The 72,089-nt window shown below is 38.4% G+C and overlaps 2 protein-coding genes across 14 annotated transcripts; one reads left to right on the forward strand and one right to left on the reverse strand.

Annotated features, from left to right (window-relative positions):
* Positions 1-22,357: 22,357 nt before the first annotated feature.
* Positions 22,358-43,233, reverse strand: FAM198B (family with sequence similarity 198 member B). Of its 3 annotated transcripts, none has more exons than XM_017806021.1 (5): positions 43,137-43,233; positions 38,072-39,356; positions 30,934-31,148; positions 26,927-27,153; positions 22,358-26,635 (listed from the first exon to the last, which is right to left on the reverse strand). In XM_017806021.1, exons 2-5 carry the CDS (start codon positions 39,066-39,068, stop codon positions 26,428-26,430), a joined length of 1,647 nt encoding a protein of 548 aa, XP_017661510.1. In that variant the 5' UTR covers positions 39,069-39,356; positions 43,137-43,233; the 3' UTR covers positions 22,358-26,427. The 3 variants fall into 3 exon arrangements, with proteins under 3 accessions (XP_017661510.1, XP_017661507.1, XP_017661509.1); XM_017806018.1 differs by lacking the exon at positions 43,137-43,233 and adding an exon at positions 39,950-41,534; XM_017806020.1 differs by lacking the exon at positions 43,137-43,233 and having other exon boundaries at positions 38,072-39,652.
* Positions 43,234-44,108: 875 nt separating this feature from the next.
* On the forward strand, positions 44,109-59,683 carry TMEM144 (transmembrane protein 144). Of its 11 annotated transcripts, none has more exons than XM_017805995.1 (14): positions 44,109-44,208; positions 46,513-46,598; positions 47,557-47,617; positions 47,706-47,902; positions 49,057-49,179; positions 49,578-49,677; positions 50,450-50,530; positions 52,486-52,567; positions 53,280-53,353; positions 54,240-54,358; positions 55,665-55,784; positions 56,254-56,351; positions 58,259-58,312; positions 59,361-59,683. In XM_017805995.1, the coding sequence occupies exons 4-14, from the start codon at positions 47,764-47,766 to the stop codon at positions 59,442-59,444; spliced, it is 1,074 nt and encodes a 357-aa protein (XP_017661484.1). In that variant the 5' UTR covers positions 44,109-44,208; positions 46,513-46,598; positions 47,557-47,617; positions 47,706-47,763; the 3' UTR covers positions 59,445-59,683. The 11 variants fall into 11 exon arrangements, with proteins under 11 accessions (XP_017661484.1, XP_017661492.1, XP_017661493.1 ...); XM_017806004.1 differs by having other exon boundaries at positions 44,158-44,208; positions 46,499-46,598; positions 47,706-47,896; XM_017805999.1 differs by having other exon boundaries at positions 44,165-44,208; positions 46,499-46,598; positions 47,693-47,902.
* Positions 59,684-72,089: the final 12,406 nt, after the last annotated feature.

Here is a 72,089-nt window from a genome sequence, read left to right on the forward strand (position 1 = left end):
TTTTCTGTTCTTTTCTTGACTTGATCTATCTTTAATTATGGAAATGCGAGCAAAGTAGTTCTACCTTAGTATGTGCCCTGGTTGTCAGAGAAATCTAGATACTCCTTGTCTAGGTGGAAGTGATCTTCAAAAGTGTTATGGTAAATCAAGCAATGTAGCACATGTAGCAAATGAAATGTACAAACAGGGAAATAAAAACAACAAAAAAAGAAAGCTTCATTTAGCCAGTTCTCTGCAGCTGTGTACTGTACTTTGCAAGATGGAGAGAGAGAAGAATGAGAAGTGGTCAGTTCGTACTAACCTCCAGGCTCACTTGAACAGGTATAATTCTTAAACTAAATTTCAGTACTCTTACTGAACTCAGTAAGGATTTAACAAATACTAGGCAAATTCCTACCCCTGCCTTCATTTTCTGATTGGTAGAAGTGATACACCAAAATGTGTTTTGTGCACCAGTCATTCCTTTCACATGCTGCAACCAATGCAATGCTTATATAAATATGTGATTTTAGCCTTATAAAGGCTAATGAAGAGCAACAGCCAATCACCCTCTGAAAACCTTATATATTTTTATCTCATACACTGAATTCTCTGTTACTATTGAAATCTAAAAGATTTTTTTCAACTTGAAACTGGTACTCTGTAGTCATTTCTAAAAAATGGCATCATTTTGCCATTCTTCCTGCAGATTACCTGGGGGTTACATCAGGGCGATTTGATCACCATAACTGGTCTACTCTGGCCTCCAATCGGGAGGCCTGGAGACACACCATCTATAACGCTGCGGATGCTTTTGAGAAAGCACGCAGGATCACCCTTGAGGAGAAAAGACAACGTAGAAAGAACCGTGCCTTGCAGAATATACCACCTAAGGAGTCTTTCTGCTGTGCCTTTTGCAACCAGACATGCCTATCTCACATTGGCCTTTTTAGCCACCAACACGCTTGCACCAAACGTGGGTAGAGCCCTTCCCAAATCTTCGTTCGCGAAGCCTGGCCATGACATCAGGGCGATAACAGAATGTCTAGGTGGTTTTTATAATGCAAGTAAGAAAAATAGGAAGCATGATGCTCGAGTGGATCTAGATAAGGAACTACTAATAAATGCTTATAAAATCACTTAATTCTCACTTGACCTGCTCTGAAAATATTTCCACTTTTGTAAATGGACAACTCAGGGTAATAAAAATAACTTGCTATTCATAGGAGCAGAGCAGGGGAAGTAGCTACTTTGTTGAGCTATATGCAGAACTGAATGGGGGAGGAATACCTTTTCGTAATAAAGGCAAGGGGTACTAAATCCCCTAAGATTTTGGAGAACCCTGTTAGCTCCATTTTCCCCCATCTCTCCAGTCTTTCTTCACTGATAGTTGTAGACACAGGTAAAAAACAAGTGGTTCTTCTCACTTTCTCCTGGGACTTCTCTGCCTAGGGCTGTTCCCACTGTAGCCAGAGCTGTCTGACAGACAAAACCCCAGATCCAGCATCTACCATCCAATCCCACAGCAGATCTTTCAATTCATCTCACTTTATAACCTTTCTCAATCAAATGCAAGAAGATTTCATAGTTCAATATAGTTAAATTTCCAGAGGACTTTCCTAGAATATGATAACACTTGGTTAACTTGAAAAGACTACCTTTTGTCCAATGTTTACAGCAGTAAACTCAAAAATAAGTATTTAGAAAATGGAATTCTTATTTGCAGTTAGCTGATGAATTCAGCAAATACTAGCATTTTCCATGAAGGAATCAAGAGTTAAAAGGGAATTGGCATACTGACCTAATAGGGTCTCATTTCTGTGTGTGACAGAAGACTGCAGCAATCTTTTAGCTAATAGCTTTGAAAAAACACTGCTAAACACAAATGCTTCTATTGTAATGCTCTAGCTATTTTAATTACAGCAACTAACAAAGCTGTTGTGTTTACTATGCAACCACCCAGTTCATAGTTTGAGCAGAAGACATTTCAGTTCTGGAAAAGTTCACTTGATACCATGATTTTTGAAACTGTTCTGCAGTTATGAAGATTCCTTATTATTTTTGCATATTTCTAATATTTTTTAAGAAATTCTATGTCTTCATAGTTGCAAAGGGTTAACAGTATTTGACCTTGCTATCAAAAAATTATAAATCCCCCTCAATATATTTTCAAATGCTTCTCTGCCATAATTACTATATAATGTTTTCTTATGGATATGGATATGGATATGGATATGGATATGAAGTTGAGCCAGCTTTCCTCTTTTGTTAGTATTTAATATCCAGTTATGACTGAAATAATAACTCTACATTTAATATTCTAATTTAATGTCAGATTTTTGAAACATTGAAATATATAGAAACTTTTAAATTCAAGTGAACAAATGAAAGAAGGCTCAGTGGGAGCTGTAGAGTGCTTAGAGAAAAGGAGACAGAAGCCACGTAGCTAGGTGTTCAAAAAAAATTTAGGAGGTTAATTTAGACCCCTCTATTTTTGCAGTTTATTTTAGGTGCTTGTCATTTTTGCTTTAAATAACTTTTTGTGATACGCTTCCACCAGCCATCTCACTTCTAAGACTTTAAACTTCATAAAGAACCACTGCAGGATGTTATGCAACCTACCTAGTAAGAAGACTGCACTAGCCTGAGGTCTTGTGCATGTAGTAAAATAAATCATCAGCAAATATATTCCAGCTCTGCTTTATGTGGCAATGATTGGGAGTTATTTTACATATGTGGTATTCAGAACTTAGGGACTTATAAATCCAAGTATCTTAAAAACGGCAGTGATAGAAAAAGCATTGAGAGATCTTTTCTCTATAGAGAATAAAGAAAACCCACATTTCTAACTCTGCAGCTTCCCAATATTCCAAGGGACTTTTTCTTTATTAGCACTGACATTAATTTTCCAGTAGCTGTGGTAGGATAGGTAAAATGCACATTTGCCTTCAAAACTTCGTTGCTGCTGTTCTAGTGAAGCATTCTCTGATGGCCACTTGTTTGAACCTCTTGTAAATGATTGGTCATGATAAGAAGCTCTAAAATCAGAAGCAAATTACAACAATGACAACACTCAGCTCTTATGTGTCACTTCTGCCTCTTTCACCTCTTCCCCCAGCTACTAGTATTCCTGTAGTTTTCTTTGGCATACACAACAGGCCCTTCATTATTTTCTGTTCTTAGTTCCCAGCAGACTCTGGGAAAAGTTCTCATTTGCATTGCACGGGTACAAAACATTGTCAGCAGACAGGCAGGTATCACCAGGAACCACCTACATCTACAGGTTGAAAGCTATACTTTTATATGAATTGTACAAGGTCAAAAGAGTATTCTTATGGAAGTTCTTACCATGAAGAAAAGGTCTGTATTCCAGCTTCTCAGAGCACCTCACAGTGAATCCCCAAAAAAATTCTTCCACTAGATAAATTTGAAGTTGCTACAATGTTACATAGCACACTTGCTACAAACACCATTTATTCAATATAAATTCATATCAGAGAAAATAAAAAAATATCCATCAGCCATATACAACACATGCAAAATGAGAAACAGATTTCTGAGCTGATGGTATACAGAAATATGTTTGCCAAATTCAGCCCTGTAATGATAATCCCTTAAAAATTTCTTTACAAGATTGTTACATTTTTCCATCCATTATTCCAAGAAATTAAAGGGAGTTGCTACCATTTCAGAAGTTCTTTAAAATATATTCCCTTTAAAAACTGCCTTACTGCTCCATAAAATAGATCCACTTAATGCAATCCCATAAATTCACTTGCTTGTAGTTGATATTTAGGAGAAAAGATAGAAACCAGTTGTATCTAAAACAATCTTGGTATACCCTTCTGTTTTCCAAATGCCAGTGATTTACAGGCTTCCTGAGTGAGAGATATCATCCTGAACACAGTTTCCCAAAGAGCCCACCCCATGTAAGTGCTTCTAATCTTTTAGCTGCTTGTGTTGACTATCTGGGCACAGAAGAGGCAGAGGACACTGAAAGGGAAGGTGAGTGCAGTAAAGGAGTGCTTCACAGTAAGACAGAGCTGAAGCTGGCAGGAGCTGCTGGAGCAGGTCACTGATGTGAGAATTGGGAGCTACAGAAAGTCTCATTAGCCTTTAGTCCCTGCCAGTTTGACTTCACAGCTGGTGTATCTCCTGCACATGTGCAGTGTGTGGTAGCCAGAGGGGAGCTATCAAAGGCCACTGAATCAAGGGTTATACTGCTATAAACACAAAACCAGCAGGATTTAGGGCTCCCTGTTGAGGTGCACACAGGCCAGATGGAAGCATGCAGGAAGCAAAATCCTAAAGGAATAGGATGCTTGTGCTAGTTTATCACCAAATCCTCACATTACATTTTATCACTTGATTCTGATCCATTACTTATCATTTTGAGGGCTGTGGCTTCTTCTACAACAGTCTCATTTTCAGCCCCATAAACCTAAAAAAATTGAGACCTTTCCAGTGTCACAAGTAAGTCCAGTCAGTGAATAATAGCACTGTTGTATCTGAGTCAACTGATCTAATTATTTCTCATGGCTTAGAAGGGATTACAGACATTCACAGCTGCTTACACAAAGCATCACCTTTTAGAACGAGAAAACACACTGCTAAAATTTCACATGACTATTTCATCTCAGGTTGAAATGTTGCTGGTTTAAGACTGGTCACATAATTGCAATTTACTTAACTCTTGTGTGTTCCTGTCCTCCTCATCCTAATCCCTGCTTTTAAAATTTATGTTGTTGTTCTCCCTAAGGCTCAAATCATATCCAACTCTATGTTCAGTACATCCATCAGATGTCTCTAATTACAACCAGCTTTTCTTTTACTACTTGATGTAATCCTGAAACATTAAATAATAGCAAATATTGATGTGTAAAATCTTCTATGTTTATATTATACAATCATAACAGTTAGAGATTAAATATATACATAGTTCATCTGTTGTCTCTGTGACAGAATTAGATTTGTTTTATGAAAATTTAGGGTTTACTGTTTGCTCACACGATCTACAGCTGTTGCCAGAAATGGTGTCCACAGCTGCAGCAGCCTGTATAGCCCCTCCTGGCTCTGTGCCTGATCATGCCCTTGTGCAGGAAGAAAAAGAGTGTCTATTTTCCCCTCCTCTGCTGTACAATCTAGAGGTAAGATCCAATACTGCAATATGCAATAAGCATCCACTGATTAGGTTGCTGCTCCATGTCCTCCTCTAATGAAAGTTTTGCTCTAAACACAAGTTTCCTATCTGGGCATCCTGTGCTGGAAGAAGACAGGTGGATGGCATCGATCCTGTGTGCCACAGGGGTGCTGCCTGCCTGCACCTTGGGACCCAAGAGCCAGGTCTGATAGAGTCTGGAAATGTGAATTAGCTTCCAACCACAGGTTTGGCACTTGGGCAGAAACAAGTGCTGGCTAATGCCTCAGCTTGGGTTAGGCGGTGGCAGAAACTGGGATGTGGGACTAGTTTCTGTCACATACCAAGTTCATGTGGTAGGTGTGCCATGACGAGAAGCACTGACTTTCACTGTTAGGTATTTTTTTATTTGCTCCACAACCACCATTGGTGCCACCCTGTTCTTCCTAGTTACATTCTTACTACCATATAGGTTCACTGTCTCCCAGAGTTCACAAGCTGAGACCACTTATCTTGTTTTCATTATGGAATATTAAGGAATGCTGCTCTGGGCTTTTTTTTTTTTCTTTTTTCTTTCCCTTACTTCACACCCAAGCTCTCTGCTCATTTTGCTGCTTTTTTTCTGAAGCCTTTCAGCTTGTGCCTTCCCTATGATGAAGTACACCAAATTTAGTGTGATTCTTTAAATTTAGTGGAATTAGATCAACATGAAGAAACACAGCCCCCTATCTTGCTTTATCAGCTGGATTTCCGATATAAGCACCTCAGAAAATATTTGCAACTATATTTTGTAGCAGCTATAGTGTTCTGCAAATTCAGTTTGACTTTGGTGTTCTCCCTCAGATTTAGGCTTTTTCCATCAGTTCTCATTAATTTAATACTTTTCTTGCTATATATAGGGATAAAATCCTTACAAAACTCCCCTTTCCTCCAGAGATTTGACTTTTAAGATTGATAACTTTTAGAAATACATCAACCTAATTCTTTGCCACATAGTAACATTATTTTCTGTTGATGCTTGTTAGTTTTAGATTCTCTGTTCATTTTCCTTCTCTTCATTGCTGTTTTCATTGCTTCCAATAGTAATTTACATTTTAATTAATTAGTTTTATTTTATATCTTAATTTAGATTACCCATTAAAAATCCATTACATTTGAGAATTAATGTTAAATTAATAGACTGGAATAGAAACATCTGGGAAGAATATAAAGCATATATAAATTATGTCCTAATTTGCCTTACAGTTTTCAAAAGAGAAAAACTGCAGAGAAATTCTCAAAACAAGGACTTTTAAGAGCAGGATTACACTTCACTCTAAATGTATTATCTCTGAATTTGTTCTTGAGATATCTAGGATTTGTGAAAAAAATTTCAAAAGGTTAAACAATAGAATTATCACTTTTATTCTATACTCTAATAGTAACTGAGGAGCTGGTTTTTAGGATAGTAACAACACTTACTCTAAACCCATAGATGAAAAGGAAAGTGAATGTTCCAGATGAGCAGCTAGAATGAGAATGAGATTCAGAAAAAGAGACCTTTTTTAAATTTTGGAGAAGCACTGCTCCATGTAAGTACTGACAGTAGGAAATAAGAAGTTGAGTAGAATAATGGTGGAGATTCATATATATTTATTGTTTCCCTGACTCAATAGGATGTTGCAAGATGGGGAACTGATTCTGAGATATCCCACCAACTCAACCATTTGCACTACAAAAATTAATCTATGCTGAACTGAACATATTGTGAAAAACTGTAGGTCACTGAAGGCATTGATAAATGCTTACACATTTATTTTGATTAGAAAAAAACTAATAGGTTGCTTATCCCATCAGGATCTATAGAGGTGGAAAAGTTAAGAGAACATATTTGGTCCTGACTGTGTGGGAAAGTTTTTTCAGCATATAACTTTATGTCAAAAAATTAAGCCAGGAAAACTATGTGGCTTGTGGCTTTGACTGCTATATTTTGCTTTGGCTAACCCTATGTAATTTCAAGAGCAGTTTTAGTATGCACAGCTGTGCACCTTGGCTCCAGAGGTAATTATGCTAGTATAACTGACAAACTCTCTCTTGCAGGCAAAACCTTGGTTTTCCTAGGTTTGATGTGTGGGGAATAGCTATGCCTTCAGGAACATCCTGAAACAGTCACTCCAACAGATCTTGCCTAAACAGCACTTTAAACTATCTGCTGGGACACATTAAACTACCATTTGAATGATGCACTGTGATCATTTCAATCAAACCAACCTAAAGCAATTAAGTGAATGGCATTGATATGATGGTCTTCCAATTTTATATTTGTACCCTTCTTACCACACCGAAAGATTTGTGCCTGCTTGTATAAGCAAAGACAGAGAAAACACTTCTTTTCCATTTTCTCTGGCAAATAAATGCCTCTGTATACTCTTCCTATGCATTTGATATACATCCTTCAGCTTATCCACACTTTCCAATGTATTACACATATTTTACTACACCAGCCACTGCTCTACTGTTTTCAAAATTTCAGAAAAAGAAAACATTAATCATCAGTCTTAACTTTCCTGTATTTTTTTCTTCCTGTGAGCCAGTCATTACAGTATGTCTGATTATTAGGAACAAGGAATAAACATTTCCCCTCTGTGCAGAACAGGAAACAATGTTTGGAGAACAATCAAGTCTATTCTCATTGGAAAAAAAATGTAGCAACGGGGGAGAGGCTTGACCTTTTTCCAAACTAAAAAAAAAAAAAAAAAGAAAAAAAAGAAAAAAATCCGCTTTCATCTGAAGAAGAAGAAATTAGTCTATGTATTCACCCAGTCTGACCTCTTTTCTAAAGATGTATTTCATTGTAAAGTACACTTAAATATCAAGTATAACCATGGAAAGATACCAAAACACTAGGAGTTTTCAGTAAGTATTTTGCTTTTGTCTTGTGAAATTCTTGTTTATACCTGCCTGCCATTGTAAATTATGTTTTCAGTGTAACATGAAAAAAGGCACAAGATATGTAGAGGGGTCATTCCCCTACATGAAGCACACATGAACATGCACTGCCACCTGCTCGCAGCTGTGGTTTACGTGGGACACTCAGCCTGGGAAATAACATCAGCAACGGCGAAGCAACTGCTCTGACCACAGTCCAGCTGAGGTCTTGTAAACATCAACATATCTCTTGGAGTTGGACTTTTTCATTTTGTTCTGTACTTTTTCCAATATTTATTCAATATCGGGGTGGGGGGAAGAAGACGCAAATGTATACAGCAGCAGCAAGTGCAGTGGTACATGCATTAATTCCCTTTATCTGACAAAGCCACACCTCTACATAAGTCTCCTGCCACCTGTTTCATCCTATCACATTTTGTACTCCAGGTTTCTGTTGTATTGCACAGTTCTTCTCTTTGTGCTAATAACTACTTCTTCAGCGTGGGGCAGTATGTAATTTGTTGCCAGAGCACCTAAGGAGTCACAATATGGTTCCCAGTTTGGCCCAAAGGGAGGAAATAATAGATGCCAATTTTTAACTGATGAACAATACTTCCCTGTGTGTCAGCTCAGACATGTGGTTTGTGCATCTGGGAGCTAAACACAAGGTTTAAATGTTCCCACTCACACCCCACACAGCAGAAATTTGATGGAAATTTTTCTCCTCACTGTGCAGTATAACAGCTGCACTGACTGCCACAATTTGCTGTTAAAATCCCTGGGGCTGCACTCCCTCTCTGGCCCCACAGGTGCCATGAGAACACTGACATCTCAATACATTACATTTCAGCAGAATAGACAAATTTACCAGTCATATGCACCAAAGCTGTTGCCAAAGCTGACAGGTTTAGTATTAGTTTTGCCCTTTTGGATTGTATTTTCCAACTTGCTGACCAACAACAGAATCTCAGGGAAGGGAGACACTTTTTTTCCTCTTTCTAAAGCCTATTTCTATACCTTTTGGTTAGGCCGAAAGAAAAGTCTTGAAAACAATGAAACATATACATTCGTTGGGGCACAGAAAATGGGGAGCTAAAACAAGGAAACTAAAGTTTATTTGTCATATTTTTGAATTCATTATTTTTCCTCTGAACTCATGTTCACTGACAAAAACAAAGGCTTAGACACCTGAGTTACTGAAACTGCAAATGCTCCTTGCAGTCCCTCTGCACACTTAAAGCTGACAAATTTCTATCTCTGAGCTCTCAGCCTTTGCAGTGGCTTGACAAGAACAGCGTAGCTGCTGTGACTTTACCATGTCCAAACCCAAGACAATAAGAAAGGGCAGAAAGAAGATTAGGACTGCTCATTCTAAGGGGAGAAAGGCACGTTGCAAATGAAAATGCCTGTCAGGCACAAATTCCTACTTGGAGCTCACAGGAGACTAAGGAAACGTTCTTTAAAAGGCTGCACACTTAAAAATTTTCATGAACTGATCAGCTGTGAAACTCGCTGCCATTAGATGCTACAGAGCTTAAACCACATCAAGAAGATTCGTGCATATGAGCAAATTCAAACAACTGATATGCACAAGGACATGAAGATGCTGGGAGAATTTGATCTGGTGAGCAGGAAATGTATGAAGCAGGACTGGCAGTATATAAAGATTATGGGGGTTTTTCCCCCAGAAAATGCTCTATTGGTGCTTGTGAAAACAGCCTCCATCTGACATCAGGCTGAGAGTTTATTGATTAATATGTGTAGGATAACCTTTCTGGCAAATTTCTTTAAAATTACTTGTTGCACTGTTAATGCATTTTAGATTTTACTCCCTCTAGAACTAGACAGTCTGTTAAAGGCATTCAGCAAATATGTTTACTGAATTTCATGTTGTATTAAAATGCTATTATTCAAAGGAATGTTCTCAATGGTTCATTCAGCTCTGGTCAAGACACTGCCATAAGGGGTGTTATTCACTGAATTTGCAAATCCTCCTCCACATGCAGCAAAATACCAAGGCATCACAAGAACAAGTTAACTTTATAAATCGCAGTCACCTTTTCCCTTTGCTTCAAACAATGCTGCTATTTGCTTATTTGTAAAATTCCTCTTTGGATATAATGATCTTTAGTCCCAACATATCACTGTACTACCACAGAGATCCTAACTTTCACAGTTTGTTTGCAAAATTAAGCAATTAATCTTGCAAACTCAAAACATTTTTTTTTTTGTCTCAGGAATCTGGTGTCTGGGGGCTACTTTAAAATACATAAGGAACAAATCTGTCAGTAGTTGTCTCAACACTGAGTACAGAGAAAAGACTGATAACCATATCTTAGAGATTTAGCTGAACATTTATCATAAACTGTGGGTATATTCTAGCAAGTTATAGTTAGCATCCATTAATCACAAAAATGCATTAATTTATATTTTCACATTCCATCCAGGTTTTAATGCATATTATGGACTGGATTTCACATACTTTGTGAGCTTTTTATATTTTAACTCGTTTTTTAAACTGGCTTGAAATACCAAGCCAACAGTTTGTTTTGACCAGCTTGTACAATTAGAGTTAAAAAAAAACAAAACAGAAGTTGTCAGTTGTACGCTCCTTCATATCTTTTCAGTCATAGTAAAGAAATTACGCATTACCCAAAAAGTTAACTTCAATTTCCACTGGCAAAGGACAAACATTTCTGAATTAGCCTTACAGTAAAAAATCAGTCATTCTGTTACATCTTGTGAAGAATTACTCTCGGGTGTGCAACACCTTCCAAACAGAACACTGAATACACTAATCCCACCTTCTTTTTTACCACACTGGGCCTTGTTCTTTCTGTACCTCCTGCTAAGTGTCAAATATATTTTCCTTTTTGTACAGTCTACAACTTCCTCATGAGGGGAAGAAGTGGGGCAAGCACTGATCTCTCCTCTGTGGTGACCAGTGACAGCACCCAAGGGAATGGCCTGAAATTGTGTCAGGGGAGGTTTAGGTTGGATATTAGGAAAAGGTTCTTCATCTACAGGGCTGGACATTGGAATGGGCTCCCCAGGAAAGTGGTCACAGCACCAAGCCTGCCAGAGTTCAAGAAGTGTTTGGATGATACTCTCAGGCACATGGTGTGACTCTTGGGGATGGTCCTGTGCAGGCTTAAGAGTTGGACTCAATGATCCTTGTGGGTCCCTTCCAACTCAGCATATTCTGTGATTCGGTGATTCTGTGAACCTTGCAATCAGCAAGTACACTTCAGATACAAGGCATGACTCCAGTCTCAACATGAGAGCATGGACAAAACTCTTAGCTGTAGGTGGAAGAAAGAAGGCTGTATCCTGTAGAAACTATGCAGCAGAACTGTAAAGCTGAATTTGACAGCAAAGTTGCAAGTCCAAATGACAAGCTGGCTATTGATGTTGTCCACAGTGACAGGGGAGCTGTCTGTGAGGATCTGAGAAAAAAAAAGATTAAAATCTCCATTAAACTTTAGCAGCTGGCAAGAAACACACAAGATGATATCAGGCAGAGGCCAGTGAAAACAAACTGGAGGTTTGGTATTTCAAGCCAGTTTAAAAAAATATAGACAATGAGGAACTGTTTGAAACAATGGTGAACTTTCAAGTCCTTTTTATAGTTTGTCTTGATTTTTTCCCAAAAGAATACTATCTTGGTGTAAAAAATGGCATGAAAAAGAGAAAAATTCATACATTTTTGCATTTTCAAAGAACATAAAAGAATTCTGAATTCATATACATTTGGTGCAAACTGCCCTCCACTCCTCCTAAGTGATCCTTAGCAGCTGTTGATTTCACTATCATCTCCCAGCAAAAACTTACATATTTTCATTTTCTACCTTCCACCGGAGAAAATCTGACCTTGTCTGAGCTATACTGTATGTATGTTATAATGCTATATTGCATATATGCTGTGCCTGCCCTTGCACCTGCTTGTGACTATGTGGATTTTCCTGGTGGTCACGACACTGTTGGCTGAACGTGGTTTCACTGGACCAACTCTGTCTCTCCTGGCTAGGGATCGGGGGACAACACTTGTCCCTGGGGCCGCCTCCGCTGCCAGTTTGACTCCACTGCCAGGTGCCCCTGAGATAAATGGCTGAAGACAACCTCATCTTGCAGTGTTCCTCCTCCTTTCTCTTCCCACTCTTAGGGAAGTAATTCTTTCTCTGTGGCAGGTACTGGGAACTTGCCTTTCAACACGAGGCCTTCAGCTGAGTTGTGCTGAGATGCTCTTACTCTTGCTCTTATCTTTTCTGCTTCGTTCCGTTTTTGAACTAACTATATGACAAGTAGCTCAGCTTATAAACAATCCCATACATCATCCTCATTCTAAAAAAGACAATTGTTTCCCAGTTCCTGTGTGGCTGGATGGTTACACAAATACTGTGAACATCCTTCTGCATGAAGATTCTGGCTCTGGCATTGTTTGTCTCACAACTGAACACATCCTGCCCCATGATGTCTCCTTCAGTCACACTAAATTGTTCAGAGGACTCACAGAGTCTTGGATTCGGTGTCTCCTTCACTTCCCAGGAGAGCAAGAGGCTCAAGAGAAACTTTACTGATCACGTCTACCAAAGTGAGCAAAAGTTTTTAAGGAGAAGCTTTATAGTATTCATTCTCCAGTGGTGACTTGACTCGCCATGTTCCATTAAGACAGCTTTGTGTACTAAGCAAGCCTCAGAAATGGAAAATTATGTCTTACGGTAAATTAGACGCCATCCCCCAAAAAAACAAGATTAAATCCTATAGGATATATTCTGGCACATTTCCAAGCAGCTGGGCTCACACAAAGCAGCCTTTTTTTCTTTAATAGATTCTGGTGACATTTTGCTCCTCTTTATAAAAATTGCCTGTGTTATCTTGAAAATAGAAGCAATTGAGCTTTCCCTGACCTGATCTGGAGGAAACATAAAAAGCTCATTTATAGTTATGAAACCTCTTTAACTCAAAGTTCATCACAAAAACTTTGTAAAAAATTATTTGGGAAGGCAAAGAGCGCCTCAAAAATGCTGTTAAATTGCCGTCCATTTTGTGGCTGTCATCCATTCTGACTCCTGGGGAGTTCTCTAGAAGTTTTCTATGTGCAACCATTGCACAATAGTATCAAACCAGACACAGATTTCCTAATATACTCCAGTTTCATGTTGTAGAACTACTAAAACCAACTATTTGCATGGCTTTCAGGGATGCAACGTTAGGTTTCCAGCATCATCACACTGTTTTTGCAAATGTTAGAACACAAGTAAGGTGGTGCACTAAATGGAGATCCTCATCTGGCATGAAGCTTTTATTCTACACCAAGAATTATCTTTGAAACTCACCCTGTGTGGAGCAGTCAAAAGACATTTAAGGATTTATTTAATTTTCAATTAATGCTTTCATCCTGGTTTTCTTTCAGTGAGATTAGCTTTAAAATGTTTATAAAGCAAGCTTGTAAAGCTCAAACAGTGAGTTCTGAATGGCTGAATTATGGAAAAATAAACAAAACTATAATTCTAGTACTGTAACTGTCTAGCTGTCCTTTTGGGTTTTTCTTTTTCTATGGGGTCTTGTTGTTTGGAGTCCTTTTTTCGTTTTTTAAAGCCTTCAAAGTGTTCAAAGTATTGCTCTATTTTGGATCTTACCTCTTGCTTTTGAGCAGTTGAATTTGAAATATATTTATCAAACATCTGATTTTTTAAGGACTTTTTTATTCTCAAAATTACATGTATTTCAACACTCCACCAGCTCTCCCTTTATTTGTTGAAAGTGTGATCAAACCCAGATTAAGGAATTGAGAAGAAGCTAAGGAAACATTCAACTAGAATGTTGAAACACCCGCATATCTGATGTATGCCTCCCTTTATTGTCCTAGGCATCTTCATTTTTGAGCAATGCAATTTAAAGAAATGGTTATAGTTTTTAAGAAATTATTTTACACACTTGAAAAAAATAGGCAAGTTTTCAGATGCAGAATCCTAATCAATTGTATTTCAATGATATCCCTGTCTCAATTTTTAATGTAGTTATTATCATGGGTCAGTACATTAGGCAAGAGTCACCATTTTACCACATGAATCCAAATGCATATGCATATGAAGTGCAAGAGACCTGACAAGTTATAGCTGAACTGAACACCCTTTCCCAATCCTTTGAATTCTTCATGTTAACAAGTGTTTCCAAGATTTGAATAAAAAACATCTGAATGTATGTATTTTTAGAGTGCTCTGTTTTTTTTAGTCCATCATATTTCCCAAATGTTCTTTTATATGCAACTGAAATGTCTTGGATGCGTGAGAAATTTCATCCATTTGAAGTTCTGAACTATATCAAAGCACCAGGAAACAGGCCCATTTAAAAGGAGATAGATCTGTGTAACTGTAGATAAACTACCTGACAGACAAAATGCCTACAACTCTGATGGTAGGCCCTAACACCTATATTGCTAATTCCTGAAACACACTTTTGTCTGCTCTCAGAGCTACAAGAAAAAAATTATCACTACAAGAAAGCAGCTGCCTGCAGAGATACAGAAGAAACTCACAGAAAAGTAAGAGATGAAAGGGAAATATGTGTTAACAAGAGCCAGTGGAAGCACACAGGGCTTCATTAACAGCTTTCTGGTCCCTTGGGGGCTTTGCTTCACAAGCCAATATCCCCCGCCTGAAACAACCAGATGGAAAGTGTCACTCCTTCCAGAACTTGGCTCCCAATCAGAATGCCCTAATTAAAAAATAATGCTTTTTGCCAAAATTCAGTAACTGCTTCACATGCTTCAGAGAATTAATAAAAATATTTTCATATTTTTACAAGAAAATTAAAAGTCTAATTGGATTGCAGGTATTCACTTGGACATCCTCCAATGATAGTTTTAAAGCTGATTTGCAGCAGTATTGTCATGCATGGGGCTACTGTCATCACCCAATTGATTGGCTTTCAAAGCTGTTATCAGATCCTAAGTCAGCTGAAACTTATAGCGTTTTAGGAAATATTTTTCAATAATAACATCATTTTTGTGTGAAATTTTCTAATTAGAGTTTAAAAACACACATAGCCCTCACAAAGTGAGAACTGAGAGGGAAGTCAACTGTTTCAGTGTGCCATACTTTTATATCTAAGATGGTAAGTAATGAATGTCCATTTAAGAACTATTTGCATAATTTTGTAACTAATTAATTAATTTGACACGGCATCTAAGACGATGTCTTTCATGAAAGAGAAATCAAACAAACTATATGAATTAGCCCAGAAAAAGGTATTATGAGGAGGCAGCATCAGAATCAATGCACACTTCTGTACTTGGCTATGTTTTTTCCCTGTGGTGTCAGGCAGAAATTACTCCCATTTTGGTATTAAAAAAAGTTCTACTCTCAGGATTCATTGAGATGCTTGCACATACATTGTCAGCATAGATTTTTTAACAAGCAGGAAGATAGTTTTTCAGATGGCCACTCTGAAAAATGTTAAATGTTCGACGTTTTCCAACATCCCAGGATGTTGTAAGAAAACTCACCCACACAAAACTGAGCTTTCTTTGAGAAAACTGCATGGTTTCTAAATATGTTTCATCATTCATCTTTTACATTATTATATTTAGACTCAGTTTGCTGCTATATCTTAAACTTCTCTGGTTTTGATTTTGATTGTCTCCTTGGAGCAAACTGCTTAATGATCTTACTCTACTTTGGAAATCATAGATGTAACACACCATTCTGGGAAGCACAGAGTAGCCTGACTTTCAAGTGAACATGTATAATCATTATCAGAAGCCTGAGCCAATGATTACTATATTCCCTAGGACTGCTGCCATTAGGTCGTCAGGGAATGTTCTACCAGATTTTAAATGAGGAATGACCTCTAGATAAAATGGCCATATCCAAACAGTTTAGATATCCTGGTTTAGCTGGAAATGTATTTTGAGCTGAAATTATTTTAAGGGCTTGTGGGCTTTTTATGTAATTCTGCTATACTTGATCCATGTTACTTTCCACCTTGAAACTGCAGCATTATGCACAGTTTAGCAGCTTTTGAACTGATTATGAAAACTGAACAGGTAGAGAGCTTTCCTCAGACGAAAACTCATGGTATTACATATTTGTATTAATTCAAAGGTGAATGAATTGCCAGAAAGCACTAATGTCCTTCCTCATGAACCACATTTGCAATTTCTAATTTATCATATCCTTCTACAAAGCAGGCTGCCAAATTTGTTTAAAGGAAAAGCAACTCTGAACTGTATTTGCAAAATGTATAGAATGCTTGGATTCAGAGAGTAATAGAATGACTTGGGAAGGGACTTTAAAGGTCATGTAGTTCCAACCCTCCTGCTATAAGCAGGGACATCTTGCACTAGACCAAACTGATCAAAGCCCCATCCAGCCTAGCTTTGAATACTTCCAGGGATGGGGCATCCACAATTCCTCTGGACAACCCGGTCCAGTGTCTCACCACCCTCACAGTGAAGAATTTCTTCCTAATATCTAATTCAAAACTATTATCTTTCAAGTTAAAGCCCTTTCCCCTTGTTCTATCAATACATGCTTTTGTAAGAAATGTCTCACAGGTGAAAACTTCATGTGCAGATAAGAATGCAAGGTGTTAATTTGCATGTGCTCTTGCAAGACCCTTGTAAAGCATTCACAGGATGTCTCTGAGGGGTAGATTTTCTGTATGGAGTTAATGGAAAGATGTATCACACCATCTCCAATCTAGCTATTCACTGTTATCCACTGTGCTTCTGAGGAGTTAGCACTTATTTTAGCAAGTATAGAATATATTTTGGGATCATTAAACATGCTGAAGAGCCTTACACTGAAGTTACTGTAAGGAATTCTCTATTTAAAAAACCACCAGTATGAATGAGAATCAGAACCACATTAGGAACACATAAAGAACTAATGTGGATAATTCAAATTTTCCATTTTTGTGAAATCATGCTCAGGGGTGTATTTAAACATTGTTAATGTTTAGGGAGGAGCTGAGTAAACTGAGAGAGTACCTAGATACAACCTACCATTACCTAATCTTCCATTAGCTATCTTCTTTCCAAATTATATTATTAGCACCTTCTTTGCCTGTGATTCATGCTGTGAGAGACATACCACAAAACACAGCACTCTGACTGGGCAATCTCCTAATTTAGCCAGAAGTATACGGTGAAAGCTGGATGTCTACATGCAAACTGGAGGAAATCACCCATTTTCATAGGGAATTAACAGCTGCAAACTTGGCCAAAGTGGTCCTTTTCCAGGTCATCCTAATGGTTAGAGCCCACTTGGGAATTGAAAAGTACCTGGATTGAAACTCTCTGAAGTTAAATAGTATGCAAATGTAGGTAACCCACCTCTCTACTGGGGAAAGAACCATTACAGTTGTAAAGGAACCATTACAACAGTTTTCTGAAATGGAATTTCTGAATTTCTTTTGTGGAACCCATTCCAACTGGCTCTCAGCACATTCACGTCAGAGTAGATCTCTGACACACAGAGGAATCAAGCTCTGGTCTCTATTATGCTCACCAACCCTAGAAAAAAGACACACCACTTCCACTGGGCTTCAAGCACAACTCAATATGAAGACCAAAGGCTTAGGTCTACAGAAATGTCTGTAAAAAGGAAAAGGTTTTTTCCACTGAAAAATATGAAAGTTGCATAATGCATACTTCATTTCAGTCCAGAATGCTTGAACAGATCTTAGTGACATCTGTATGCCAAGCAAGAAATGGGAAACAATTGCAGAAGTTTCCCTGAAACTGGAGGTTCAGTTTTGAGCCTTAAAGAATGCAGCCTTTGCTTCCACTAACGCCAATGAGGACTTCATTATGGACTTGAAACATATGCAAGAGTGGGAAGAAATCTAGCAAAAGCTGACCATACACTGGGTTGCAACACAGTCCTATTGTGGTTCCAAGACGAGGTTGTAAGAGTGGCCTCCAGGGATGGAGACTGGAAGAGAGCAGATTGCAAACAGCTACGTGAGAAAATACAGCCTCCTTTTATCTGGATTTCGCAGTGAAAGTCATCCAAAGTGCAGGACTTTTCCAGGCTTTAGTCATCGATATAGTGATAGGGAGGGTGGCAATTTATAAAAAATTTTGGTCAAGGAAATTCTTTTCATTTTCTTTAATGTTCATCCACCCTTAAAAAGTAGAATAGCCATGATATTGAGCTCCACAAGTTGTTTTTGCAAAACTGAATGAATATCTGACCACATTCTCAGATCTACACTTCTGAAGTACACTTTTTTCTAATCATCTGTAGTCTTTCCTTACAAGACATATTTACATAGGTTTTGGCAGGACTTATCGCCCACCAAAGAGAAAAAATTACTTATTTTTCTTTGCTAATTATACTATTACCTATACTTAAAATCAGGGAAAGCAAATAGGCTGAAAATTTGACCCTAACTATATGTGGGAGGCGAGGTGCCAAGAAGTACTGAAACACATGTAAGTTCTGTTTTCTTAGCAGGAAAGACAGCAATTGTGAAAGCCTGAGGATACATACACTGGGTGGTAAAGCTAACAGCAGAAAATCAAAGAAATCTTAGCACTAAGGCAACAGTGTAACAAAAAATAGGAGTCAGCTCTTCATGGCCATGCAGATTATCACTCAGATAAGACTGTGATAAAGGGTAAGAATTCTTTCCCAGTATGGTGTTGACACTGCATAAGCTTTAATCTGTTGTTCTTTGGCTCTCGGATCTCTTGCTTCGCAACACAAACACTAACAAATTGACAAAAGCTGTGTTTGCACATTATAGCTACTTGCAAACTAGCATTTCAAGTTCAAGTTTGGACATACATGCACGCAAAGCAAAATGAAGTGGAAAGCTGTGATTTTAATGGGGATTTAATCTCTTTTGTTCTTTGACCTTTTGCGGCTCTCAGAATACATCAACGCTTCTGTCGCATGAGTTGCCTTATTGGCTTAGTTCATGCTGATACAGCCAAGCAAGCATTCAAGTGAGACTAGAAGTGCAGGGTTTGATGGTATATTGCACTTTCTAGCAGCAAGTACGACAGTACTATCAGCACTACCCAATGGGGTATAAATCCTGTAAATCAGCCCAGGCCTCAGCTGCAATCTTAAGCACAGTGACTCCTACAGCTGGACAGAAAGAGTCTCATACCTCAGTTAGAAAGTAACTTTAGAAGCAATGGCTCAGGCAGTGCACTGAGTCTGGGGGAAGTATCTTCCCTGACGAAGGTCAGAAAAAGGCAGAACAGCACCGAAACATAATACATATATGTATATGTATATAACATAATACAACTTTTCCAAGTCTTTTATTAAGATTATTAAGCAAACAGCATACTGCATTTTTAGTGTATGTAATAGGGTTTTTTATTTCCCCTTCCCTTTTGAGCTACAAAGCCTTCTCAACAGCAACCCTGTAGTAGAAGTCTCCTGGTTAAAAGTGCAGCAGGACCTGAATAACTACAAAAGGAATCCACACAAGAAAAGGAACCCACAGCAGGAGGAATGAGGACCACAGGAGTGATCAGTCAAGATGGAGCCAGCAGTAATTTGTGGATTACCTATGTGATAACAGATCTCATATTCTTTCACATCAAACTCTTAAAAAAATAAATTAAAAAGAGCCTACAACTAGGCTTATGAGATTTCTCATAACAGTCTATGTCTCACCTGTGCCCCCTTTTCAAAAATTCAGCTGGATATGCTCTAATAATGATACACATGAAATAAACTGGGAGATGCTTTCCAAGCATTTATCTATCCGAGTTGCAACTGCAATCCTGAATAGTAGCAGTGATATCTGCTATAACAGGAGTATTATATGGAAGAAAAATATCTGGTAAGAAAAAAAAAAAAAGATGTTACTTTTTTATTTGAAATCTGAGAAATTATTGGTATTGATGCTTCACATTGTAGGAGATCACCAAGAGAAAAACACACGGGTATTGATCGGCTCCATAAAAGACTTGAATCCTGTAGGGATCAGGCACAAAATAAAAACTGCAGAGGTAGGGTTCAGAGTTTTTCATTTAAGTGGTTCAGCCCCAGAGGGAGAAAAAATTAAACCTATTACATTGAAAGACTCAGCAAGATTTAGGAGTATACTGGGTATTGAAACTTACAGAACAGTCAGAAACCTTCATGGTATAGGCCATGATGCTGACCTATATGAGCTGTGATGGAAGAATTGTCCGTGTGGTCGTGAAAAGAAGTAGCAGAATGAGTGAATGGGAGTTTGGGGAAAGATGTGCTACAACCAGGTGGTCCTGAGCATAAGTCAGACAAAGAGCCTCAGATATTTTCTTCACATAATGAGGTTTTTTCAAGTTAGCTCTTGTCATATTTAACAGAATGATTCCTTTCATCTTCCTTCAGGATGATATTTTTATAAGGCAGGTCTAGCTTTTGTTTGGGTATCACCAGTTTACTGCAACTATGCCCCAGCTGTAGTTAGAGTATGCTTCAGTCACTTTTCACTTTTACTTTTTGATTGCATATTTCTATTTCAGGAGACCCGAGGCAGGAAAAAACCCCAGGTGACCATAAAAGACCACGTCTTAGGTATGTGATACATCCCCATATATCTGAAAATTAAGATGTTTGACCTGCAGTTGTTTCAGAATTCCCAGAGCATAGCAGCACACTGGACTACCAGCTTTTACCATCTGTCAGACATAATTCTCACACTTCATAAGGCTGGCTTTTACACAGTTAATAAATTCCATCCAAATCTCAAAGTGTTTCACATAGTCAGCTGAAGAATACCTCTGATAAGGCGTGCTTGTACAGCTTAGCAGACCTCTATGGAATGCCACACCAGTTTTTCCATTGAAGGAAACAGAGATAATGTTCTTGAACAGTGAATGCTGAAACCAAATGATTAAATAAGAAGTAAATGTACTGCAAAAGACTAAAAAGGAAATAACTGCTGAAACTGAACTAATTTTTAGAGAAAGCTACTTATTTCAGTCAAATAAGTAACAGCATTGGTATACCCAGATAAAAGAATGCATCACAGTGGGAAAAAAAGGTTTCTGCATTTTTTTGTGCATTTCATCTTTTCCAAAAGAACAAAATCCATGGAACTGCTTTTGGAAAACCACCACTGGGGCCACCCAGCCAAATAGTACTCTTGGACTGTGGCACTGTGAGGTGAGCACATGAGCTCGGGGCATTATCTGTGGCCCCTTTCCCCTATATTCCCCAGTATCCAGAATTGTTCTATTAGGAATGTTAGAGGATAAAAGCTTGCCTAATTATTACAAAGTCCATATATATAAACATGCTGTCCTTGACCTTGTCCCCTTTGAATGTCCTGACACACAGAAATACAGGTGGAACAAGCTGATAGTCCTCAAAGAAAACTTGTAGATCCTGCTTGGAGCCCACAGATATTGTTTAGAGCACTTACATTCCAGGTTCTATATCCATGCTATATTTCAGGCAACTCTCCTTATTTGTATGGTAGTCTCCTAAGATCTCCTTTTGACCTTAGGGTTCAGTTCTCCAATCTCTGAGAACATGGATTAACCTAACTGACTTAAATTGTTTTATCTGGAAATGGGATAATTCAGTGAAATTGAAATTAATTCACACAAATGTATCTGACAGAACTTAGCCAGAAGCACACAATAATGTGTAAAAACAAATAATATTTTTAATAAAACAAAGCAAATTACTTTGTGTGGGAAAGAGAATGTTTGAAAATGATTCAGCATCTTTGTGTTTCCCATTAGCCTCTCTTGGATCACGGCAAATAATGTAAACTTGAGAGGCCAAAAGTTCTTAGGCTTCTTTAACTCTGTGTAAGTCTCTATTCCACATGGAGTTCAGTATCTCTCTTCTATTCCTGTGTTTGCTCATGGTGTGTTAGAAAGTTTACGAGTCACCGACCAATACTTCTGTTCTGGCATCATAAATGGCCATGGCCTTTTCTGCTGAATGTTTATGTAAGTAGGTACTGTCAGAATGGCTAAAGAAGGTAGTAAATACCAGTGCTTCAGTAACCAGAAGCTTCACAGATACACTGCATCAGCTTAGTAAGAAAGAGTTGCAAGTCTCATGAGTAAACAGCTAGAAAATATTTCAACAGAAAGAGCCCTATGATCTGTTTTGGATTGTTTCTGTGAAGAAGCAGCTTCAAGGCCATAATTCTTTCTGAACAGTAACTAATGATCCACATATTACAATAATTATTGTGTTATGGTTTTGTTATTGCAACTTAGCTGAACTGAAAATCTGACGAAGTTATTCTTTTATTTTGTATATTCCTAGACACTATATGAAAATAGCAGTAGAGATTCAAATGATTCATTTCTTGTGAACACGCTTTTACCAGTATTAATTAAAGTATAAACAAATTGTCTTTTAAAATTCACAAATTCCAAAATAAAATGGAAATTCAATATCTAGTACAAAACTTTAAAAAACCTCTGAGTTGATATCACTCTGGCAGTTTAGCTCAGACACAAATATATTGCTGTTTTTCCCTACAAATGAAAACTTAAAAGATTTTATAAATGTGTTGGCAAGGGAAGAGTTAATACTTTGAGAACAAAAGTTTCATCTATAATAATATTTTGTTTAAACTTCAACTTGTGTATACTCGAAATTTGACTTGCACTCACAAATACAGTTCTACATGTAAACAGTAAATTACATAAACAGCTCATTCTTTATTAGCCAAATTGACCATTTTATAGGAACAAGCCTAAGTATATAAATATATACATGTATGTTTGTGTTTGCATACACACACATGCACATGTAAGTGTTCCCAGAATTGCTAGTGGAACCTTGTCCCTTAACGTATCCTAAATCTGTATTTGCTCATTTGAAACCATGGAATTTATCTTTTTTTATTATTATTATTTTAATATAGCATGTTATGGAATACACACACAAAAAAAGAAGGAAACTGCTCTCACAGTGCTCCACAGAAGTTTTCATGTCCTCAGCTTCTGAAACATTTAAGAGTATTAACTTGCTGGCAGGCTCCCAAGGAATTTTAAGGCATCTGTGCCTGTGCTACTTATTTTAAGCTCTGTCTCCCAATGTTATGAAATCAGCAGACTCTTTTGACTTTCTTAGTAATTCCATTTCATGTGGTTCTGGCTTTCAAGCAGATTCAAGAATGACATAATCGCCTTTTCCTGCCCACAGGTTTTGCACTGTTGCTGTTGGTTACACCCTTCCAAGTAATGTGCAACACCAACATTTGTGTGATCCCATATGCCCAGAAATGAAGACAGCCCAGCAAAGATGACTAAAGCACAGACTCTTGGCTTTCTGTTGATCACCACAGGCTGAGTAAGACTTCTTCGGGATTCGCCCTGTCAGTTAATATTATTTAGGCCACAGTGCAGTTCCTGTCAGTCCAACGTCACGCTGCTTTCAAAGGAAGTGAACCGATTTCCCAATAAACTTTCCCCCTGTTACTGGAGGGACAGCAGGTATGTTGAATGCAGTAGCAGAGAATGAACAAACTCAATAAAGTGCTTTTTTTGTATTTTTTACTGTAGCTTTTATGCAAATGCACTCAAAAAATACAGAATTCTTCATCATCAGAAAACAACCCCCTAGACCTTGGCTTGTATGTACTCACAAGCACTACTGCAATCATACTTTGCATTATTAACAATAATGGATTCAAATACCAAGTTCCGCAGCAACAGGATAAACATTATGGAGAAAAAGCACTTTCTGGAGTTTGTTATGAACATTAGAGAATTAGAAGAAATTTACAGTCCAATCCCACTGTCCAATTTCACAAAGCCTCTCCTGACTTACCTGAAGACTTATGAGAGTGTTTGCACACATAAGAAATATGGTATGTTAACACAGCAAAGCCTCCAGCTATGCATAGCGCAATAATAATGCACCACTGTAAGATGAGAGCAGCATGCAGAATGCCTTGTCCCAGACACAAATTCAGACTTTCAGAGAAAGAAGTATTTCTTTGCCCTTGGAAAGTCTCCAGAAGTTCTGCTTTTTACAGTTATGCTTTTCATGCTTGGTCAAATTTTCAAGTACTGCACAGCATCATGGCTGCTCAGACCTCTTAAACTCATGACAACTGAGAGGCAGTGGTCCAGATCAGCCTCAGGGCAATTTCTTACTAGTAGGCAATTACATTGCTGCTTTAAGAGCTGGCATTGAACTGCCAGGCAAATAAAAGAGCATGTGTCATGCTCAGGGAAACAGTAGTCCATATCCAGAAGAAATGGAGAAGAACGCATCGAGTTATGAACATAAAAATAAATGACCCAACCTGAAAAAGGTAAAAAAATCCTTATTTTCAGTTTCCTTTTTTTTCTTGGGAAATAACCCAATCCTGGGAAAAAAAAAAAAAACAACTGGGCAAAGTGAGGAAGTGACTTGGCATCCAGATGTGCAGTCTAAAAGATAGAAGACAGAGTTCCCATAGGACTTTTTTCATAATCAGGTACATGCATATCTCCACTTGGCCCTCTACTAAGTTTAGTGCAGCTGAGATTCATGCCTTTCTCTCACTCCCAGCAGTGTCTGATAATCCATTTGAACAGATATCTAGCAGGAAGAAAACTGTAAGATACGCTAGAAAATGAGACAAATTGATCATGATGGTCATCAAAGAGTGAAATTCACTGCAACAGGAATTCCACGTGAAATGGATCCTTAGGATTTCTTCTTTCTCTAGACTCTGTTCACAGTGCAAAACAAATTAACATTTTTGTTTCTGTGAAAAAAATTATCTGGCTGATAAGTTACAACATTTTTAAGAAAGGGGTAAGATGAAAATCCTATAAAATTCTACTTTGGTGCTATTAAAAAGTCCAAGGCACTCTAAAACATGTGCTTTCAAGGCAATAGTTAAGTTCTAGTAAGTTTTAACAGATTTATCTGTTCTTTGCCGACAAAATAAAATAAAATATTATTTAGCTGGCTAAGCCCTTAAAATTTTACTAAGTATTTTTAAGTTTGTCTATAATGAGATCTATTTCTCCTAGTAATGCAATTATTGTTAATAGGTTTTCCGATACTAAGGAAGAAAACTGGTTTTAGCTGGTTTTAGTGGAATTGTAGTTATTTAAAACATTAAATTCACCCATCCACACTAACAGTGATGAGACATTTTAGTTTCTCATTAATGACATTAAACAAGCACTTTCAACAATATTTTAAAATCTTATACACCATATATTTTTTTACTATACATAAAGACAAGAGTAGCTGCAAAAGTATCCAACTTCTACCATTATCTCATGGCAAATAGATGATAGATATTTCTCTAGAAAGATGATAAAAGTCTTTCTAAACAAACAGGTAGAATCAATTGATATTTTATTTCTGGAGGATAGAAATCTGAAGCGCTTATCCAACTTTCTCTAACAGCCTTACCTTTGGGAACATTTAGGGCAAGTCACTCCATAGTGGTCAATTTTAATGGAAAACCAGAGCCTGAACTGCTGGCCAGAGCTGAGCACACAGAATAAACATTTCCCGGGTGCTGGGTTGAACAACACTCATGTTGTTAGTAGGTCTGCTTTTTAATAATTCTCAAAAAATATTGTCAAGAATTTTGCAAAACCAAAACATGTAGCATCAGCATATTCACAAAAAGCTAAAGCCACTTTTAAAAATAGTGGTAGCAAAGGACAATTCTGTGAGAAATACCCAGTTAATCAATAGACAGAAAATATCAGATTATCCACCTACACATCAGAACAACTTGCATTGAAAATAGTACATTGTAATGAGTGACTCATGATGAATTGTACTCCATACCGGACAGGTATTTGTCAAAATAATTATTATTGTTAAAGTCGTGTTCTCTTTTCTCTGTTTTTAAAATTCTTTCATGTCCAGTGCAAGCACTCCTGTCTTTAAAAGAGCTGAATTTAGTTCTCAGATTTCAAAAGATCAAAATAAAATAAAACAAGCCTTTGAAATGTTGGGATTTTAGTATTCCTAATAAAATGACAAATTCCTGTATATATGTTTCAGGAAGTAGACGCGATGATGGTTGTCATCAATGTGTTAAGCTTATATATCTCTGGTCCTATTTAAACTTGTGAGAAAAACTTATACTGACTTGAATGGGGGAAGTAAGAGTAATCCAGACTAATGTACTGAAAATCCTGTTACTAATTTTCAAATAGTTTAACAGAAGGAGTGTTCATGGTACCTATATATTACTGCATATTATTTATTGCACCATTTGGTTATTTTTCATGCCACTGATGACATAGAGTAGACTTCACTCTGTTGAGCTGAAGCTGACATTCAAGTATTGCTTTTAAACCATGTAAGATTTCTTATTTAAAAATAACCTTGAAAGTTTGGGGGGAAAAATTAAATAATTCTATGAATTAAATCAATTTTACTGTCAATTTTTGCCCCATACAAAATTTTTTAAAGACTGTCTCTCAGATGGAAACAAGACTGTTTCATTCATTCATTCATGGGCAATACTTTGGCTCCATGTGCATTTATATAAGTAAGAAGAATTTTGGACCTCCTTTCTATTACATCAATAAGCTTTTCAATTCCTTTTCTGCCTCCTTGGCTCTCCCAGTATATTTTGTCAAGGAACAAAGACTGGAGCAACTTCTCACGTAAACGCTGGCTCCTCAGCACTGAAACTGCAGATTCAGGGAATCTGGAAAAGAACAAAGAAATTCATCAGCTTTGCCATTACTCTGAATTGCAATATTTATGTTGTGCTTTAGCAATCAATTCTATGATTGTACCCTGCGACTCAGCAAATATTCTATGCATGCTTAACCATATGCATGTTAACTGTATCTTTTACAGCAGTGGGATTACTCATTTTAGGCACATCCCGTCAATGTCTTGAACAATGATATCTATTCCAGTAACTTAGGAGTCTCATACTCAAACTGGGAAGAAATTATCAATCTTTATACAAAATTATTAACTTAAAACTTACTCGTTGATTCCTTGTAGTATTTTGAAGTCAAGATTGTCCTCATTTCTGTCAAAGAAACCCTTATTGTCTACAAAGGCCAAGTGCCTTTGGTCATGCCTTCTCTGAACTATGTGTGTCAGGTCAACAGCATCCTGATCATTACATTTCAGCTTCAGTCCTTGCTGCATGCAGGAATCCTCCTTGAGAGGTTTGAATCCACAGCAGTTTCTGTCTAGTCGATTATAGATCTAAAACAAAGTACAGCAGAGTGCCAAGTGAAAACAATACCAAAGTACTTGGGGCAAAGTGCCACTGTAAGGCATCACTCACTAACAGAGTTGACAGGAAAGCAAGCCCAGGACAAGTATAATTAAACTCAGCAGTGAAATGGTATTGAAGACCTGGTCCCCATACTTCATGTACTGCTAGAAGCAATGTCTCAGACTGTGTATTTTATCCATTTTATAGCCATGATTTGTTATGTCAGTAGAAATTCTTTGAAAATAACGGAACAATACCACTGTGTAACTGAAATAACAGGATGGTGAATACAATTCTTTTTTTTTTTCAGAAGGCTGTAGGGTTTTTTTTACATTTTCTCTGTTGGAGAACAATAGAAATGGCACAGTCTGACACACACAGAGGATCTTCATTTTGTGGAATCTCTCAGACTAACGGTACATAAAATAACTGAAAAGACTAGTAAGGGGCACAACAAACCATCTAAAGCCATAAAATGCAAGAATAGTGAACTTATAATCATAGAGCAGCCTCCCTGAGTTGCACTGTAGAATAAACTTTAATGACATGATGGTCTAGGTTATTTTTTCCCATGCAAACCCTCGATTATTCATCACACAGCTCTTAGCTGGAAGGAATACACACATCTGGTCTAACTTTAGTGGTGTAAATGTTAAGCATCTCTTTTGACTTAGTCATTTCTTTTCCCTTTCATAAACAATGAAGGGAATGAGGCACATCCAGAGCAATGGATGCCATTTTTGGATAATCATCTAATACAGGAAGGATAAATCACTCCTTGAAAGTGCTTCTACCCCTGTTTACTAGATGAGAATAAATACTCAACATTGCCAGGGCCCTGAGTGCACAAATCAACCTGAATTGCCCTGAGAAGTCTCATCTGGGACTTCCACATACCTCACCTCTGTTTCTGGGCACAGGAACCCCCTTTAAACTCAGGCCTGACACCTCAGCCCTCTTCTGACCCTTTGAAGGGAGGGGTGGTTATCTGCTGCTTGTCCTGCTACCTGATGTTTCTGGGTTGCTGCTTGGGGTTCATGCTTGTTGGTCTTCGAATTGCCTTGCAGCCTTGTCTGTGCCTGATGCTCACTGGACTATAAATCAGACGCATGGTTTTCACTATCCATCCTGCTGGGCTGCCTCTCCTGCTGCTGGCCCTGCCTGTCCTACCTGCCCTAGAGCTGCCCTTGGCTCCAGCTCATCTTCCCAGAGAGCAGAGTTGTCCTTGCTAACAGGTAATTAGAGACTAGAAGTCTGGTGTGGAGCATCTAAGGCTGAATGAATAGATTATCAAAGGTAAAGCAATTTTCTGTCCTTCCTTCTTGTTTACTGCTAAGTCTTTACACTGCTCTAAACATAAAAGCATTAATGTTCACATAAGCCTTCCAAAATTACAACTTTATTTTTGTGACATCCCAGTGAAATGGACTGTTAGGACTTTTCACCTGATGTAGAACTAGGTTGCATGTTGAAATGAAAAGGCCTCCTATTTCATCAAATGAAAGTCTGAGAATTTGTTTGGGTTTAATTTTGGTTGGTTGGTTTTTTTATATGTAGTTCTATTGCTAGCAGTATTGCTGAAAGTGTTCGTTTTCAAATGTGAAAATCCTGAGGAAGAGATTTCTCTGCCTCTTTCTCCTTTCATGAGCAGCATTCAGCATCTGCAGGTGGTAGAGTCTCTCTGGCTTCCACTGTTTAGGTCATGGGATCTCTTATTCAACTCATCCAAAGGTAAAAAAGTGAAGCAGAGTTGTCTAGACAGACTCCTTTGATATATAGACCTAATTCATCTGCACCACACTTCACTATGTGCATTAAATAGACAAGGAGATCATGTTTTACAGACAGCCTTTTCATAATATCTTCCCTCATTTCAGTGCCATTATGATGGGACACTCTGGAATTGATGCTGCAACCTTAATAGTTTAGCATGTTTTTTGTTATACATTTATGTACATGAGAGGTCCAAACCCCCAAAATTAAAGAAGCAACTTTACATTTATGTCCTTATTTTGCTTCAGTTCTTCCAGAAGGCAAGAAATTTTTCACCCTGCTCCTATGTTTTATAGCATTTGAAACCAGAGATTAGGAACACCTATTATAGGAACCAAACCCATTCTTCTGAGGGAAGTATGTTTAACAGAAAATACTTTTCACCATTATTCTCTATTTCTGAATGACTCATGAAGCACAGATTTATTTTTTTTTTAATGCAGAACCCCTCCTTAGCTTTTTTTTTTTTTAGAGTCTTCTTCTACTGATGAAAAATTTTAAAGTTAAGTATGAGAGCACCCAGATAAAATTTTGTTTTTAATAACCATAAGGCTCACTTTCACTCACTATCTGGCATGCATGTTCTTGTCTGGTAGGGAACCAGAGGCATAAATCACTCTGATACCAGCTACTAGTACAACAGTAATTTGTTTCTTGTCATGTAAAGTTCAATTCTTTTGTATCTTATTTTAAGATCCAGCTCCTTCTGGATAATAGGAGCTCTACTATGGATATCACAAACTTTTCTTAGAAGACTCTAAAATTAGAAATCAACACAGAACTCATAAGAATTTTTAAACTGTTAAATGAGAATATAATGGCATGAAAACATTAACTCTGACACAATCTGTACTATTCCTATAGGACCCTTACTGTTTAGCAACAGACTAATCCACGTATGACTTTATACCCATTTCTAAGCATTACTTGCTCATACTGGGACTAAAGATGGAGTTATTAGACAAGCGGTAATCTATTTTTGGAGAATAATTGAATTCTCTGTTTAACGTAACAAATATGCAAAAATATAACTAAAAAAATTGGAGACATGAGTTCATTCTCTAACAGGACTAAGAAGAACAGGGATAGGCTATGCATAAGACAAGTCATGATTTTTAAATTTCAAGAAATTTCACCCTCTTAAAAACTAAATTATGTGAAAAACCAAACACAGTGCTTAAAATTAGCGCTTGATGCAGTTTTAAACACACCAGTAAGTGCTGCAGGAGGCTCAGTCACCTGTACTTATCTGGCAGGTAAGGACAACTTAAAGCAGTGCCATATCTCAGGAAGCCATAAAATCATCTTCCAGATATGAGATTCAGTTCAGGACTTGTTAATTCAGGTACTGTATTAATATTCTACTACATAACTGCTGTAAGTGTAGCCACACACTATACCACTGGGCAGTGCCCTCGTTTGGTGTTAATTGGAGAGCTAATGCTCATGCGAAATACTTAATCAAGGAGCAGCAGCTATATCATTCATCAGTTGCTGCTCTACTCCTTCCTGGCTAAGTCACTGGCTACACTTTTTAAAAAAAGGAAAACTAGCAACTACAGCTATCTTGATCCAGATTGCAGCTCACCAAAACCACTTCAGTTACCTCTGGGGGCTGGGGAGGTGCAAGAAGGACCACACAGTAAACAGAGATTTACATTTGTGAACACAGTCAAGATCTTTTTCTTTTGGAGAAAAAAGGAGTGAAGGAGAAACAGTATGCCTGTCTCAAGGTGAAATAAAGCAAGTCAAAAGCCTTTGCTTCCTCTTTAAAAGGAAATTAGTCAGTTATGTTCCTGATCTCTTTCCCTGATTACAAACTGCATTTTGGATATTTTAATCATAAGAAAGAACCAGAAATAAATTCAAACTATGCAGATAAATCTCTTTCCCATTAAAAAAAAATGAAATAGACTAAAATTACGTTTTCTAAGAGTCCTGTGTTTGCTCACATGATTTTTGAAGCAGATAGTTGTGCTCAGTAAGCGATTTACCTGCAGAAGAAAATCGAAAAGTGCCATCTTGGACCACTCATGATGGTGGATTTCAGTACAGCCCCACTCAGCTTTGGGAACTTTACCATTCTGCCAGCACTTCTGCTTCAACAGCTGCTGATATTGTCCCCATGTTAACCTCACTGAAGAATGGGTACTATTATCTGTTGGACTCAGTGAGGAATCCCAGAGAATAACAGGACAGGCTTGACCACCTGAAAAAAGAAAAAAAACATCATGAGTATAGTGCAATACTGTCAGTCTTATTTGACTTTTCTTTAGACATTTTACAGATCTGGCAGGAAAAACAGCCAGGGGCTAATAACTTGACATCCTTTGGTCAACGTGGTCTTATTCTACATCCAACACCAGCCACCATAGGAACAAAAGCATAGGCATAAATGCCTTCAGTGGACAGAAGGCTTTTCCTGTTTGAAGCAAGAGATTAATGTACAAAATCGTATACTAAACTAAACTATTACGAAGTTTCTAGGTAAATTAAGAGCCTACACTCTGAATCACAATGTAATTTCCCTCTGATTCCAGTGAACTGATTTTCGAGAGCTGAAAACATGTCAAAGGGGTTTCTTTCTGCATAATGGATATAGAAACACTGCAAATTCTATACTCAAAGTGGGTTTATTTTATTATCTTTAGTATTTTAGACCTTAAGTATTTATGTTTAGCAAGAATAAACACCTTGACAAGTTTGGGGTTTTTACCTAGAGATGAGATCTGTTTTGTATAGCAGATATTTTGGCCAAATTCTTTAGTTCCTCTGTGTAAAGAATATTCTGCTCTTCCCTGAAACAGAGAAAAGGGACTTCTCTTTGGTGAATTCAGGTGTTCAGAATTCTCAGTGAGAAGAAATCTCATCAAAGAATTTACAATGAGCTTTCTCAGTATAAGAACTGGCAAATATATTTCATGAAATGTCAAGTAACAAATGTATCTATCTTCTTGGGAAAGTGGAACTCTCCTTTTATGGTTGATGCAATGCTACTGCTGCCTTAAACTGTCAAGGACCCATGACTGACTGTGGCTTGTACACACATTAAAACAAAGAAATTCTTTACATTTTTGGGTGTGTAGACAAAAGACCAAAATATGTCTTGGTACAGAGAGGAAGAACCATTTATCTGCAAAGCTGCTGTTTACTAAATAACAAGTGTTCGAACACATATAAAGCTTTAAAAATTATTCATATTCATCTTGAAGGTCAACGAACTTAAAGTCTACACTATTGCACAATTTACTGCATAGTTAAAGGCAGCCTAAACTGTCTCTTTGTCTTCCACATGCCCATGGAGACAGAGACAGATGTGAAAAAAAGCTTTCAGAAACTCACATGGAGGCAAAAGGTCCAAGGCACCTTCTCTAGAAGCAAACCAGACAGAGAATAGCATAGGGAAATCAGGTATCAATGCCAACAGCAAGGTAAAAGCTGCTGATGTGAATGTTCCACTTGTAAGCAGCCAGGACTGTGAAAAACTATCTCCATACAGCTGAATCAAAAAGCAACTTGTTCAAAGGATGCTGACTGGTCTAAAACAACAAGTGAGAAACTATCTTTGCCCATACCTAGCACTGAAACATATGTAAAGTTCCATTTGTATTCACCAAAAAAGCAAGAGAGGCCCTGCATGCAATCAAGCCTGAGAGAAAAACTAATTCCTTTCCAAAAGCAAAATGTACTTGATCTTCTCTTGGCCGTGGCTTGCACATACAAGGTAGTCTTTCACCAAGCCAAGACAAGCCAACCTAAACCAACATGCAGCTTCTGCACCTCTTTAACTTCCTTCCCAGTTGTCCAATGCTTTCTTAGAACACAGAGCGTGTTCTTCTATTAAGAACATCAATCTCTCTTTCATTATCAGTATTACCTTTATCAGCAGCATGCTCCATACTCTTTCCTCCATTGAAAAAAGTGCTGAGCACTCCTGAAAACCAGGCTTCTCCTCTACTGAGGTTCCTGAATAAGTATTTAGGTAACTAATTTGGGAAATCTTACCCATTTCTCCATCTCTCTTGCTCTGGCTCCATCACCTACATTGAAGATGACTTTAGCCAAGTTAGGTCAACTATTGGCTAGGTTTCTTTTCCCAGACAGTTGGAGAAAGTCTATATAAGCATTGGAAATTGTCACAAAAAAAGCATTGCTTTCTTCAGGACCAAGCTTGATCTATTATTTTTATATCTCCAGTAACAGCTTATGTAACTATTCATGAATTTTTCCACAAACCAAATACATAAACAGTCTTCTAACAAAACAAACATCTCCTGTCTACCCAAAAAGGACATGATAAACAATAGTAATATAAATACTTGAAAATATTAATAATATCTTGCCAGTTTCCACTAAGATACAAAAACATTTTTAAAAGACTAAGGTTAAATGCAGGAAATGTTTGCATTTCAGAGGAAATGGGGGCAGAAAAGATGAGCCAAAATAAAATCCTTCAACTCTGTAATATAAATTGAATTACAGGAATATGAAACAGCAGCTTCAATAAAGAGCTGTGATTCAGATTTTTGACACGTGCGGGAAAAACATGAAGATTCCGAATTAAAGCAGATAAGGGGTCTGATTCACAGCTGGATGAATTGGCATGACCATAATGAAATAAGTGGAGCTCTTCTGATTCAAACCTTGTGAGGATGGGGCTAAAGTCACCTGAATAGTGAAGAGACCTACAGCGAAAACTGAGAAGGTTGAGTACACTTCAGAATAAGTCCAGTGTATTCTGTATGTCCTTCTTTCCTAGTCAGCTTTATATATTAACACCAAGGGCTGCTGCTTTTCTTTTGCTGCAGCTGCATTGCACTGAATCTCCCCCAAAGCTCAATGGCTTCATTTAACTTTCATCTGCCACTTTAGATCTGTATATCTACCTAACCATCCAAAGGCAATTTGCAAAATTCTATAGGAAAGATTTTTCAGAACTCATGTTGAAACCAGCTTCCTAGTAAATCGTACACATCTTTGAATATCAAAATATTTCTAAAATATCTTTGCTAAGTTGAATAAGCTAACACAGATGAAACCTCAGGCTGCTGAGACTAGACTACCTCAAGGTACTCAAACTGCTTCACGTGCAGCTAAGTAATGTATCACTGCATGCCGCCTTCAACACAGGCATCATCTTAGATATCCACACTCCATATCACTTCAAAAATAGTCTGCATTCTTCTTCATCACATTTTGCACTTGCAAATATCACTCTCATCTTGTGCTCTAACTTGCAGCTACAGCATTTTTTCTAACTTTCTTAAAAGAAAATAATTTCAAACATGCCCCATAACAGCAACACTAAAACCAGAAAACCATTCATGAGGTAGCTAAAGCCCTTTCTCAAACTCATCATTGTTTGGCAGTACAGCTTACCACTGCCACATTTGCAAGGAGTGGTTTAGCTGCTCACATATTTGAAGGAGAGGGCAATTTAGTGCAGAAAATGAGAGGGACTGACATACAGATCATTACTTGATTTTGAGAGTTTAAATTCTGAGGGAAAATATAAGGGACAGAAACAGAAAGCAGAGAGAATTGAGGCCATTTATTTTTCTTTCTTCCCTGTGCAACTCATTGCAATGTTTTTGTCCTGTGCTCATATAGATGTCAGTATTAAGGAATGCATGAAATGTGCATTAGTTGCTCTCTAGACTATGGACTGCATTGTTGCTTATTCACAAACTTCTCTACCCAACAGAATATTGGAAATATTCTCTTACCCCTCTGAGTGGTACAGCACTATAGGGAAGTATTTTAGAGTACCCTGCATGCATAAAGTGGTCTTGGGTTGGGGTTTTACTCTTTGCCCTGACATAAGTGATTCATAATATGTTATGCTTTTGCATAACTTTTGATGAGATGGCAAGGACAGTCTGATAACACAGGGTACAACAGGGAAAAGCTTATGGCTCCATTTATCATCATGTAGAGGCCAGTAAAGCAAAATGACAAGTGCAACCAGTGGAGCTATCTATCACATCATTCAGCCATTTGCACTAAATCATGCAAACATGAAAGGTGTTATTCAAAGGAAGAGTTTCTTGCATGTTTGGGGGTGACAAAAAGAAAGAGGTTCTGGACAAATAGTGGATTCGATCTTTAGCTAAAAAAAAAATTAAGCTGAATTGAGTACACCTGTTTCTGTTCTTTTCAGCACAGTATAAAACATATTTAACCAAACTTAGGTTATCAGAAAATCAGAGAGGAATAGAGGTAGTCGACAGCATGCAGTAGTTCAGTCCCTCAGCAAGTGGTGCAACAAAATTGCATAGCAATAATTATATATAGTACCAAAAGCTGAATAAAGAGCTCAGCCTTGTTGCTATGATCCAAGGAACCAGAGTGCTATCCTTACAGCTGTCAGCTGCAACAGAGAAGCAACCCTGCTCCAGCTCACGTTAGTCCTGTTGTAGCTGAAGCCCTAACAAACATTGCCATCGTCTTACCCTGAAAATTCGATTGCTGAGCTAGAGGCAACACGTGCAGTCATTTTACTTAGCTTCTGTGCAAAGGTAATTAACATAGGGCTGCAACATCAAGCAAGATCCCTTATGTCTCCTCTGTTCCTCAGGTTAGGGTTATGAAATAATGAAGATTTTCATTACTGTGGTATTAATGTGACCATCTCAAAACTCAGACACATAAGATTCAGCCTCCATTGTCTCCAATAGACACAATTTTATGATTATTTCTTGTTGTTTTACAGGCTTGTCCTTCTTTGTTTATAGATGTTTTGGAGCTCTCGACATTTTTCACAACTTGTAGGTAGCAATGGGAGGAAAGAATGACTGCTTGCGCATGCCCAAAATCATGCTCTTTTAGACTGTTACACTAAACTCAAAGAGGCTTTTCCTACCTGTACTTCCCAGGTATTTATGTTCAGAAAATGCATCGCAAAAATATGAGACAGTTATCATACCTGATTTTTCCATCCATGATAGAAAAATTAGACAAACGATAAAAACATTCAGTTAACACTTAAAAGCTCTGACAATTAAGTACGGTAGGTGAGGGTAGCAGACAGGGGACTTGAGTACAGTGTTTTGATAGACTTTAGACAAAAAATCAGAGGCAGATTTATGAGAATGAGGGAGATAGAACCTGTAGAGGGATTCACTAAGCAGTTCTTTGAAACTGCTTTTGACAAAATGAATGACAGTTTTGAAAAGCCCATTTTTTAAGATTTTAATGCTACATCAAACATGTCTTGTTAGATCACATCACAACTGGGGCAAGCAAAAGGGATGTGTCAGGGAGAGAGATGTGTCAGCCCAGAAATAGTGTACATTCATACACACATGCACAGTCTTTAATCCTGCATTGCTTGCTTTCCCATGTGAATAACTATTTTACAAAAGCCACCCTGTAAAAAACTTTACAATGCCCACCTAATCTTAACTGAAATGCATATGGGTCATAGAAATGAGCTAATTGTTCATATTATTTTTAAGAATATATTTTTGCTCATTTGCTCAACACAGATGTTCTCAGATTATGCCCAACACAAGCACATCAATAGTAAAGAGCTCAAGTAGTTATTAGGCATCTGAGCTCCAGCATATTTCCAGGCTAAAGAAATGGTGAGAGACAAGGTACAATCACTGTTCCAAATGCTCTGTTCAGCTTTTAGCTGGAAAAAATGAAGTGAGACCAAAATAATGTTATTTCTCTTCTCATCACCTAGCAACCCTCCTCTTGCAATAGGAACACAGCCAGTTATGAGGAAGAGAAAATTAAAGAGGGCAGAACAACATACTCTGTCACAGACAGTCTAAAACATACTGTAAGGCGACAGACAATGAGCAACACAATGCACAATTAGCCTAACAGCAGTTTTCCAAGCTTTGCAGTCTGTCATCTCCACAGCCACACTATGCAGAGTTCCTCCAACCAAGCTACCTTAATGCCTTAGGACAGCTCTATAACAATAGATGTTGTTCCTAAAAATAAAATAGGCATAATGTATCTTCCATGCTCTGCAACTACGAATAATATTCAGAAGCCTCTTAACTGTTGTTCCTAGAGATTCATTCACATTGTTGTACAGGCTGCCAAAGGGAAGGTTTACAAAGCAGGAAGAAACTGGACATCACTGGATTGTCTTCCTGCTGACAGACTTCACAAAGTCATTCTTGCATTACTTTTCTTTTTAAGAAATGCAGACTGATATAAAAGTATTTGGTATAAGCTAATTTCAGCAGCAAGAAATGAACAGCAAAAACATAGCTAGCTACTTTTGCAGTGATTCATTAAAATGCAACATAGTCCTTCTGGATTGTGATTTGTGACTGTACAAAAATAGCAGTTATGCTGAAGACATATTTAAGAAGGTAGCAATGTTAAAACTCACATTACATGTCTGAAACTTACCTTTAATTTCACTTGAAAACTCTATGCCAATCATGTAACAGCCATATTGAGATATTTACTGTGTACGTTTCTTTGGATAATATATAGATGTGTGTAGTTAACCTCAAAATGTACAGCGAGATCCACTGACATGTAGTTTATTTGGTTTTTAAGTACCAGAGGAGAGGGAAGCACTTTTTAAAAAATTTTCAGTTCCCAAGGGGATTAGTACCACAGAAGTAGATTAAAGCTTCTGCAGGAAAGTTCTCTACCTCTCTGAGTAGATTATCTGCCTAAATACAACCCCCCTTTCCTACCACCTAAGAGATGAATTTTTTGTGCCCAGTTTCAACAGTATTTGATTGAAATCAATTCTAAAAGATGAGAAAACTTCTTTTAAAAAACATCAGAAATACCCACTGAATCATGGAGTATTCCAGAACCTCTTTCACCACTTTCATTTCAGGCAGTTTCTACAATTTCACGCAGCCTACAGATTACACTCTCTTTTTTCTCATTCCAGATTCTCATGTAAGAGAAACTGTTACTGCCCTCAACAACTCAATGGTATTTGACCTAAACTTTGGGGTACTGCATCCTTTGGACAGGATAACTGCACTGCAGAAGTTATACCAGCTTTATTTCCCTCTACCAATAGGGTTAGCTCTTGGGCTCTCGGGAGTTAAAGGTGGTGGCTGCTGCCCCATGGCTAACGTGGGAGGGGAAAGGAAACATCTGCACCCCACCTGCAAGCTGAAAACCATAGGAATGTGTTACCTTGGAAGAACTCTGATCTCCTGCTTACAGAAGGTAAGCTCCTGTTTAGGCCCAAGATCCTATCCAAATGAAAGGCAAACACTTCGCTCATGTCGAGGGGTCTTTTGACAATACCACAGTGTCCTTGATCACAAGCAGCTCCTGTGGTGCTGGGACCTCCTGCAAACACTACCAGGACTGCTTTGTGTGAAGGTACTTCTTGGATGCTCTCTATAGGAGAATCTGCCAGCATTCGCATGTTTAGGATGTCATTTTTGCTCATCCACGAGGGAGAGCTCTCACTGTAAATCCTGATATTGCTTTCCTCAGGATGGGGCTGTGCCTTCACAGCTCCAGAAATCATCCCGGGTCTCCGGTGACCCCTCTCCCTGATTGCCATTCCTCCATGTCTGTGTTCATCCAGCTGGTACTTTCTCGCCTCCAGAGCTACTGCTGCTCCCATTGTGCCTGTGGCATGCATGGCCCTCCCGGGCTGTTGGGCAAAGGCCTCTTCCAGGCCCATAAAACTGGCTTTTGGAAAATGTTGCCCATAGGACAAAGGCGTTGCATTTTTCTTCCTGCGCTTTGGCTTCACTGTGCCTCTGATATTGGCAGGCTTGCTGCGCTTGGACCGCAGGGTGATATAAACCACATTGGGTGGCAGCAAGGTCCCATTGCTACCCAGCTGGGGTTCCTGGAAATTGGGTGGTGACAGGGTGCCATCCAGTGGGATGCCCAGAAAAGGAGTTTGGGCTGCATCTTGGAGACTTCTGGAACTGATCTTTTGATGTCCTCCTTTGTGCTGGGGTAAAACATGACCAACTTGACTGACAAGGAATCCCAGGTAGATCACACAGGCGGTGCCCACAAGCAGATTCCTCCTTGTCCTTGGGCGCCTGCAAGTCCAGAGCCTCAACACCCGCGAGGGGCACAGGCAGCAAATAAACAAGTTTTTGATTTTACTTTGCTGATCAAAGGTGGTCATTTCTCTGGTGAATCCACATGATGAAAACAGCATAAAGTCTTCAGTGCATTACAGCCAGGATGATGATGCATGATTTTCCTTCCCCAATTTCTATTTCTTGTTTTCCAACTAGCTTCCAGCATGGGTGATGGACAGAGGCTACTGATATGCCTGGGAAAGTGGTTAGCACTAAGGATGCTGACACTCCACCTTCTCAAGCTGTTAAATTCTTATCAGCCACCACAGGGAAAGTGATTGGTTTCAGAGAATGAATGGAGCCAGCTGCGTAAGCAAAGTTTACTGACTTGTAGTCTAAAATATCTGATGTATCTCCTTTACAAACTGCAAAAAGAAAACAGTAACATTTCATTTCATTACTCACATGTGGCATCTGTAGTTCTATATTTTCCAGGGAAAAAAGTTCCAGATGAGACAGTATGTATGTAGAAATTTGTCAAGATACATCTTTCACTTTCTCATTACAGTATAAATTAAACACAAAAATTATTAAATATAGGCTCAATTTGTAATCTCAGCTGGCTGTATTACAGCATTAGAAGAAAAGCTTGTCAAACTCAGATCATTATCTTTTTCTTATGAGATAAAGTTTTCACTAAACCTTAGGTTATGGCAATGCTGTAAATTATCCAAATATTAACACCAGTAACTGTAGTAGTTAAATATGCACATATTCATTAATATAAAAATATATTAGCATTGCCAAATTTCCCTAGTTGACATGAATATAATTCACATAATTCATAAACACATTAAAAATGAAAGATGGTTAATTCTCTTCACACTTCTGAAGCTATAAAAAGTATCTAGCTATAGTTTTAAAATGAAATGACAGTGGCTGATACCTCTTTCCAAAGAAACAAAGATAGAATAAGTGCACATTGTATGTATATTGCTATAAAAATAAAATTTCTTACCTATTCAGCTTGACACATCCTTTGTTCTGGTAAACTCCTTAGGTCAATAAAAGTAACTGAGCTGGCGTTTAGCACATATTTCAGTTTTAAGTATGGTTCACATTTAGGTATTTCATTGCAAGCTAAGTACAATTTGGAAGCTAACTTTACTGAGAGGTGGTTTGCATATGAACTGCTATAAACGTACATGAACCTCACGTTATTAAAAAAAAAAAAAAAAACAACCCACACACACAAAACCACAGCAACTTCTATTTTAAATTCTGTAATGAAAAGTTCTGTGAAGTATATGCCTTCCAAAAGTGCATTCCATCCATTTCTAACTCCTGAGGGCCCTCTAGTGCACTGCATGCAAATGTACTGAAAAAATTCTCTCTTCCACGTTTAGGTTTGTTTACTGAACTTTTTAATTTAAAATATCCCCTGCCCCCTGGATTTTAGAACTTTTGGGAATCATATATTCTTGTGATGAGAAATTAAAAACAGATAGGGAATTTTTAAATTCTATTTATATGCTACTAAACAGTTCAGCAGTTTCCTATTTGTGCTTTCCAAAGCGTGGTGTAGCCTAATCACTACACAGCTGGGAAAGTTGAGGCAGACAGAAGTTAAAAGCCTGTGCCCCCTTAAGCAGCAAGACACTGGCAAAGCTCTGACTTCTGTCTCCTTGCCTAGTCAAAATACAAAATAATAAAATTTATATGTTCACTGTAATTCAAGCTAATGGAGATATTCTCTTCTCCACAGTTAATAGGAAAGGGGAATAGACAATTAAGGAATTAGTTTATGTTTCATATTGCTCCAATCTGAATTTATAAAACTTTGTGAGTGGATTTTTTCATAAGCCATAACTTTTCTTTAAGTTTTTGTCTAAATATGTATTATCAAGTTAAAATTTCATTATCCATGCCCATTACCAGTGAAAGAGCCTTCATATCATCTCCTTTATCCAAATCTGAGTTTTTGGAGGAATTAGGGTTGTAAGAAATCTCTCCATCCACTTCAGTTTTTCTCCCTTTTTTTATTTTTTATTTCAAATGTGACTGATGGGACATATCCCAAGCAAAGAAAATCAATTCAAAAAGCTCTGGACAAGTTGCTTGAGTCAGAAATGCATCACACTGCAACAACTGTTTCCAAATGCCCTGTTCTTGCATGTACTCAGCACTGTGGCCTGTCCATTACAACCAAGCAGTGCCAAAACATGGTACATTCCAGTTACTAACAGCTTTCCTATGCTATAACATTTCTCTGAAATTGAAATTTTGGAATCTGTAAAATCTTCCTACTGCAATTCTTTAAAGATTATCTGGAAGAAATTATAAATGGATATGGAGAATTGTTCTTCCTTCCTCATTTCATTTGCAACCTTGAAATCATAACGTGCTGTAACCACTGATGCACAGTATTGACTGCTGAGGGGTTTTTTGAGGCTTTCTCATGCACCAGCACATTCTTTGGAATAGATGGTGGTAGAAATTCAACAAAATGGAATACAGTATCTTGTTAATTTAGCAGATATTTGCTCTAATTTTGGACATTTAAAAGCTAAAATATCAAGTGACTTTTTTTTTTTTTTTCAGGTCTTGTGGTGTACAGCTCCAGCACACTACTAGATACCACGAAATAATTAAGGCTAGAATGACTATGGAGTTGTTTGGAAAACAAACATTTCTTCGTGTTTCAGGAAAAACAAAAAAAATAATGTTCATTATTCAGGTGGGCCGTGTTCTTCTTTCTGGAATTATTCTAGACCAAAGCTGGAACAAGTCACTAAATGGCACTACTGAGCTAAAACGGTACTTTCTCTGTGGTCATAAAATATGAAAGACAAATTTTTAGATAGAATAGACTGAACATGGTTATTGTCGGATCAAATTCCAGTCTATGTTATTTCACTTTGCCTACCTATGTTTAGCCTGTAATCTCCATTAGATTCTATATTTGTTCTTTGCTCTAAACTGTATCTGAGATACGGTCATTTGCATCCATTAAACTCAGCTTTTTATGTAATTTTTTCATATACCAATATTTCATGGTCAGTGTTATCCCTTCCTAAGGTTAGGAATACAGGAATATAAGAACTAATATAGGAAAATAGCAATAGATGGAAGAGGGGAATTTAAGAAGTATTTTCTAGTCCTTCACAGTCCTAGGTGTAGTTTGCAAATGTAAATGAATAAAAGAACTGAATATTGGCAATTATTTTCTCCCCCTCCCCCCTTTTTTTTTTGTTTTGTTTTTTTGGTTTGGTTTTGGTTTAACCTCAGAAATTCATCCCCACCTATAAGTGCATTTGTAGAGGAAACCAGATCAACCTGTATTGATGGGAAGAACTGTGACACAGGGTGCTGCTGATCATGCTGGACAAGCTACAGACTCTGAAACAGCAGGTGGCCTGCACTGCTGCCAGTCTTCCTAGCCAACAGCCTATGGCCAATCTGCAGGAGACAGGTGGACTGTATCAATGACCACCAGGCACAAGCTCCTGCATCTTGACTTGTCTTTATCCCTGGATACCTGAAATGATGCAGTCACAGACTAGGCTCCTTAATGTGCTCTTGCTTTCTATGTGCAGGCAATTCAACATGAAAGATTAATATTGTTCTTAATACTTTTCCTCTAAATAACATAATATAACACATATACTTGCACTGCCTTTAGAATTCTTTTTTTTCCAGGCTACATTTGTTCCTCTTGGATGCACTATAGCTAAACTGTTTCCATAGAGACGTTCTGCAGTTCAGCTCTAAATGACACATGTACAGACATTTATGTTAAATTGATTGATAAATGGTGCATTCCTAGCTTTACTGGATCCAAGGGAATGAGAGCTTATTCTCCAGAGAAAAACCATAAATTCTTATTATGGAAAATGCAGATTTGGTTTGCAAAATATGAAGCATTACTTTAGAAGGCTCGTGCTGTGTTTGTAAGGGGATCAATTTGGGCTGCCATCTGGTAACTGTACTTCAACAGTACAGAGAGAAATGTTTGCTTCATGACTAAACATGCTGACTAATAGTCTGTGCTTTAGCTGGTTTGGATCAAATCCTTACAGGGAAATCTGCAAAAATCTCTTCTTGACAGCATATAAAAGGTTTTTTCCCTACTTGATTTTGTTTGCCAAACAACACAGGGGCTTCCAGAGCAACTGGTGGTAATTTTTGTGCTTAAGAGAACAAACCTTGGATGCTCTGACCAGCCTGGGGCTTTCCTTGCCTTGCTGTGCACCACAGACTGCTGCATGGCCTTGAAATGTCCCTGCCTTCCCTGGCATGCCTGCCCCCCTCAGCAGGTGCCTGTGACTCCCCCCAGCCCCGTGGAAGCCCTCCAGCAGTCAGGGAGGCCTTAGGAGCAAGAGAGGCCCTTTAAGGAGACCACGCTATCCCCTGTGGGAACAGTCCCATCTTTGAACCATGGCTGTGTTGCTCGGCAAGTGCTGCCAAAACTTGGGCGCCTTTTTGGAGCACAGGTCTTAAGTGCAGGAGCTGAAGGAGGAGCTGGGGTGGTTTAGCCTGGAGCAGAGAAGGCTCAGGGGTGAGCTTATGGTTCTCTACAATCACCTGAAAGGATGTTGTAGCCCGGTGGGGGTCACTCACTTCTCTAAGTCAACTAGTGACAGGATGAGAGGACATAGCCTTAAACTGCAACAGAGGAGGTTTAGGTTGGACATTAGAAAGAATTTCTTCACAGAAGGGGTCATTAGACATTGGAATGGACTGCCCAGGGAAGTGACGGAGTCACTGTCCCTGGAGCTGTTAAAGACTGGGCGTGTCACTCAATGCCATGGTCTAGTGGACACAGTGGTGGACTCTACGATCTCAGAGATCTTTTCCAACCTGACTGATTTTGTGATTCTTTCATGTGCAGTTACAGCACAGCATCGGCCTGTGAAGTACACGGGTGCACTTCACCACGGTGGGAACTGTCTCATCAGCTGCCGCTTACGGCCGGGAGGGGCAAGGGCGCTTTTGTCACAACGTCAGTGCCTTAATTTAAGGTTTCTCTCAGTGTTTGTCCCCCGCTAGACGGGAAGCCGACGCCCCAGGAAGTCTCCCCCGCCATGGCAGCAAGGGAAAGGCGGACGCGTGCCACCCTTAGCTCTCCTCCTCGCACTTCCGGCCGGCGGGCAGGCTGAGGGCGGGGGGCGGATGGAGGCGGATGGAGGCGGACAGGGGCGGGCCGAGGCGCGGGGCGGCGCTGGCACGGGGCAGTGCTGGCGCGGGCGGGAGCCGCTGGGAGCGGTGGCGAGGCATGTACGCGGCCCCGGCTGTAGCGTGGTGGGGGCGGGCGCGGAGGGGTGCGGGCGGCGGGAGTGGAGGGCCGAGGCTGCACGTAGGGCCCGGGCGAGGAATCAGCCGGTGCGGGCTCGTCCACGGCCGCCTTCCGGCCCGCAGCGGAGACCTGTAAAACCGGGCGCGGCGGTGAGCCGGGCGCGGGGCGCTGGGGGACGGAAGGCGTCCGGTTGGAGCCGGGCCTCGAGTGTCCCCGCGGTGTGCGGGGCCGAGCAGCCGCTGCCCCGTCAGTGCAGCCACACGGGCCTGTGTGGAGCGCTCAGCTGAGCAATTTCCGTGTTCCGTGATAGCGCTCGCTGAAAACACTGCCGGAAGAACGTCTTTTAAAAGCGTTCCTTTCGGGGGCGTGAACACACATTTCCTGAGCAACTCTAGTCATAAGTTGCGGTGTCACCTGGGGACGTTGCTCTGAGCCACGTTTAGACTGGTAGCAGTTTCCTAAATTCGGGGTGAAAGTATCCATTCTTAAATGGCAAGTACATGATAGGAGAAACGGGCAAATAAACAGTCAACGTGGAATTACCCATTCCATTAGCAGCCTCTAAAATTACCCATTCCATTAGCGCAAGCAGTTTATTTGGGATCTTAACAGCAGCTCGGATCTCCTTTGGGGTGAAAGCTCCCAAAGACAGGCTTCTTGATTTCACGCCTCTCTGTGGAAACCACAGCAATGTGTTGCTGTTGCATTAAGTGAGCATCATAATTTGTTGTGTATCTCTGTGAAGGAAGCAAATAGTGGCAAATTTCTGAGAAAACAGTGAAAATAGAGAGCACAACATTCCAGTGAGGTGAACCAGTGAAGTTAGTAGGATAAGCGGAATATGTGCCAACAGAAGCCCATTATATTTCTTCTACAGCTTGGGAACCCTGAAGCACCCTTCAGTAAGGGCTATTTAGGGGGAAAAAAAGCCTTCAATAACAGCAACAATTCCAGTTGTCTCTACTTGATTTTCAGATGCAACCACTGTGCTCTAATATGGCAGCTTCAGCAAGTGATCCTGATTTGGTATTTGGTATCTATAATGGAGGCATATAAGGAAGTCCATGTGGCAATAACACAGGATTGAAGAGAAGAGGCTTTTAGGGAATTCTCTGAAGCTCTGTATGTGCAAAAAGTATCGTCAGCTTAATGCTGTGTGCCAGATCATTATTTGCTCTTGACATTGGATCATACAATAGTAGAATTATTTAGCTTGGAAGGAACCTCCAGAGATCATCTGGTTCAACTCCCTGCTTAAAGCAGTGCTGCCGTTGGAGTTAGAGAATGTTGCTCCAGGCCTTCTCTAGTTGAGCTTTCTCTTGAAGGATTTAAAATGGAGTTGAAAGCTGAGTCTGAAATTTAGCCGAAGTTGGAACGAAGTGTCACAAACTTTGGAAAGTAACAGAGTTTTAAGCAGTCTGAATGAAGGACACTTTTCCTTAGTTGAGTTGTCTTTCTGATTTTGGTATTATGATTCCGGTTCTCCAACTGTGCAACAGTCTTCAATGTGTACAATACAGAGATTTTTGGAAGATACGAAGCAAGCGGAAGAGTGTATTGCCCTGCAGCACACAGATTTTCTCTTAGTAGATACAAAACTGTTATATTTTTAAAGTAACAATTTTCTGTACAAAACCAAAAAGACAGATAAGCTACTTCAAATTTGAAAGGTTCATAGTATCTTACCTGCATAATGACTCATTTATTTAAAGGCAAAAGGTGCGATTCTTGCATTCACAGAGGTGCAGTGTAATCAGCTTTATTTCTGTGTCCTTAACAGCATGGTGTTCTTCATGTGCAAAACCCAGCTCTTGTGTCTTAGTTGTGCACTAAATGAATAAATGTATTCACTTAGTGAGTTGAGGTTAATGGAATGAAGGTAGCTGATGCCAGCCTTTATCTATATTGATCTTTTCTTGTCATGTCACAGTGTATCCTGTGAAGTCGAGTTTTTGAAGAAATCTCAGAATTATTATTTGCACTGATCGGTGTCTACAGGTCCTGGGTAAAACACACTTTGTAGAAGAGTCTTAAATACAGTGAAAAGTTCCTGGAGAAGCTTATCTGCTAAGCAGGAAAGAAAGATGAGGAGGGAGAAAAAAGTTAATATAAATTGAAACAGCCGTGCCATTGTACTTTCATGATGTGTCTTTTAAGTGTTATCTGTGTTTTTCTTAAGTTAGAGCTATACTGATATCTTTTGAGGGGAAAAAATACAGAAATTAAATGGTTATATAGTTGTGGAATTGAGTTTTTCATCTGTTAATACAGATAATTAATTTCAGCAAGCACTGATGACCCTGTTGAAGATGCAGATAAAAGCATAACCTCAGGAGCTACAGTTCTTGGTGTCCTAAGGACTGTGGAGAAGGTAAGACTGGAGGGTGAAATAATATGAAAGAATGTTCAGCAGCTCAGCTCTTATTTTGTGCAGAGAGTGTAGTCACAACATCTCTTACAAGACTTGGCAAAATTTCTACCATCCTAATTCAGCTTTATTTCTCCAGGCAGTAGCTAGTCCACCTACACTGGGGAATGGCAAACTGTATTGGGATGTCATTTGATTCAATACAAATAGCATTACTTTGACAAGAGGATTGGATGAATATCGCTATAGCAACATATTAAGTATCCTGTTACCATTTCAAGTTAAATTTCCAAACACTTTTCCTACCTGTAGTGTTTCAAGTGTGGTGGTAAGATTATGTTTGCAAAGTTCACATAATTATGATTGTCCTCAGAGAAAATCATTCTGCCAAAGTTATAATCCATATCAAAAGTATATATGTGGCACATCTCTTGAGTGTAACCTCAAGATGAATCTCCCACTTAAAAAAAAAAAAAGAGAGGTATTATGGGATTAGAAATATCTTTCCTTTTCTTATTATAGTTATGTGGAATGAATGAAGAAACCTTGTTCCCCAGAGAAAAAATGGTTTCATGGTTTTTATCAGCTAGAGCAATCCCTTTGGTTGCCTTATGATCTTGTATTGATCCCACTGTGACATATATAGAATCTCTTTAGCTGTTCACAACTTCTAGATAGTGGGTCTGCAGATTGCTATAGCTTCTTCTGCCAATTAAGATTTTGTCTAACCCCAACTTTTTTATACATCCCGGTATGGCCTGCCCTTTGGCTACAGGAATAAGGAATAGTCTGATAGAACATCTCACTAAAGCATCAGGCTTCCCATGGATTGAAGTCCTCATAACCTTTGAGTGCACCTCTACATTTGATTTTTATGTGTTCAGACATGTTTTTCTGTGAAGCTGGTTATGAAACAGTAGTGCATCTGTTCTTAAATCACTTTATTCATATTTTATGGCAGCTTCGCATCTCATGAGATTCTACAGTATACTTTGCAGTTCATTCCAGCTTTTGAGAGATTGGTAAGTAAGGTCCTTTAAGTTTCAGATTTCTGAACTACACTGGTATTATTTAATACTCCACATATTTAATTCCAGTCTTTTATTTCAGAATCTGTCAGGACCTGCAACAAAAAAACTCCACAAAAAGAGGCACCTACAGAACAAAGATGAATATCGGAAAAGCATACAGTGCTGATAATACCAGCAATGGAACAGATCTAGCTATTGGCTTTACTTCTTCTGCAGTAGCTGTCCTTCTGTTTGGGACAAATTTTGTGCCTGTTAAGAAGTTTGATACTGGTGATGGTAAACTTTCTTATTTTGTCTGGTTTTCTGTTTTTGCTAATAGGAATAATATTTTACCAGCAAATACAAGAGTTTCTGTGCTAGAGTTGTAAATATCATCACAGTTTTAATCCAGTAGAGTATGTTTAATTTTCTTTGCTGTTGTTAGGGTAAAAAGCAGTAGTACTGCTTCAGGATGTGACAGATCTTTAGAAGAGCTTTCTTAACTGTTGTTGTGCACTTTAACAGTGATGTTGTACATTTCATGAGCATTTCACAATGGAAAGTGAAATGTCCTTTCTTCTATCCTTGTGGGGATTCTCAGATACCTACAATGTTATTTATGAGTTTAAAGTTGTTGGACTTCAGAGAAGTTGCCTTTCATTTGTGGACCTAACATAAAAACAATAGAAAAATTGAAATTTTAATACGTTTATTTGGTGAGTTGGTAAGAGGAAATGAACCTTCCTATTTCATGCTTGGAATTTCATCACTCTAGTAGGTTTATGTTATATTTCCGTGTTTATATTAAATGTAATGAATTACAAGATCCCTACATGAATAGCTGTTATTGCAATCATGGTATCTGCATTGCAGGTTGGATATAACCTCTCCTCTTCATGACAAATATGGCCCTAACAAGACAAGGCGAGGCTTTAAAGTGAAAGTCTGAGCATAGCTGACATAAAGTTAACCAGTCTGCCTCATTGACCCTTCTAGAATCTACAGAGGTAGAAGGAATGTGTCACTGACCATCATCAGTGTCCTGGATTAGTGGAAAAGCTTGAGCTTTGAAGGAGTGTTTCCCTGTGCAGTCATCTATGTTAGCAGCTCCTAGGGTTGTGGGAAAAGTTTGCAGCAACTGAATACCCTCTTTGTCAGAATTCTGTCAAAATTTTCATATGTTTGAGAATCAGGGCTTGTGTAAATTTTGTGCGGCAAAGTATCTTTTGCAGCTGTGTATAAGGAATGCATGATAAGGAAAAGTTAACAGAATTATAACCCACCTTAAAAAATTATCTTTTGAATATATTGTAACATGGTCCCTGAAATTCACAAAGGAGGTGGACACCTTGCTGAATTTTTTCTGAGCTACTGTAAACTTATTATGTTAAGAGATTCACACATCCAGTATTCTACAAGTTTTCTATTGTGTGCACATGATTTTTCCACAGGCATGTTCTTCCAATGGATTCTCTGTGCCTCCATATGGATGGTTTCTTTGGTGGTCAATTTGATTCAGAATTGCCCCCGGTTTTGGCCTCTGGCTATGGTTGGAGGTTTTGTGTGGGCCACAGGTGAGGATAAAGAGATTTCATATCTTGAAACACAAAGTAATCCTCTTGCTTCATAAAAAGGTGATAAAAACTTTTCCACATGTAAGGTAGTAGTTATTTAGTAGTTATTTGTTTTTTTAAAGTCTTGGGATTAATGGAGCTGTACCATTTACAGTACAGTAAATATTATTTTATTATGCTTATTTTATAAGAGGCAAATTCACACTAGAAGTAACTTTTCAAATCATATGGAGGCAAAGTCCATGTTCAATGTATTTATTTTGTAAAACACTGTTTCTTACCACCTTGTGGTTTCCTAAATTTCTTTGTCTTCTGAACAGGCACAAAATCTAAAGCAAATGTATACAAGACCACATTCTATTTTTTAACTGATTTCAGTTTTGGTTTTTGTATTTCAGGCAATATTACAGTTGTTCCTATTGTTAAAACTATTGGCTTAGCTCTTGGCCTTTTGATATGGGCTTCTTTTAATTTGCTGACAGGTTGGGCAAGTTCAAGGTAAGTATGCTTAAGTCTTAAGTCATACATAATTAATGTTGCCAATTCTTCGTTAGTAACTGCAGCGAAAGCTGTCACCTGTGGAAACATAGAATCATTTAGCCTGGAAAAGACCTTTAAGATCAAGTCTAGCCATTAACCTAACACTACCAAGTCTACCTCTAAAGAGAGTTTATCACATATATTAAGACTTATCCCTTTAGTGGAAAGTACTCAGGTTAATTATTTTACCTTTTTATATTTCTTTTTTCTCAATAGCAAGAAGAGTGCCTAATGATGGTCATTATCTTGAGTCAATAAATAATGTATTTGTTAGTGTAAACCTAGCACACTGTATTTTTTCTTTTGCAACATGGTCTGATAAAATAAGTTAACTTCAATTTTAAGGGAATTTTAACAGATTTAAAAAATCAATATACAATAAATTAGTGTAAAGATTATTTTTGTAAAGTAGACATAGCTTTTTGCAAGCCAGCTGAAGCACTGATATAATGCAGCAAATATATACTTAAACAGAATTCTAAGATAAGATAAAAAGTCACAGAATATTCTGAGTTGGAAGGGACCCACAAGGATTATTGAGTCCAACTCTTAGGTTAATGGCCTTTGTAAAGATCAAACCTACAACTTTGGCATCATTAGCACCATGCTCTAACCAGCTGAGTTAATCTGAGAGGTTTATTTACATGAGTCAAGATTTCAAAGACTAGATTATAACTTAACTATTCATATAAAGTCAGTGCAACTAAGTGAAACTGGTTGAATGTTCCAGGTTTGGTTGGTTTGGAATTGACCCAGAAGAGGTATCAAGACCGATCTTAAATTATATTGGAGCTGGACTTTCACTGTTAAGGTAGCAATTTATTCTTATAATGAATATCTGTAATGTAAAATATATATTTAATAATCAACCACAAGGACAATTTAACTAGCAAGTGAATGTATTGAAGTATTTTTTGCAAATCAGTTTAGTGCCAAAATCATGACATATCCATACCTAGCTGGTCAGTGTTGTATTTCAGAGTAGGAACATACATGATACGCAGTACAGTGGTGGCATGGTTATCCATAGACACAGAAATATATTTTTATCCTGGTATGCACATTCAAGGCAAAGCAGGGATTTCCTGATTGCCTCCCTAGCTAGGTTGTTGAAATGTTTCACTTCTGCAAATCCTGTGAGAGAGGACAAATCTGACTAGAAGAATCTAGTTGAGAAAACCTCAGATTTATGATCTGATTTCACTCAGTCAAGGGTAAAAACCACAGAAATGCCACAGAACCCTTTTCCTGATACTTTGGGGTCCATGAAAACCAAGAGGCTTTGCATGTTTTCCTGTCCATAATAACCCCCTGTCTTGTAATTCTTAAGCCACACTTTAAATTTCCAAACAATGTCCTCCTTTGGGATCTTGAGAAGGGCTTGATTCTTTTTTTTTTTGGTTGGTTATTATTTGCATGAGTGCATACAGTTTGGTCCAAACATGGAGGAAAGAGGATCCTTCTTAAGTAGCAGTGATCTTGCTTTCCAGCTGGGTTGCCCGGAAGGCAGCCCTAAATCCTAAGGGCTCTCCACGAGTGTAGTAAGCAGCAGGTGAACATAATGCCTTTCAGAAACGAAGGTTATTAAGAACATGGAGATAAGGAACCATTTTTGATTGCTAGGAGAGAGCTGCTGCCTTAGATTCATGATTTTTGTTTCCACTTTCCCTCTTTCCTAAGAGTCTGCAGCTTTGTACCCATTACTGTTACATGGGGCACATGAGTTTGGGAGGTACTGAGAAAATAGTAGTCGTACTGCTATTCATTCCTGATGAATTCATGCAGCTCACCACCTGCTTCCTGCCTGTTTCTGATATATCACGGGGGAAAGATCAACAGGGAAAAAGATTGTGACCAGACATGTTTTCCTGGCAAACTGCACAAAGCCTGTGTCAGTTGCTCTGCCAAGTTCATTTTAGCCTTCTGAGTGGAACCTGTATATGTTTGTCAAGTCCTTCTGGAGGAAGCTGACATTCTTTTATACTTATTCAGTAAGGCATGAACAGTTCTTCAAATGTAGACATTCTGTTTGGAGTTTGGAGAAAAAATTCCTAAATCATTAAAATGTTTTTCATAAAAATAAAAAACAGATCCTGCCAGTTCTGATTGCATGTATTTACCTCATTTCCTAGAGCCGGGGGTACAAATAGTAATGTTTCATTTTATTCACTTAGTGCACTGGAGCCCCACTGAGCAATACCTCTTCTCCTTCCACATATGGATGAGGCCTGGTAGCAGCAGTATTCAATCCCTCACATATAATAGAAGACTAAAAACTAACATTTTTCCTTAAGCGTAGAGCCAGTTCTGTGCAGGTTTAAGCTGTTCCATATAGAATAACAAGTGTTCCATTGCATGTGTGGTTTGGTACAAAAGGGCGCTCTTAACTAAGGCATCTGTTGTTAATGTGGCTGTAACTACACACTGTAAAAAGGAGACATTTCAATCCCATTGTATAAGAAGAGAGATCTATAAAGTGATACAAAACCTGATTTATTTACTTACTTAGGTTGTTTGTTAGTTAAGTTAAATTAATAAATTATAATTATTATATTTTATATATGTGTTATATATGTTTATTATATATGTGTATATATAATCATAAGTTATGACTGTTTAAAGCAATTGCATTTTTTAAATATGTTGAAGCGACTCTAGGGTAATCATGAAAGCAGTGCCTCCAATTATAACTTTTGTCTCTGAACACTAAATGTTACGTCCTTATGAGCTGACATGATATTTATTGATGTATTTTTCTCTTCTGAGTGCTGTCATATTTCTTTTTATAAAAACTGAAGTCCAGAGTTCTTCAACTTCATTAGAAAGCACACCTTTACTGAGAGAAAGTGTAAGTCCTCTACAGTTGTTATTTTACAGCAGTGAAAGTACAGATCCGTTTTAAAACAAACACTGTGTTCTTTACTCAGGTATGCTAGGATTTATGGTAGACTACATGAAACAACATAAATATGTATTGATTGTATCATTGATTGTATCTTAATTTGTGGATCTTGTATATCCAGTTAAATATTAGCAACAGAAAAGTTTCTTCCCAAGTGTTCTTTCTTGATTGTCAGCTTTAAATAGCTTAGAAAGTCCTTTTTCATTATGATGGAGATATAAAAGACACAGTGAATTGCTTTCCTACGTGAGAAGAGGAAGCAATTTCAATTAAATGTTAACCATAAAGCTATGAGGGTGCTTAGAGGAAGGGTCAGATTTTTACCACATTACACAGCCAGAAGACTGTCAAGAGTTGCTGACTGTCATCTCATCATCAGCTATGGCACGGGTTGGCAGCTACCAGATTGGCTGTCGCTCCTTTGGGAGCCCAAAGTGTTCAACAACAACTAGAGAACAATAGGCTCCTACTACTGTTGTATCTTACTCTTAGAGGTCAGTGCTCAGTTGCCACCTGAACCCCGAGAGTTCTCTAACTATACTCAATGCACACTAGAGGTTCCAGTCTACCAGACTAAATCATAGAAGACAGTCTGATTACAGATTTTAAGAAATCAAACTAAACTAAACTTGCATGAAGAACTCTTGTTTTTTTGCAGTCTATTAATGTTTCTGAAGACACCTCTGATGACTCGTGGGTGAACAGACTGTCGCCAGCAAAAAAGAGACTCATGTAGGTTATTAACAGTTCTTTTACTGGTACAGACCAAATAGCCAGAGAAAGTAGTTGAACACAGCATAAGAGCAGAATTTGTGTCCTGTGGTTTTCCTAGTGAAGTCACGCAATAATAAATAAGAGGGGTTTGTATACTAGTATAGTGTGCAAATCTATATATGAATAATTGCACAAATATTTAATTTATTTCTTTGACACCGTTGAGTGTGCTTAACCTTACCAGTTAAGTATTAGATACTACTACGAAAAAACTGGCAAAATAAATAGCAATATCAACTAATTACAGAGCTGGTTTTTGTCACCTGGTTGATTAGCACTCCAGCATAGAAGAAGCCTGTGCTAATGACGTGCTTCCAGGTGTGGTTTCTGGTTAAATACATCTGGAGAAGGCATGGCAGTATGGTATGGAGACAGTAGAAGTGCTCCAAAGTGGAAGCAAGCAAGGGGAGACTGCCAAGAGCTCAACGATCTAGAGATGAAGAAGGGGACTAAAGAGCAATGAGTCTGGGAATAGTGATAAAAGAATGTATAGACTGCAACAGTGAAGCTGAGGGTGTGAGCATTTTTAATTATATATTTGTTTGGTTTTCCCTAGCTTTGCTTTTAGGAAATTGTAGTTAGTTAATTTCCCATGTCATTAATCTAGACTGCTCGCTCTTGGGGCAGGAATTTTCCGTGTTACTTGGCCACAAAGTATAAGGAAACTCAATGAACCATTTCTACACTGCACTGAAAATAAAAATGTGCCAAAATGTATTATCTTTATACCTAGCAATTTTCACATGATACACAGTGTTTAAGTGCAATACTGGGTGCTTAAGTGTGTTGTCTACTTCATTAATTTATGCTAGGCTATGTTCTCCAATATTTGCTCTTTTTAAAGAGGCTGTAGCCTGGCTGTAGTAGCTGGAATACTGTACGGTTCCAGTTTTGTACCAGTACTTTACATCAAGGACCATGGAAGAAGAAATGAAACTATATACACAGGAGCAAGTCAGTTTGGTAAAGGCTAATAGATCATTTCTACTTTATTTAATCATTGTGTTTTCCTGCTTTTTTAAAGGCATAGGGTGGAATTCTTCATATGCCTGAAAATATACCATGATAATTTATTGGTTCTGCATTACATTATATGTTGTCATAATCATAGTCCTAGCACTCCCTTTTTCTCAGAGGTGAACTAATCCATCAAAACCAGTGAGAACCATCCCAAAGGCTACCATACTTAACTCATAGCTATGTTCCAGAAGGCATTAAATAGTAGCACTCTCAAAATACGAAGTTCGTATGCGTGGAGGATGAGGTGAAGAAGGGCACAAGCTTGCCAATTGCCAAATTAGTACACCAATCAAGGAAGAGAAGGTTGATAATAAGCTATGAGTGGAGCAGAATATAACAACATAAGTAATTAAAACCGTGTAGCTTTTTTAATTGAAACCATTTAATGTAAGCCCAATTGCCAATTTCAAACAACATTTCCCCGAAAACATTTTCCTTAAGGTTTAGATTATACTCTGTCAGGTAATACCAGCAGCAGCTTACGAGCAAAGTATTACTGAGAGTGCATAATGTTGCCATTGTCACATACAATTTCTCTTGAATACTGCAGTTTGTATATTCCCCACCTAGGCAAAACAGATGTTGTCATTAATATAGCTGCCTTTCCTGTTGAGAATTTACAGCTCCAAGGAGACAGGGATCGCCTTGTTACATGCTTCTGCTTTGCCATGTTGGAAATACACTTTTTAGTATATACGAAGTCCATACAAATTTATTATTGTTAGTGATTATAGTAATCAAAATTTTATACATCCTTTAAGATTAAAAAGGGGCAAAACTGAGCCATGTTTAGCTTACATAGTATGTGTAGTTTTCTTGCCCTTAAAATACAGAAAAGAAACAAGGCTATATACAGGAACACATTGTAGATGATCGGGAAAGGATGTAATTATGTAAAATCCCCAGCCAAGTTTTGTAGCTTTACTTGAGGATTTTTCCAAGGTTTTATTAAATGAATGCAGTAATATATAGTTGAGTTCCAAAAATAACAACTCACAGAAATGCATAAAAACCTGTAATAAATGCTGGAGTCAACACGGCAGTTAGTTCATGTTTAATATGTGTCATTGACCATATCCATCCATAGTCAGACTGGCAGCTGAGTTCATCACATTCAGATTTGAATTTGAGTTATTAAGAGTAGCACCTTATGCATTTTTGTCTATATGAATGCTATCAGTGAAATTAATTTTGTTAAAATTAATAACTGATGTTTTATACTAACATAATTTTGTAATTTCTCTTTCAGATTTAGATTATGTTTTTGCACACTTCAGTGGAATATTTCTTACTAGTACCATCTACTTTTTGATCTACTGTGCAGTCAGGAAAAATAAACCTAATGTTTATCCCCAAGCCATATTGCCAGGTATGACTGTTTTTTAAATTAGCAAAGCATTTCAGTTACTACTTCTGACCATTTTGCAGTAATTAGTCCAAGCTATGTGTTGGAATTGTAGTTTGCCTTTCAAGTGACTCCATTTGACTTTTTGTCTCTTTTGAAAGAGCATTCCTATTAGGTTAATTAATTAACAATGATAAATTTTATTCTAATCTAATGATAGAACAAAATGACATTGCAGATTTTCAAAAATGGACTGCCAAAATGGAGAGCACATTGCCCCAAAAATTGTGAACTTTAATTAATTTGCTGCTTCAGAGTAGCTGATTTTTATTCTTTGAGCTTTGGTTTAGATTACCAGAACCAGCTTGTTAAAGGAGTTAGCGTACTAAAATACATACCTACAATATCAGTATTATGCTATAAGTATAAATTTTCCACAAATTGCAGTCTATACCTTGCTATGCATGTTTTTGATTAGGATTTGTTTTTCTAGGGTTTCTTTCTGGTGTGCTTTGGGCGATAGCCAATTGCTGCTGGTTCATAGCCAATCACTATCTCAGTGCTGTCGTCAGCTTTCCAATAATTACTGCAGTAAGTATATAAAAAATAAAATATGTAACTAGAATGAAAAGTGAATTTTTTTTTACCCTTCTCTCTGTGAAATTAAGTTGAAATTATGATGGATCTAGAACATTTTTAATCAAGAGTATATATTGCCTTTCTGCTTGTCTGTGCTAGTCTTTAGATTTTTAGGAACATAAATGACTATGACAAGCACTATCCTGGTCAATGCCAAGCATAAGAAAAACCAGAAGAATTAAGAGTGTGAATCTTTAGGTTACATAAAAGCCAAATCTCTGGAACCAGAATTATATCAACATTAACTATTTAACCAAAGTGATTAAAGCAAGAAATATTTTATGTTTTCATCCCAGGGAGTACATTTTGGTCTGGATGTTTTAATTTGTGAGTTTTATCCCCTAGCAGTCATTTTACTTAATTAAGTCAGGTATTTTTTCTTTTTGCCATTCTTGAACAAACAGAACAGATTATGTACTGCTGAAAATAATGTTCTTATGCAAATGAGAGGAAAATAGGTTGGCCTGTTCTGCCTGTTTTATTCTTATTTATGACACTGTACCTTTAAAGCATAAATTTTATCACCAGGTAAAAGTAAACTTTGCCTTCACTCTCTTGCCAGTGTGCTAGTTGGTGATGCAAAGGTGGCAAATGAGAGTTAATAAATATCAAAACCAAAGTTTTGCTCAACAACAGTATTTTGGAATCAAACTAATGAAACATCTTTAATAGGGATTAAACTTTGCCTCAAGATGCAGTAAATCCGAATAAACTTTGCAGTATGCAATGGAAAAAAAAGACTTGGGATCGTTCTAATTAGAAACTGAAGGATTAATGGAAAGCAGCTTTAGTAACTCAGTTATCAGTATGCCTAAAGGGCAAAGATATAAAATCACAAAATGCAAAACATAAGGACAGCAGTGATGAGAAACTGCCTATCTGGACCACAGGTTCAGAACTGCTGCTTTACTTCACCCTGGAGAGAATTTCAAGAGCTATTCATCACAGCCGTTTAACAATTTGTTTCATTTTTAAAAATGCATTCCTCTCGCAGTGTACATTACCTAGGAAGTGAAATAACACGTCAAATTTCACTAGAAAACAGCACCCACCCATACATTCAGCATGAGACACCATTTCCTGCTGGTCTATATCTGTGTCCCATCAGCTGCGCTGAGGATGGAGAGAAGGTCCTTGTCCAAACATCTGTTAAGTGTTCCTCAGAGCAGCTCTAATGGGAAGCATTAACAGAGCCAGGTTTTGCTTCATATTCAGATATTTTCTCAACAGACGTGAAAATTCAGATCCTTGCTCCCTCAGGGGAAAAAGTGTGTGGAAAATAGTGTGAAAAAAGAGCGCCTGCAAGTTGCCATTGTGTATCGTTTGCTGTTAGCCAGGAAATCTGTACAGCATCATCACCAATAATCAGTAGTTTTCCTGACCTGTCTCTCTGGCTGGCTTTGTAAGTGATAAAATCAAACCTTGTCCAAACAGTTAGTCATGCTAATAAAGGAAATGTTAGGAATATCCATGGTAGTTGCCAATAAACCTGAAAAGTCTTCTGAAACAAGATAACATAGTGAACTCAAGTTTGGACTAAAGTGAGGCATGTTATTTAGCCTGCTGAAAGAACATGGAACAGCCAGGGCAGACTCCACAGTGTGGAAGAAATTGTGCCTACTCCAAAAAAAAAAAAAAGCAGTCTCTTGCCTCTTTAGTCCTTTCTAAAGATTTTACTGCGTCTTACTTAGTAAAGATTTCAGTGATGTTTATGCTTTAGTCATGAGTGCTTTACTTAGATGAAATGGAAAGGCCTAAATGTGTTATCCAGACAAAATTCAACCACCCTGAGAGCAGTAATGAGAAGGCAGTAAATTTCAATGAAGTGCTGTAATGTACAAATGAATCCTATTTTTTAGGGGCCTGGCCTGGTTGCTGCAATGTGGGGAGTCCTTGTATTTAAGGAAATCAAGGTAATGTTATTGAGTCTCTTACCCAATCTCTCTTGCTTGTCTCTAGCTCTGGAAATAGTATGACTTGGTATACAGCTGTATCTCAGATTTCTCCGCCTTACAAGTATTGCGCTATGAAGCTGAAAGTCCTATCATGCACTGCTTAAGTTTTCCAAGAAACATGAAAAACTGTGAACAGTTTTTATGGGAATGAAGATTTTAATTCCATAACTGTATGAGCAGCAGTGGATGTATGTGAGGACTGTAGTGTAACCAGGAGGCAGGATGCCAGGCACAGCCTGAGGACAGTTTTCACTTGAGTCAGTTCTTTCAGTGGAGATGGGCGAATGAGCAGTTGTCCTAATAATCACGTAGACAGGTAGAGTAGACTTTTAGAGTCAGGCTCAACAAAAGACTAAAAAATACAACAGAGGTTAGTTGGTCTTAATAATTACAGTAAAGATCCTAAACTAATATGGCAGTGATTGCCTAGAACAAGCTGATTTACTCTGCTAAATATTAACATACAGGACAGAAGTTATTTTGCTAGTGGAATTTCAAGCACTGAATGCTAGCAGTGTAATATCAGGTTCTCTTAGCTAATCTATCCAGGATCCATGGGTACCTAACTTGCTGTTAGAGATCATCATTCCCAATGTTTTCGGTGACTGTGTAAAATGAGTTAGGCCTCATTGGATCTACAGCTAGAAGTTCTGTGCCTTCCACTGCAGATTAGTGTTGCACCACATGAGAAGATCATCATGCTCATTATCTAAATCTTTGTAACTCTCTAAATCTTCCATTCTTTTCACACATTTTTGAATAGTCTCTGCATAAGTGCTTACTGTAAATAAGGCCTTTTAAAAATACCTCCAAAAATTGCTGAAATAATTTTGTGAATATTTTACTAAGTGTATAGGATCGTAGATTGCTTGTAATAAACTTCTCAGCAGCAAATGTTTTGTCATAAAATGAGCATAAAAGTTCTTTATTTTACTTTTTTTTCTTTTAAGGGGTATCAATTATGACAAGATGATATTTTTCTTTTTTTCTCCCTTTTCCTGTACAGGGACTGAAAAACTTTGTGTTACTGTCAATATCGTTTTGCATCATTTTGGCTGGATCACTTTCCACAGCTTTTTCTAAAGTTTGAAAAGACCTTCTGGACCAGTAGATGGTGCTAATGTTTAACACAGATAGAAAGACAATGTTGGTAGATTGCAATACATAATAATTTTCAACACATATGTCCAACATTTACCCTAACTTGCTTCAGGCGAGTGAAGATTAAAACCATTTGGTATGAAAGAAAATGTGGAAATGTTTGTTTCTTCATTTCTTGGACTGATAAAAATATCAGAAGATTTTATTAAATAAAGCTAAATGATTTTATAATTACAAATTATTGTTTTTTCTGGTACTAAACTTCATGTCATTATAAATTGCAGTTTAATGTTGGGTTGGTGGATAAAGGGAGTTTAATTCATAGTCTGTAATACTGTATGTATTTGCAAGCTGACTCATTTTGACATTTTGTCCTACTAACTGAAATATAAAATATGTCTTGAAATATTCTTTATGGAACTCATACACATGAAGCTAACAAAGCTTTTATTTAGAAGCATTATTCTTTAAAGTCATCAGTTTATGTAAAAATGTTGTCTTCCAGTCAGTTTAGAATTGTGGAGGAGATAGAAGGAGCTGGAAAGTAAATTACTTTTGTTTCACAACATTTTCCATAACCACCACTATCATGGAAAACAGTTTATTTTCTTACTTGTGGCAGCTAACCTTTATGTATGCAAAGCATGTTGTCTGAACCTCTCCTTACAGAATCACAGGATCAGACAGGTTGGAAACCACCTCTGAGTTCATTGAGTCCAACCTACGACCGAACCCCCTTGTCAACTAGACCATGGCACTAAGTGCTACATCCGATCTGTTCTTAAACACCTACAGAGACGGTAACTCCGCCACCTCCCTGGGCAGCCCATTCCAATGCCAAATCACTCTTTCTGTGAAGAACTTCTTCCTAATATCCAACCTAAACCTCCCCAATGCAGCTTAAGACTGTGCCCTCTTGTCCTACTGCTGGTTGCCTGAGAGAAGAGACCAATGCCCACCTGGCTACAACCTCCTTTCAGGGAGTTGTAGAGAGTGATGAGGTCCCCCCAAGCCTCTTCCTCTCCAGGCTAAAAAACACCCCCAGCTCCCTAAGCTGCTTCTCATAGGACTTGTGCTACAGTCCCTTCACCAGCCTTGACCTTCTTTGGATGCTCTCCAGCACCTCAACATCCTTCCTAAATTGAGAGGCCCAGAACTGGACACAGTACCCGAGGTGCAGCCTCACCAGTGCCAAGTTCAGGGGAAGAATCACTTCCCTGGTCCTGCTAGCTGCGCTATTCCTAATAAAGTCAAGATGCCACTGGCCTTCTTGGCCACCTGGGCACACTGCTGGCTCATGTTCAGCTGCTGTCAGTCAGTACCCCCAGGTCCCTTTCTGCTTGGCTGCTCTCCAGCCACTCTGCCCCCAGCCTGTAGCACTGCATGGGGTTGGTGTGGCCAAAGTGCAGGACCAAGCACTTGGCCTTGTTGAACCTCATCCCGTTGGAATCAGACCATCTCTCCAGCTTGTCCAGGTCCTTCTGAAGAGCCCTCCTGCCTTCCAGCAGATCAACACGCCCCCCCCCAACTTGGTGTCATCTACAAATTTGCTAATGATACACTCGATCCCCTCATCCAGATCATCAATAAAGATATTAAACAGGACTGGGCCCAACACTGATCCCTGGGGGACACCACTAGTGACCAGCCACCAACTGGATGCAGCACCATTCACCACCACTCTCTGGGCCCAGCCCTCCAGCCAGTTCCTGACCCAGCAGAGAGTGCCCCTGTCCAAGCCGTGGGCTGCCAGCTTTTCCAGGAGTATGTTATGGGAGATGGTGTCAAAGGCTTTGCTGAAGCCCAGATAGACACATCCACAGCCTTCCCCTCGTCCACCCCAAGTGGGTCACCTGGTCATAAAAGGAGATCAGGTTGGTCAGGCGGGACCTGCCCTTCCTAAACCCGTGCTGGCTGGGTCTGATCCCCCATCTGTCCTGTAGGTGTGCTGTGTTACCGCACCCAAGATGATCTGTTCCATAACCTTGCCAGGCACCGAGGTCAGGCTGACAGGCCTGTAGTTTTCTGGATCCTCCTTCCAGCCCTTTTTTTGGGTGAGCATCACATTGGCCAACTTCAGTCATCTTGGACCTCCTAGTGAACCAGGACTGACAATAAATGGTGGAGAGCGGCTTGGCGAGCTCTTCTGCCACCTCCATCATCACCCTAGGATGGATCCCATCTGGTCCCATAGACTTGTGAGGATCCAAGTGGCTCAGCAGGTCACTGACTGCTTCCTCCTGAATTACAGGGGGGGGCTGTTCGGCTCCCCGCCCCTGTCTACCAGCTCCAGAGGCCAGTTGTCCTGGAGATGACCTATCTTATTGTTGAAAACTGAGGCAAAAGGGTGTTAAGTACCTCAGCCTTTTCCTTGTATTTGGTCACTGCATTTCCCCCTGCATCCAATAAAGGAGGTTTTCCTTGTCCCTCTTTTTGAACATTAATGTATTTATAAAACCACTTTTTATTATCCGTTACAGAAGTGGCAAGATTAAGTTCAAATTGTGCTCTCTAATTTTCTTCCTGCATGACCTAACAACATCCTTAAACATTTCCTGAGTTGCCTGTCCTTTTTTGCAAAGGTGATAACCCCTCTTTTTTTCCCTGAGTTCCTGCAAGACTTGGACTCCTTAGTCTTTTCTTCAGTATATGAGACAACCCAAGCTCCTGCAGTCTTCCTTTGTTTGTAACATGCTTAAAACTTCTCTTTCTTTCCTGATAGTAGAATGGTTTGGGTTGGAAGGGACCTTAAAGATTGTCTAACCAACCACTCTGCCATGGACAGAGACACCTTTCAGTAGACCGAGTTGCTCAGGCCCCAACCTGGCCATGAACACTTCCAGGGATGGGGAATCGACAACTTCTCTGGGCAGCCCATTGCAGTGCGTCACCATAATCTGAGTAAACAATTTCTTGCTAACATCTAATCTAAACCCGCTCTCTTTCAATTACAAACCATTGCCCCTTGTTGTCATTATCTGCTCATATACTGAGATCTGCTCTCTCTCTGTTTTTATACACCCCCTTAAGCTGCAGTGAGGTCTCCCTGACACCTTCTCCATGCTGATCTCTCACTAAGTGGACTAGGTCTGTCTAGAAAACCAAGACATGGCAGTCAGGCTACAGTCTTAGAAAAACAAAGAGCAGCAGTAAGATTACGGCTTTTTTCCCCATCCAATTTGCAAGCTCTGTTCGTGGTTATACATCATAGTATTACACATTCCATGGTTACACATACATAGGATGACACTTTTTGCTATCAGGGCTTGATATTGTTAACATGTTCAGATTGCAATTATAATTTTGCCTTTCTCCCTTCCAACCTTCTTTACTCTGTAACAGATTTGATCATAGAACAACTGTTACTTAACCTGCTTTTTCCCATCTTGTGTTGTTTATTCCAACACAAGTGTCAGTACTTGTTGTCTGACAAGTTTTTTCCCCTTTAAGCCATTTCTCTAATTTTGGTCTGTATGTTAACCCCATCCTTCAGCAAATCAGCAGTATTTTTCAGTCAGATGTTGTCTGCAAATGTAATAAACCTACTCTATAATTGTTGTAAATAATGAAAATGCTGCACAATACTGGCCTTTACTTACTCTTTGAAATGTAATACTTCTTTTCACTCTGATAGGGAACAATTGATTACCCTATCCCTCTGTACAATTTCCCTCCATCTTAGAATGATTTTATTTAGACTGCTTTCTCTGAGCTTTTACATAACATCTGTAGTGGGTTGACCTTGGCTGGATGCCAGGTGCCCACCAAGCCATTTTATCACTCCCCACCTGGAAAGGGGACAGAGAATAAGGTGGAAAATGACTCATAGGTTGAGATAAGGCAGTTTACTAAAGCAAAGGCAAAAGTTTGTGTGCACACAAGCAAAGAGAAAAATAGCAAGGTTTTTTATCTTCTTTCTGTCAGCAAGTGGTATTTGGGTTTTTTCCTGGGAAGCAGGGCTTCAGCACCTGTAGCAGTTGCTCCAGAAGGCAAACATTGTAAATAATGAATGCCTCCCCCTTTCCTCCTCCTTTCCTTAGCTTTTATATCTGAGCTGATGTCATAAGGTATGGAATATCCTTTTGGTTAGTTAGTCTGAACAGGACCAAGAGCTACCGCACAAGCTGTTTCCTGTTTGATCTTCTCAAAGTCAAAAAATCTGGCCACACAAACCCAATATAGATCTGATAGAGTTGTTCAAGTCAAGGTACATGATGTGTTCCACCCTAACACCTGTTATTGGACAGAAAACTGGTCATTTCTGTGTCCAATATCCAGGCACAATTTCTCCTTGACAGATTCTGGACTGTTACTTACCTAGCCATTATTCTGTTGGCTCAGACAAGGAAAAGTAATATCTTTACATGTTTTTTAAATAAATTAAATTGGACATTTATTAACTTCCCTGGATCTGTTTCCTTTCTTAAAGATCACAATCCTAAAGGTTCCCTTAGTAAATATTACTGGAATACACTCCATGCCATAAAGTTGCTGATAGACAAAGAATTGGCAAAACCAAAATGCAGTGTTCTCAAGCTTCTCTAGTTTACAGGTCTGCTTTAATATGGCAGTTCTTCCCAGTCAGGATTAGTTTTTATTCCCATGTACCTATTCGCAGTTGTGTTAAACCCGGGCTGTGCTCTGTTTTAAGTAAGACTGAAGGAACAAGGGTGCTGTTCACCTTAGTTTACAATGTCATTGTGGAATAGGGGCAAATTATTTCTGATTTCAACACAGGTACTGACAAAAGTACTAGACTTGTAACTCACTATTGTGCCAAAATATTTGCAATGCAATACAATATTTATATAGTGTGATTACAGCACCAGTTCACTTCGATATACCAGTGCAGCTGCTCAGGCAGGATCATCTGTTTAGTTTACTGCTACCTGTAGATCACCTTTCACATTTGGTTAAAGCCTGCAAGTACAGTGTATTCAGTGAGGTATACTCTTCACTAGTTTATGTTTAGTAAATTACTAACGCCTCCATTCTGCTCTCTGGGAGGTGGCAAAGGTCGAAGCAGGAGGACCTGCCTTGGACAAGCGGGTGACAGCAGCAGGGGCAGAGGCAGGTTCCTGTCCTTCACAGGCCCTGTTGCCCCCCCAGCCCCTCGCCTCACCAGCTGGAAGCCCCTGCTCTCAAGTGAACAGAGGACTCTCCTCAAGAAATGACCCTCCTGCTTCAGGCTAGCTCTCCGGGCTCTGCACAGGCTGTTCTGGTGCCCCTGCATGGCAGGATGGACAGGGGATGCTGATTTTCCAACCATGCTCACCTGTGCCTGTTCCATCTCAGGTGCAAGACAGGTGCAGGCAGGGTGCCAAGAAAGCAAGGGTTCATGGTCACTGCAGCCACGATGGCCACCAATCACCACTTTGCCTATGAGAGCCTCTCTGGGAACAAGCAACAGATCGCAGAGCACACCTCTCCATGCCAGCTCCCTGGGTCCCTGAACCAAGAAGTTGTTCTCCAGGTGTTTTAGGGATCTGCTGGAGCTGTTTTTACCAGCTGTGTGGTTGACACCCGGCAAGGTGAATTCCCTTAAAAGGACAAAGGCAGTTGGTTTGGAGGTGTCCCTCGATTCCTTAAAGAATAATTTGTTGATGTCGTCACTGTGACTGGATGACCAGTAGCAGCCTCCCACAATGACAGTGCACAATATTCTTTAACTTGTGTCCAAAATTATGATCATTTTAGGTAAAGATAGATCACTTTTAAATGAAGAAAAGAAACTTGGATGCAATATTCCATTCTGAACTGGCATACGGGAGATGTTATAAACTTTACATTCTGTTCATTGTCTCTAGAACATCCATGATTTTAAAGGCTCAGGATATTAGATATACTACAGGAAAAAATCCCAACCAAGTAACCAGGTGGGTTTTCTTCTTCACAACTTGACCTGGACCCAGCTCAGCTATGGAGGGAGTACATGATCCTGTGACTGCCGGTATTTCCATGATCATGAGAAACAGCACTACAAAAGAGACCACAACTTCCTCCCTTTCTCCTTAGCCTTCCTGCCATCCTACACCCATTCCCAGGGATAGATGATATCAAAGCCTCTACTGTTTCTTGAGGGATGCTGTAAAATTAACTTCTGGTATGGACACAGCATCCATTTACTGGATATGATTACAATTGAATCTTCCAGAGCAGAAGCACCTTTACATTTCCTAGTTTCTGTACAAAGTCATTGGCTTTCTGAAACAAACCAAAAACCTGAACTACTGACCATAGCAATTGCCATGTAAATGTATGTAGTTTGATGCAGTTCTCCAATCTATGTTGTAAAGCTATCAGATGTGCAAATTTAATTGCTGACTGCTAGGGTATTAATTAAAATTCTTGTTTGTGAAGTCTCAAGTATGACCTTTATTAAAATGGTTTTTAGTAGCTATCCTATTGCATTTGAATTGTCAACTGCAAAAAAAAAAAAACCAAACACCTCTTCAAGCACTTTGCTGTGAAAAATCCCATGTGGTAGTTCACCAGGATTCATGGTTTAAATATGTATGTATTCCAAAATAGTTTTTGTGATGATCACTTGGAATATGTTGTATAAATATTCCACTCATTTCTGAAATTTTCTTGGTCTTTAAGTTTCTAGTTAGAAGTAACACTCTTACTTCTTTCATGGGAAAATGCTGGATTAACAGCATGTTTATAGAGCTATTTGTACAAAACACTCTGGCAGCAACCAAGTTTAGTAAGAAAAAATTCAACAACTAATATAAATTATCATTGTTCTGTTTATATAAGCATGTTTTTGTGTAAATGGAAGAATCACATTTCTGGGAGACAATTGAACTTTCAAATATTTGTTTAAGCCTGTTTAACAACTTTTAAGAATATATTTCAGCGTGCTGTAGGAATTTCTCTGGTAATACTTAAAGGCAAAGCAGCCTTTAAAACAGACTGGGAGCTCCTAAAATTTTTGTCCAGTGTTAGGAACCAGGGAACTCAATGTTATCTTTTTTTAGATTTTCCTACCTGTTTATTCCTTTCTCTGTATTTATTATCAATGGATATTCTGAGACTCATGGTCCTTCCAGATTTTTGTTCCTTTGTATTCTTAGTAGAAATGATTGTTCTCTGGAAAAATAGCAGTAGTTCCTGTCTTCAAATGTAAACAGTGAAAACTGGCTTTTCTTATCCCCATATAAATTTTATATTTTATCTATATCATAATTTTCTTTTTCAAATTATTCAAGGTTGATTAAATACTATTTCAACAGTCTGACCTGATCCTTGAGCTTTCTTGAATCTGGTGGGAAAATAATAAAATGAAAATCAAGATGATGCATGCTAGCAATTTGTGTATTTTTTCTTCCTTTTAATTTTGACCTTGCTTTCAAATAGAAAATGCCCTATTTTTTAATGCCCTATTCCATAATTACTGAATGACTAATGGATTCCACTTTCCTTAGCTATATAAAAATCTGATAGATGGTGACTATGGAACGTTTTATTTTGATGAAGTTGTTGTTCTTACATTCCTCATTCTTATCACAAAACATTTTTAAAAAATATAAAATATATTTAAATTTTTAAGTAAATACTGAATGGTTCTTGTGTGTCTTATTGCACCAAAGGGCCTGTTTGAGAGTATAACCTGAGAAAGGACATAAGACTCAAAGGAAATAGGACTTGCATTAGTCCTGCCAGTATCAGTGATTCAGGCAGTCTGACACCATAATCTGTTTTCAGATGGTGCACGTAACTCCTAATGAACTCAGATTTTGGTATTTATATAGGAACCAATGCACTATTAATGACATAACTTACACCTCGAGATACATCAGTTATTTCTCATGTCCTAGCATTTTTCACACTGCATATCTTCTAAAAGCATTTCCTGCAGAACTAGAAGACAAACCACACAGTTCCCAGGACTTAAATAGGGAAGAGGTGGGGAAGGAGAGGTTTTTCACCTCACTAGTTAATAAAATGGGGGCCCTGGTGGTCTAGTGGTTAGGGTGCTGCACTCTCACCGCTGCGACCCGGGTTCGATTCCCAGCCCCCCGGGCAGATGGAGCTCGTCAGCCCTGTGTGGCAATCCATCTAAGAGAAGGTCACTCTAAACAAACCTACGTCCTGAGATCCTCAGACCCTCACTGCCACTGTCCAAGCTTGCTTGGCCCCGGCAGATGAACCTCAGGATTAAAGGGTGGGCTCAGTTCAGCGCACGCTGTGTCTCACCTAAAAAATCCACTGCACAGGCTCGAAGGGTTAATGACCTTTCCCAAATCTTCGCTCGCGAAGACTTGCCATATTATTATTATTATCATAGTTAATAAAATGAGAGAATTGGTGGCAGCATTGTTTCTGTGGCCCTTGGTTTGCTGCAGTGAGGAAACAAACTAGCTACTCTGAGCTAGTCTCACTGAGCCGCATAGGCAAGCCTCAAAGGACACTGGTTTTTGTTACCATTTGTGGACCAGAGAAAAAATTGTAATCTCTAACTGATGAGTTATTTTTCCTTTTTATTATTTGCAGATGGGGAGAGTAGCACTTGTTCAGGAGTTGCAAAATTATAACTGGCCCTACCTGTATTTACACATTTGAGCTTTGATCTTAGCTGAGGAAGAGCCCCCGGAATGCAAAGGCCACAGGCTCTTCGCAGATCCATCTTAGGCAAAGGGCTGATCTGGTACTTAACTGGTCAGCAATATTTCATATCAAGAAATGCCCTGACACTGCAGTTTATTTTCCAATTGATTTTATGTGCAACTGAAAACTTGGAACTCGTTGTATAAAACCATAGCATGGCTTGTGTTTCTTGAAGCATATCATGCTCATCAAGTTCAAAGGAAATGGTTTTTAGACTGTTGGCTTGTTGTCTTTCTTCCAGATGTACTTGCAGTGAACATGCATGACTTCATCGTCAGCTGCTTCAGATGTTTGTGTCTAACATTTTTGAGTGAAGCAGTTGAAATGTAGTTCATAAATCCATACGAAAGTTAGAGGTTTTAGCTAACTAAAGCTGTATGTGATTAAAAAATTGACTTGAATGTTTTTAGAAGTTGGCAGCATTTCATATTATGTGATGTTTGCAATGTGAACAAGATATTTATTGCAAATAAATTAAGCACTTGCAACTTGTGACTCTTGCGATGTACATTGTGTTTTCTTGGCTTTCAAGACCTAGTCACCACAAAACTTTCTTCTTGCACTCTTCTAACTTTGCAGACATTGAAGTGAAATGCTAGTCTTTTTTTTCTTCACTGATTACACTTATTATAGTTTAGAATTAGATAACTTCTTTTTCATAACTTAATGAGCAACTGTTCATTCAATGAAGCAATTCGCAAAAAAGGAGGATAAACTGAACTATGTAGATGTATTCATATATGGTTTTGGTGATATCGAGCCATGCTATTTGTTAGCAGATCACATCTTTTATTACTTTTATTTGGCAATTGCCAATCTTGCCTCGTCCCCTGCATGTCCTTTTTTTGAGGAAAATAGTGGTAATCAAGTTGGACCGATCCGGTTAATAAACTTCTGCTATTGAATCAGGATTTCACTCATGGTTCTCATTATGTGGGTCATGTTGATGAACGATTATGTCACTACCCAAGTGTTTGCTGCTAACAGATACCTTTCAGTGAAACCAATGGATGAGATTGTGAGGGAGGTTGTGCTCTTAGGCAAAAAATCAGTTACATTAACTTTCTATACTGTGAAGATGTCACCTGATGAAATTCTGGGAGCAGCAAATGGCACTTCAACCTAGCACATTAAGAAGAGTATGCCCTTGCTACTTTTTATCTGATGGTTAGGACAAAACTGATGCTTCCTAAAACCTTTGTTTCCTCTTTGTTTTACTTTCGTGAAAAGATTGAGTTTTATTTTTTTATCTGAAGATAAGCACTTTGCAAATATTTGCAAATTAACTATGCCCTGCTAGGCTTGCAAATTGATTTACTGCTTGTCCTATTTAGTATAATTTCCTTGCCTTTACAGATATCATCTTGAGTTTACCAGAAATTCAGAATCTTGGCCACTTTAAACACAGTTTTGCATATGATTTGTTCTTTATCATCTATGCCTCAGACATTGCATATTGATATTGTCGGCTGTTTGGGGTTAGGGCTGTTTAAAGAAGAGATGTGTAAAGTTTCATGGTCTCTCTCTCCAGCGGTGGGTCCACAGAGCCATTGACAAGGGTGGCTAGGATGTACCAGTCTTGACAGGAGAGTAAGTCAGGCAGACAAAATGTGTATGCCCAACCTGTTCCTGCGTGGTGAGTTGGAGTGTAGGAGGAAGAAAAGTAATTTCCCAAGAAAGGCTATTTTCAAAGCAACTTGACTGACAAGAAGCAGGATCTAGGCAATTTTCAAGCGTAACAATGTGCTTTGGTCAGGAAATTGTAAAAATCTGTCTCTCAGTAGCAAGGATGCTTTAAACTGTTCAGTAAAATATTTGTATTTTGACCATCCTGCTGTCTGTAAACATGGGCAGATGCAGGACAGAAGGGATGGGTGATCTATTTCTGTAACCACTCCTGTATGCAACAGTGATTTGTACAGAAGAGAGGAAAGAAAATCTGAGCTACTCAGAATCACTGCCTGTTTCTAAGATTACTATTAAAGAGACTTTTTTTTATCATATTGCAGCAGGTATCAGAATAAACCAGCTTTTCCCTTTTAAACATGGATAGAAAAAAAGAACCTGATTACGTAGCAATATCAGTATCATGGTTTTGCCCAACATACAGAAACCAATAGAACTCAGTGGGGAGGTTAATATGGTAGCAATTGTACCTTGAAAACAAAATTACAATGTTTGCTAATCAGTCTTTGAGAGAGTGATCTGATATATATTTACATAAGGTTGTAGAAGCATCTTAATGCTACCCCTACTGCTTGCAGCATTCTCTAACCTCTTGTGTGCTCTGCTGTGCTCATCTTGCTGCTCCTTTCTCATTCTGCTTAACTCCAAAATAGTTCAGCAGTAAAAATCTTCAGTAAAGGAAAGGTATTCCTTAGGCTTTGTGAAGAAGTGGTATCCCTTTTCCTTCCCAGGAAAGCTTGCCTTCCCATGCTTTTGTCAGATACAATCTCAGTGAAATTTGATTAAGAAACAATCAATAACCAGTAGCTCTGGTATATTAAAAGATAAAACTCAAGGTTAAATTCTTCAAAACAATTACTGAGTAACACTAGCTACAAAAACCTATCTGGCCATAGCATAAATATTTATTCCTGGTAGATGCAGGTCTTGGTTATCAGGATTAAGTAGCTTCACAAATTTCAGTCCCTGTTATTTTAGGGTGCTAATAAGAAATCTGACTACAGAGAGAAGACAGTTCAATCTGTTTAAATTACAATTTAAGTGAGGTGTTAATGGTACAGTTTGCAATTAACATCACTTCTCAAATAGATTTTTATACCCTGCTTTTAATTTTTCTATACTTCTACACTGTGCAAGAGGGAGTTATCTGCTCAACACTTATGCTATATTTTTAGTCTAAAGATTTTCCTGTTGATTGCAAAGAATGAAGATTTGGAGAAATTTTGTCATCACATCTTAACCTGTGCTAAGTAGTCAAATGGTTTAATATGAATTATCCAAAACAGAATCACATATTTTTACATTGTTTTCACGTTTTCTTTACATTTCCCATTTGTATTTATCTTCCTATGGAATAGGATCTGAGGAAAAATGTAGATGTGTATGCAGATTTGTACAGAAGTATAAAGATACATATATAAAGAAGATGAACTTATTCTGTTACATTAAAAGTCCCAGCAGTGAAAATCTGCATAGCAGCACTACAAATTCGGGACTGTCAGTTGTCATGAGCAGAGATTTCTAATGCAATTTTCTCAATAATAACAGTAAAATCAAAGACATCCTATGAAAAATAACCATTGCAGATTTACATTCTTTATCACACTGAAGAGGAAAAATCATTCTGGCTTTTCCAGTAAGATAGAAAACCAACCTGGGGAACTTATGCTTGGACTGTTCAGTGCCAGGAAGAGGAAAACTTTGGGCACTGTCCAAAACAATGTATTTAAGTATGTATTTTTAAAATACTTCAGCAGAAGTATTTTAAATACTCCATCAGAAGACATGTTTAATCTGAAATGCTTTCTTCTCTTTAGCAGTGTAATCAATAAGCAAGTCAAACAAACAGAGAAAGGAGTATTGTTCATGGATAGTTTTGCTTTTCAGAGTGAATCAAGGTATCATGGCCTTGGACTGGGTTTGTGACATCTGCAAAATATTGGGAAAGAAATAAAATCATGCTATGAAATTTCAGCTTGAACATAGTTATAGGCTTGGGGTTGGGGATTTTTTTCATTTGATATCATGTGTATATAAATAAATGGTCATCTAACCTATAAAGAAATTCCCAATTTAAATTATTTATGTATCATTTTCATATTTTGTTTTTTTCCTAACAGAATATCTCCTTATAGCAAAGAACCAAAATGAAGGAAGAAGTACTGAGGAAGCTCATGCATTACCAAGATCTGCTTAAACTGCTAAAATGCCTAAACTTTAATGCAAATATAGAGAGCTGTTTTCATTAGATGTCAAAAACCCACAGCTTATTGAACTACAAAAATATTTTTGCTTAACTTATTCCAAAATACTGCTGCAACTTGGAAAGTGTAAT

This window comes from Lepidothrix coronata, unplaced genomic scaffold (assembly GCF_001604755.1).
Source record: "Lepidothrix coronata isolate B3197 unplaced genomic scaffold, Lepidothrix_coronata-1.0 Scaffold13, whole genome shotgun sequence".
Classification (NCBI taxonomy): domain Eukaryota; kingdom Metazoa; phylum Chordata; class Aves; order Passeriformes; family Pipridae; genus Lepidothrix; species Lepidothrix coronata.

What these genes read in the sequence shown, in the direction of transcription:
- FAM198B (XM_017806021.1), bottom strand. Translation starts at nt 39,068, where the DNA reads ATGCTGTTTTCATCATGTGGATTCACCAGAGAAATGACCACCTTTGAT. An exon ending in GAGATCAGAGTTCTTCCAAG is followed by an intron (nt 31,149 to 38,071) that starts GTAACACATTCC and finishes TTCTTTTTTCAG; the next exon opens with GTGGTCAAGCCTGTCCTGTT. An exon ending in TTTTCGATTTTCTTCTGCAG is followed by an intron (nt 27,154 to 30,933) that starts GTAAATCGCTTA and finishes ACTTTGTTTTAG; the next exon opens with ATCTATAATCGACTAGACAG.
- TMEM144 (XM_017805995.1), top strand. Translation starts at nt 47,764, where the DNA reads ATGAATATCGGAAAAGCATACAGTGCTGATAATACCAGCAATGGAACA. An exon ending in GAAGTTTGATACTGGTGATG is followed by an intron (nt 47,903 to 49,056) that starts GTAAACTTTCTT and finishes ATTTTTCCACAG; the next exon opens with GCATGTTCTTCCAATGGATT. An exon ending in TTGTATTTAAGGAAATCAAG is followed by an intron (nt 58,313 to 59,360) that starts GTAATGTTATTG and finishes TTTCCTGTACAG; the next exon opens with GGACTGAAAAACTTTGTGTT.